The 70294-nt window shown below is 48.3% G+C and overlaps 1 protein-coding gene across 1 annotated transcript; it reads left to right on the forward strand.

Annotated features, from left to right (window-relative positions):
* The first annotated feature begins 5112 nt into the window (after positions 1-5112).
* ARID3B (AT-rich interaction domain 3B) lies at positions 5113-60650 on the forward strand. The gene is made up of 9 exons (XM_044232157.1): positions 5113-5156; positions 7673-8304; positions 39958-40029; positions 40235-40307; positions 52811-52994; positions 54049-54332; positions 54439-54693; positions 56061-56159; positions 58203-60650. Exons 2-9 carry the CDS (start codon positions 7750-7752, stop codon positions 58364-58366), a joined length of 1686 nt encoding a protein of 561 aa, XP_044088092.1. The 5' UTR covers positions 5113-5156; positions 7673-7749; the 3' UTR covers positions 58367-60650.
* The last annotated feature ends 9644 nt before the right edge of the window (positions 60651-70294 follow it).

Raw genomic sequence — 70294 nt, forward strand, 5'->3', positions numbered from 1 at the left:
GTGTCCTTTATCTTTTGCTGAAAAATTAACCCACCTCAAAATTTATTGCTTTAACTTTAGAACAATAAATATTATTTTTCACTGGTCTGTGGGTTCACTGGGGGTTTCTTTGGGTCTGGGCCAGCACAGCTGGACTTAGTCTACAGTGGCCTGGCTCACATGTCTAGGGCTTGGCAGGCTAATTGGTCTAAGGAGCCACACTCATATGTCTGGCAATGGGTTAGATGTCAGATGAGGTGTTGACATCCTTTCTCTCCTCACCCATCAGGTCAGCTGTGAGTTTTTCACAACGTGGCAGAAGAGTTCCCAGCAGCAAGAGAGAGCAAGCCACCATTTGTAAGCACTTTTTAAAGAATCTCTTTGTATCAGATTTGCTAATGTTCCATAGAACAAAGCAAGTCACATGGCCAAGCCTAGATTCAAAGGGAGGAGAGACTACATCTCTTGAGGGGATAAGCTGGAAAATACCAAGGCTATTCTGTTCAATTCTATCATGGAAGCCAAAATAGAGAGATTGAATGATATTCCTTATAAACTGAATGGATGATTTATCTCAGGGTTTAAACATATTTCCACTGGGGTGGAGGAGACTTTTCTGTTTTAACGACTGAGGTCATCTAGTAAGGCTGCCATCTTGGGTCCGCTACTGCACCCGAGTGAAAGAGTTAAAACCAAAGAGGAAGGCTACAGCTCTGCAGGCCACATGAAAAAATTTCAGTCTTGATCCCAAGAGCAACGGGAAACCATAGAACATGTTAAGGAAAGATAAGATCACTTGGGCTGTGGTGAGGATAGTGATTCTAGAAACTTTTCTGGAAAGGGGAATAGTGAGATAAGTCTTTCGTCATAGAATATGGGGTCAAGGGAAAGATTTTTTGTTTGTTTGTTTGTTTGTTTGTTTGAAAGCAAAAGATGGTTGAAACTAGAGCTTGATAGACTACTGATGGAATGATACAATACTGCAAGAGGTTAGAGGGAGAGCCCTGGGAACTGGGAAGGGAAACTCCAGCATGCATGAAATGTTTGGCTTACAAAAAATTATCATACCATAATATGGTATGATATCATATGATATATCATATCATAAAATTGACTGTATTTTGCTCTATCGTTCTCTGCGTTTCAGAAAAGTCCCATCTCCCCAAACCCTCCATTTTGCTATTTATTTATACTCACTCCTTTACCCCTAACTACTGGCAACCACTGACTCATTCTCCATCACTACAGTGCTCATCTTCTCAAGAATGTCACTTTGAGATTAGCTTTTTTCATTCAGCAGAATGATTTTATTATTATGTTGGTATAATGCCAAGTTGTTGGGCATATCAGTATTTCATTCTTTTATATTGCTGAGTAGTACCCCACTGGGGTCAGCTTCTGATAACATTCCCCAGCTGAGTATATGGTTTCACTATTCTACCAGTTATTCAGGCCAAAACCTTGGCTTCATCTTTGACTCAATTCTCTTCTTCAACCTACACATCCATCAGTAAATCCTCAAGGCTGTACTTTTATAATTGACCTAGAATCTGACTTCTTAATACTTGCGCCGCTGTCATCAAGTTCAGGCCACCATCTTCCTTTGCCAGGGCAAGTGCTTCTACTCTTTCCCCTTGCCCTGCAGTCTGTTCTGCACACAACAGCTAGATTGAGCCTTTTAGAGATTTATTTTTTTTTTTAAAGATTTTATTTATTTATTTGACAGAGAGAGATCACAAGCAGGCAGAGAGGCAGGCAGAGAGAGAGAGAGGAGGAAGCAGGCTCCCCGCTGAGCAGAGAGCCCGACGCGGGACTCGATCCCAGGACCCTGAGATCATGACCTGAGCCGAAGGCAGCGGCCTAAGCCACTGAGCCACCCAGGCCTGATCAGGCCACTCTTCTGCTCAAAACTCTCCAGTGGTTTCAGTGTTGACAATCCAGAGTTGTCACCATGGCCTAAAAGACCCACAGGATTGAGCCCCTAACTACCTCTCTGATATCTTTTCTGTCACCATCCCCCTCACTCACTCTGTTTCAGCTCTAGGGGTCTCTTTGCTATTCCGTTAGTAAGCCAAGCATGCTCGTGCCTCAGAGAATTTGAACCTGCTGTCTTCTCTGTCTGGAACACTCCCTTCGTAGATATCCACATGGCTCAGCCCATCAAATCAATTCCATTTTCTACTTATCAGTCCCTCTCTAATATCTAAAATAGCAGCTACCTGACACCATCGTCTAACCCCTACTCTGCTTTGTTTTTTGTCATAGCACACATATATTTTTCTGTCTCTCAATACTAGAAAAATCTTTTAGGATGAGGACTTTGTTCACTGCTTAACAAGCACCTAAACAGGTGCCTTGCTTGGCATATAGAGCGAGTTCAATGAATATTTTTTATTTAGTAAGTTATAGAAGGAAAAGACAGAATGGGAACACATGTTAATTTCTAGATCTTAGGACATTCTACATTTATTTCATTTTAATTTCAATATAGTTATCATACAGCATTATATTAGTCTTGGGTATACAATACAGTGATTTCATAATTCTATACATCACCCAGTGCTCAAGTGCACTCCTTAATCCCCATCATCTGTATCTCCCATCTCCCCACCCACCTCCCCTATGGTAACCATTAGTTTGTTCTCTATGGTTTTTGTTTTGGTTTGGTTTTTGGTTGTTTTTTGTGTTTTGTGTTTTTTTTAGATTTTATTTGACAGAGAGAGACAGTGAGAGAGGAAATAAAGCAGGGAGAAGCAGGCTTCCCACTGAGCAGGAAGCCCGATGTGGGGCTCGATCCCAGGACCCTGAGAACATGACCAGAGCTGAAGGCAGACACTGAGGGACTGAGCCACCCAGGCGCCCAAGTTTGTTCTCGATAGTTAAGAGTCTGTTTCTTGGTTTGTCTCTCCCCCAACCTCATGTTATTTTTTTTTTTTTTTTAAAGATTTTATTTACTGAGAGAGATATCAAGAGAAGGAACACAAGCAGGGGGAGCTGGAGAAGTAGAAGCAGGCTTCCCACTGAGCAGGGAGCCCAATGCAGGGCTTGATCCCAGGAATCTAGGATCATGAACTGAGCAGAAGGCGGATGGTTAATGACTGAGCCACCCAGACACCTATTGTTTGTTTAAGTTCCACATGTGAGTGAAATCATATGGTATTTGTCTTCCTTTGCCTGACTTATTTCACATAGCATTATACTCTAATTCTATCCAAATTGTTACAAATGGCAAGATTTCATTCTTTTTTATGGTTAAATAATATTCCATTGTGTATATATCACATCTTCTTTATACATTCTCTATTGATGGACACTAAGGCTATTTTTATAATAATCTGGCTATTGTAAATAATGCTGCAACAAATATAGGGGTGCATGTATTCTTTTTATTTAATGTTTCTGTATTGGGGTGGTATGGGGCATTCTGATTTTTCTGTTACTTATTCAGTAAGATAATCAGGGGAAGGTGTATGGGAACTGTAGGGCTACAGATTTGCAGAGACAGTGAAAAGCAAGATAACTAGAAAAATATTGTAATGAAATTTCCAGGCATTGTTCAGAGCCCATTTAAGGTTGAAATTAGTAATTTTAGTGATGCCAGTCTGTTCAGCAAGACAATTTTCTACAACAAGATACAGGCATGGAGAAGCATGTTGGTCCATCTAGGGTGGAAAACTAAGGGGGGAAAAGAGTGGTGGGCAGGCTTAGGAATAAGAGTAGGATTGTAATGGAATACCATTGTATCTAAAATGCATTAAGAGGGGAAGTGAAGGACGCCTGGATGGCTCAGTTGGTGACGCGACTGCCTTCAGCTCAGGTCATGATCCTGGAGTCTCCCGATCGAGTCCCACCTCAGGCTCCCTGACCTTCTCCTCGGTCATGCTGTCTCACTCTCTCAAGTAAATAAATATAAAAGAAAATCTTTTTAAAAGGAGGGGGTAGTGAAGAATGTGGACTAATGGGGGCTTTCAACGGATTAGAAGTACTTCTAATTCGAAGTACAGGACAAGAAGCAGTTGTTCAAAGACTGGTAGGACTCAGCTGAAAAATGATTCCTCTTGTGATTGATTGCCTGTAATGATTATAAGGAAAATTAAAATGACCGCTGAATTATTTGCTTTATTAGAAGTACTTCGAATCCGTTGAAAGCCCCCATTAACTAAAGTTTTAAAAAAGTTAAGTTCTTGAACAGTCAAGCTGAAAGGACATCAGGCTGTAACTGGGCAGAAGGATGTTCTAATTAGTAATCTGTGACGCGATAACGTTTCTGGTGACAAGGTCCAGGTTTTTATTTAAATTTGGGAGGCTGATGTAAGGGTCGCTAGAGATGAGGCCCAGACGGTAACCCGGCAGTTTGACTAAAATTATCAAGGTGGAAGCTAGAGGGGAAAAAAGTAAGACAAGGAGCTGGACGAAGCAAGACGATCTGGAAGAGGCGGTTAAACAGGTGGCAAAGTCTTAAAAGCGTTGGAGAAGCAAGGGTTTTTACAAGAGGTGACCGCATTCGGTACATAACTCCCCGACCTCCTGAACCTGGGGAGTGAGAATACTAATTCTCCAAGGGATGAAGTACCCTCGAGGGACAGCCAGGTCTCCGTCGGAGAAATTCAGAGAAAACTGATCTGGAAGCGGGAATCTCGAAGAAAGAGCGATATGAGAGCAGTGAACTGGGAAGGGGACCGAAGCAGAAGAAAACACGGACACGCCTCGTCCCTAATTTACCTTCCTCCCAACCGGACGCTGAGCACACCAAAGCCCGCAACTAGAAAACAGGCTAAGAGTGGACGCCTACCGGCTCTTTCCAACTCCGCGCGGAAGTCCTCGCACCGGAACGCCGCGATGTCCGCGCTTTCCCATTGGCGGAAACTTCCGCCAGCGTCAGTCCGCTTCCGCCTACGACTCGATCGGGCGGGGCCGTCCCTAGAAGTCACTTCCGTTTGACCCCGCCCCTCGATCCCTTTTTGGCCGCTTCCGGTATTAGGCCCCGCCCCCTGTCCAATGTGGCCACGCCCCCACTCCGCCCCGGCTCGCGGCTCCGGCCCCGCGGCGCCGCTTCCGGTGCGGGCCCCGCCCCGGCTGTGGCCCCCGGCTGCGGAGGAGTCCGAGACGCAGCTGCTGCGCCGGGGCCTGAGTAGTCGCCGCCACCCCCACCGGCGGACGCGGAGCGCCCCGCACAGGTAAGCCCCGTGGGGCCCGGCTCCCCCGTCGCGCGGGAGAGGGGGCTGTAGCAGGTGGAGGGGCCGAAGGGGTGTGAGGGGAGGCAGGTGTGTGGGGGGAGACGCGAAGGCGCGGGCTGGCAGAGCAAGGGGCCCGCGGAGGAAAAGTGAGAGCTCTGGGAGGAGAGCCGAAGCGCCCTGCAACCCTTAGGGTGACTTGAGATAAAGAGATGGGAAGAGTGAGGGCCCCCGGGAACTGAGAGGGCGAGGGTAGGTGGGGTTGGGGCGATCGAAGAAGAGCCAGCGGATTGGCTGGGAGGGCTTGATAGAGGTAAAAGTGATAGGGCTGGACTGGGGGGGGGGTTAAAAAGGCGGCGGGGGGGTGGCTGGCGTAACCGGGAAGGAGGTATGGGGCTTCAAGGGGACCGGGGCCAGAGGGATCCGGGAGCGAAGGTAGCGGGAATGGAAGGGGAGGCCGGGCTCAAAGCTTCAAGCAGCCCGTTGCGCCGGGCAGGGTGGTCCGAGAACTTTAGGGGAAATGGGGGAGGGGGCCGCGTGAAGGGATGAAGTGGTTTAGATTTCTGAGACACAAGTTTTCGAACCGTAGGCAAGTGGCATTGTTGTTTGGATCTTTCGGCTTAGGGACGGCGTAGATGGGCTCTTTTGGGGGAGGGTGTGTGTATTGAGTTGTGGAACTGAGTCATCTCAGTCTTACTAAAGAGGCAGTGAGACGCCTCCCCCTCTGCTGGGGACAGCACACTGAGAAGATGGTGCTACAGGACCAGAAGCAGTTGTTCACAAAGACTGGCAGGACTCAGTTGAAAAATGATTCCTCTTGTGATTGATTGCCTGTAATGATTATAAGGAAAATTAAAATGACCGCTGAATTATTTGCTTTATTCTTTTGTTTAATTTTTTTACGCTAATTGTTTCTATCCTAAATGAATACTTTTGCCAGCTGGATTTAATGTGGGTGTAAATCTTTTCATGTTACACTATAAAAAGGGCTAAAGCAGAATGAAAGCGGTGCGACAGGCATAACTCACACTTTCTCAAGTGCCAAGAGAGGAAGTAAAGGCAGTAAGAGGCAAATTGGAATTTGAATCTTTCACAGATTCCAAAAGGCAAAAGCAGTGCTTCTCAGATGAACAGACAATGAGAATTTTTATCTTTACTTTTTTGCCTAGCATTAAAAATTGCACCTTTTCTCCCTACCCATTAAAAGATTAGTAAATGCCAGCGGTTTTTATTGCTGGGGATGTGATTCCTTCCCCATGAATTTTTGAAGATGCTGAAGACATGTAGTATTTTTAATCTTTATACTCAGTTCTGAAACAGTGAATGCAAATATCAAGTCTCGACCTGTGCAGTGGGGCTTCTTTCATGTGATGACAACATTGCACGCCATGTTGCAAGTCCTGTTCACCTAAAATTTGCCCATGCATAGTAATCCATTCAGTTATGGAGACTTACTGAGGAAACATAACTCAAGTAAGGTTTGTTGGGGCTGGAGCCCTGGAGAGGAGGAAGGGAAAGGAGGAGCTAGAGTGGAGAAGAGGGTGTGAAAGGGGGCTGTGTTTGGAGACTGATTGGTATAAGAATGCTGATAAACCTGCCCCCAGAATACTTTTGGCTTGAAAGCCTTTTCTGTTTGCGTTTGTCCATCGTAGTAGAAGTGAATCAGAAGGAAAAGGGCTGTGAAGAGATTTACTTGGCTGTTTATGAAAAAGAGACATTAGCTTGTTGTTTAGACAATATTGATATCTGTTTCAGTTTAATTAACTTTAAAATCTCCAGAGGAACCCCCCCCCCGTTTGTTTTTTGAGTGACCACTGCAATTTGAAACTCTTGCCTCCTTGCATGTTTCTTTCATGTTGTTGAAATTGGATTCTTTTTGAGGCCGTAATGTACAGTTAGCAGGGCTCAGCCTACTTGAAAAGCAGGCTGGCAATTCGATCTGGGAAAATCTGAAAAGTTTAAACCTAAGAGCAGTTTGCTGTGTTCTGCTTTTGTAAGAGAGAACTCATTCTGTCTGCCTGATAGCTCTGTGTCTAGCTAGGACGGTACTTTCTTTCTCTGAGGGGCCTGGGAACATAAGCCTCATTCTCTCTTTTGTAGGCAGGCTCTTCTTTCCTTCATTATTATGATTTTTCATATTCACAACCTTTGTGCAGTGCAAACCTGGTTGCCTTTTCAGTAATAAAGAGGCCAGCGTTTGATAATGTCAAGATCAGGACACAGAGGTTCACAGGCTAGATGCCATCAGGATGTACTTCTTTTTAAACCCACAGCTGTCCACCATTGTTGAGACTTACCCCACATTTCCTCTCTTAAATCCTGTTCTTCACACTGTTCCCTACCACTCCCCTCCCCGCCCCCCCCAACCCTTCCTCCTCCTAGAACCCGGGCTTTAGAAGCATATGTTTAGTGTTCAGAACCCTAACCCTTTACCAGAAAAAAGAAAGTCTTTTAATACCTGTTTTACTATTGTTTTTCCCCCCTTGTTTCTTCTTTGTGGTTTCTGTTAATCACTTAAGGTTTAGACCCAGTGTGCCGGCCGGGCTGTCCCCAGCTTCAGAGCCATGCCAGTCGGCGGCTGAAGCTTGAGGCAGTGATGGAGCCCCTGGCACGACAGAAGCAGCCGCGGCAGCCACCGCCACAGCAGGCCCCACACCTGGCGCCTCTGCAGATGGATGCCAGAGAGAAGCAGGGGCAGCAGATGAGAGAAGCCCCATTCTTGTATGCCCAGAAGCTGGTCGCACAGCAGACCCTCCTTTCTGCGCCCCCCGGGAGGCCATCTGGCAGCCCTACCCTGGGCCCCCTGGCCAGAGGGCCACCGTCCGCTGCCGTGGCCCGAGTTTTTGAACAGAGCAATGTGAACTCCGAGCCTGAGGAGGAGGAGGGAGGTCTGGAAGATGAGGATGGGGATGATGAAGTTGCAGAGGTGGCTGAGAAAGAGGCCCAGGCCGCGTCCAAGTATTTCCATGTGCAGAAAGTGGCTCGCCAGGACCCCAGAGCAGTGCCTGGATCTGGTCTGCTTCCAGCACCAGCACTCCCAATGCGTGGCCAGCAAGCTAAAGAAGACCATACCAAAGATGCTTCCAAGGCCCCACCTTCGGTCTCCACAGCTGGGCAGCCGAGCTGGAATCTGGATGAGCAGCTCAAGCAGGTCAGTCTTCATGGTGCAGGGGGTCATTTGTTCTTCCTAAAGGCTGGGCGAGAAGAGTCCTGCCAGGGCCAGCATCTCTGCCATTCCGTGCCTTCTCATCCCACCTCTGTGACCCAACAGCCTAGCCATGAATAGACTTTGAATTTCTTTTCTCATACTTGTTTTCTTGATTACAGCACTGAAATGTGCAGGTTACTAGTCCTAATATAGATTGTTTCAAATGGGATGTGAAAGAATGTCAGTACAGTCTTTTTTTTTTTTAAAGGAAGGATGAGGTTGCAACAGTGTTATGCGGGGATATCTAAAAATGCAATGTGTGACTCTAATTACAGTTCTTTTAGTGAAAGAACAATCTTGCCTAAGACCGTTCCTTAGCTCCAGGCTAAACCAGGATCATGCCCTTTAAGGACAGTTTTGTTGTTTTGCAGTTACATATAGCTGACAAGAAGTGCTTGCGTTGTGTATATTTTCCAACAAAAAACATTGCAGACATTTCATTTCACCCTTACACCATCCCCTTTGAAAGAGGAAGGGGTAGGGGCGCCTGGGTGGCTCAGTGGGTTAAAGCCTCTGCCTTTGGCTCAGGTCATGATCCCAGGGTCCTGGGATCAAGCCCCGCATCAGGCTCTCTGCTCGGCAGGGAGCTGGCTTCCCCCTCTCCCTCTGCTTGCCTCTCTGGCTACTTGTGATCTCTCTGTGTCAAATGAATAAATAAAATCTTTAAAAGAAAAAAAAAGAAGAAAGGAAGAAAGAGGAAGGGGTAGACCTCAAAATTCCCAGCTTAACCAAGGCCAGCTTAATTGGTTTTCAAACATAGGTGAGCATCACAGTCCTCCCGAGAGCTTTAAAAAATACAGATTATAAGGTCTTAAAGAATTATATTGGAGTGGAGCCTGAGGAATCTGTGTTCTTAACCAGGCCTTTGGTTTCTAATTGCTCTTTCCCTTTCTGACCTGCTGTGCAGTTTTTCCTCACCCAGAGAGCCGGGAGTGCTGCTGATGGGTTGTCCCAGGTTAAGTGACTCATTGATGCTGAGACAGGGAGCTTGTGACAAAGCTGGTAGTACCTGGATACTTCCTATAAATACAGGCTCTTCAGTGGCCCAGTGGTACTCTTTGGAAATCCGTTGTGAAGAGCTGTGGGTTTTCACAGGGCGACTGAGAAGTCATCTAAGAAAGGTCCTTTGGAGCCTGAAAAATCAGCGTCTTTGTAGAAAGGAGCCCTGTGTAGTTGATCAGAGTTTTAGCGCAGCGGTATTTGCAGTGGATTCCAGAGCCTGCAAAGTGGGGTTCAGTTCCCATCTCTTCCAGTTATTACCCTTGTGATCTTTCCGGAGGGCTGTCAGTCTCTCTGAGCGTGGGTCTTTCATCCCTGAAGTGAAAATGATGAAGTATGCCTCTCCCAGGGATGGTGAGAGGTCTGACTGAGCTAGTGTGTGGTCGGTCTTCGTGCTCCCTGTGCTCCTCTCTGCACAGAGCACCATCCTCTGCTGCAGCCCCACAGATGGGACGGGCTGGGCTCAGAAGCAGGCAGAAGATGCCGAGGTGCCCTGGGGTTTTCCCTCTGCTCGCTCCGCGGTAGTGGCTGGGCTGGGACTTGGATCGGAGAGTCCCAGCTTCCACGACAGCAGCAGCCTGGCCGCCAGCCCAGACCCGCCTCCTGGCTGATTGCTTTAGTTTAGCAAAACATCTGTGAGTTGCCTGCAGCCCCCGCGCTGCCTTGTGGCTGGCAGAGTTCCATGCCGGCCGCTGAGTCAGCTCATAGTGGGATCCCGCCCTAACAGCACTGGGAAAGTTCAGGCCCGAGGCGGCTGGGCTGCCCCCGCCTTGGCAGCTGGCCAGCCTCTGCGTGTGTGCGGTCGTTCCTAGAAAGTGCAGCCGCGTGCGAGGAACAAGTGGAGCTCCAGAGCCTGTCTGTCTTCAGGAAGTGCAGCAGGTGTTGAGGTCAAGCCATTAGAACTTTGAAAAAAGAGACTCTTCAGAAGCGGCGTGTGCACGCACACTCGAGTGCACAGTGGCAGGCACCCAGCGCCGGGTTCTGGGCGAGTCAGCCCCATGACTACACAGCTCAGTGCTCAGGCGCTGGCTGCTGGTTTCTGAAACCCTTTGAGTTCATTTTAAGTTTCCGAGGCGTACTCACTAATTATAGACTGCCTGGCAGAGCACCTGCCAGAATGTTTTATAAACACCAGCAGAGCCGAGACCAAATCTCACACCCTAAATTCCCCTTTGCCTTGGATTTGGAGATCGAGAACTGGGTTAGGGGGTCATTGGGTAATGGTGACTTTGAAATCTCTGATGCGCACCTCCTTTTCCTTTTGAATTTAGTTTTAGAAAATCGCTTTGGCCTGTGCCCACCTCCTTTGTCTAATCCCATCTTTAAAGCAGTAAATAAAGGGCTCCTGGGTGGCTCAGTCGGTTAAGCATCTGCCTTGGACTCAGGTCATGATCCCAGGGTCCGGGGATCCAGCCCCATATCAGGCTTCCTGCTCATCGGGGAGTCTGCCTCTCCCCTTCTTCTCCCTTCCCCCTGCTGGTGCTCTCCTGTGTTCTCTGCTCTCTCACACTCTCAGTGAATGAGTAAAATCTTCAAAAAAAAAAAAAAAGGAGCAAAACAATATGCTTAGAGATTTAAAAAAAAACTTTTTTTAAAGTTGTGTTTATGAAGTGGGGCGGAAAAAATATCCTTGGAGAGAGCCTGTAGAAACCATTACAGACCATGAAACTAGCTTTTGTATTGTTGACAGTCTTTTGTTTCTTACGCAGTTAACTTGTAGAGAGCAGAAATGGAGTATTCCTTGCTCCAGCAACAGTTACAATGATCTTCTGCAGGTAATACAAAATGATCTCACTGTCAGTGTGTTGCGGTGTCCATTTTGTTTTTTTATATAACAGACTTTTACAGAGGCTTCTTTGGGCCAGGCCTGAGCCCCATGGACTAAGGAACTCACAGTCTAAGTAGCGGCCGTGTGGAAATCTCAAGGGGCATTGGGTCTCATTGGGTCTTGGGTTGCAGTAATTTCACTCTATCCTCAGTCAGATGAAGCCCAGCTGCCCAGCCCTAGCTATGCTGCAGATACTTTCTTTTTTCCTTTTTTAAAAAGGTATGTATTTGTTTATTTGAGAGAGAGAGAAGGAGCATGAGCTGCGGGGAGAGGGAGAAGCAAACTCCCCTCTGAGCAGGGAGCCCAATGCAGGGCTTGATCCTAAGACCCCAGGGTCACAGCCTGAGCCAAAGGCAGATGCTTAACCCACTGAGCCACCTAGGCAGCCTATGCTGCAGATATTTTAAAATAAGTTTTTGTTTCAGACATTCATATACCAAAGTAAAACATTAATTTTGTCTACAGCATAGCTAACATAGCTTGGTCAACTAATAGGAATTCTCAATATTTTGTAAGACTTGGGCAGGGTAGGGGTGCAGGTCAGCAGGCATCTGCCAACCAAAAAGCAAAATTTAAAAAGTTTAAGGACTCTACAGATTACCTTTTGTTTTGTAATCCCTTTCTTAGAACATGTGAAGTCAAAGTAATTTTATGGATTCTCTTTAAAGAAACTCTTAGAAAATAATTGCTTCTTAAGGCCCGGATCGTTAAGACAGAGTATAGTGTTCTCTGACACCAGAGTGATGGGAAGATGGATAATGCCATCGAGCCAGGCATTCTAAAGCCCATCAGATTTCAATGGGCAGAGTAAATAATTGTAAAACAAGGCAGCAGACAAAGAACTGAGTGTCCTTTCTCTCGAGGGAGATCAGTAGAGCCCTGTCAGCATACAACCAAGTGGGGGGTTGTTGCTGGCCTGTTAGGGGTGGTTTTCTGTCCTCCTGGGAAGAGGATAGTTCAGGCAATACAGGCTTTGTCTGTCTTGAGCCTTTTAGTGGAGCCAGCTTTCTAGAAGGGTGTAGACTCCCTCCCAGAGAATAGAAAGATGAGCAATAGCTTGATAGGCATGGGGGAGCCAAAGTGTGTATGTTTGATTTTTTGCATACTTGGGCGTCTCCTCGGTCACTGAGTGTGGGAAGGAGGAAGGATGGCTGACTGCTTGGCCTCTGGAATCTATTAGCAAGAGTTTCTCTAAGTAGTAAGGTGCCGTTTCTTGGGCTAGTTCAACTTTTCTTGGTTCATATTGCATGTCTTTGGAACATTTGTTGCTTTTTGTAAAGATTGTGTGAACTATTGCCTGAATAAAAATAAAGTCATAAACTTTCCTCGGTTTCTTTGTAGGTCTGTCTTGCATGTCCTTAGCTTCTATGGTGGAATCGAATCAGTGGTTCTAAGTTGAGGTTGATCTCCCCACCCTCCCAGCTACCCACCCTGCTCCCAGCTGTTGTTTGGCAGTGTCGGGAGACATGTTTGCTTGTGGAGACTATGGTGGGGGAGATACGCTACTGTAGTGAGTAGAGGATCATCTGGTAAACATCCTGTCCCACACAGGACAGGCCCCCACAACAAAGAATTACCTGGTCCAAAATGTCAGTAGTGCCGTGTTGAGAAAAGCCAGCTGTACATTGTGTAATTAGAAAAAGAACATATGCCATCCTTTCATCAGATACTGCCCTAGACTCTGTTCCTTTGTATTTCAGTCTTGGTCACTGAAGAGTTTGGCAACCTTGAGTTTTCGTCACATCTACTTTCAATATCTGTGAACTCAATATCTTGAGTTCATGTCTTTCCCCATAGTCACCTGGGTGACCAGTCTGTCACTTAGGAGAGGATTGGGACCTAGAACTTGTGCTCTCTCATTTGGCTCAACCAATGGTGCTTCCAGCATAGCATTCCATGATGTCTAAGATGTCTGTGGTGATTTGTGACATAGCTTGGTTGCCCTTTTAGACATTAACCCCAAAAAGTTAAGGCATAAATCCTCAGCAAGTGTGTTAATTAGTAACAGATTTAATTATTAAATCAACATTGGTTTTGGAGCCAGAAGATGTGGATTTAGATCCTAGCTTCACTGCCTGCTCGCTATAGTACTCAGGACAGGTGTCCTGACCTGGCACTCTGAACCTGTACTTGCATGTATCCCAGAGGATGGAAATCATAGTCTCCCACTGTGCTCAGGGAGCAACTGTAAAGTTGTTACCAAGGTGGAGGAAGAGTACAAGTATGAAACATCTTTGTAAATTTATACCATCAAACAAGCCTGGGTCAGATTGGTGTTAGTGCTGAAATAGTTTTTGAAGTGGTAATTCTTCAGTATTTACTACTTTTGTAGGTAAGATGCTCCATAAATCCTAGACACTGCTCTGAAACAGTTCCTTTTCAAGTTTCGCAGAGCTGTGACCAAACTCTCTTATTCCAGAATTCTCTGAAACATTTCAGGATTATGTGAGCTGAAACCACTGCCCTTTATTTTTTTTAAGTCAACACTTTAAAAGCTGCTTCTTTCCACGTTAAAATAGGGCTATGTGCTTGTTTCTTCTTTAGGTAGAACTAAGCTTTATTTACAATGAATTCTTTTTTTTTTTTTTTTTTTAAGATTTTGTTATTTGGGGCGCCTGGGTGGCTCAGTGGATTAAGCCGCTGCCTTCGGCTCAGGTCATGATCTCAGGGTCCTGGGATCGAGTCCTGCATCGGGCTCTCTGCTCAGCAGGGAGCCTGCTTCCTCCTCTCTCTCTCTCTCTCTGCCTCTCTGCCTACTTGTGATCTCTCTCTGTCAAATAAATAAATAAAATCTTAAAAAAAAAAAAAAAAGATTTTGTTACTTGTTTGAGAGAGAGAGAGGACATGAGCAGGCAGAGGAGCAGAGCTCCTCCCCACTGGAGCCCGATGTGGGGCTGGATGCCAGGACCCCAAGGTCACAACCTGAGCCAAAGGCAGATGCTTAACCAACTGAGCCACCAAGTGCCCCGAATTTACATTGGATTCCTATAAATACATGGTCTTGACTTAACTGAGGTCCTTACCCTTCTTACCAAACACGATCCCACCACACACATCTGAGATCCCATCCCCCTCCTAATTTTCAGGGACTCGCCACATCAGAGAAAGGCCTATTTCCCTGATTCTTCAGACCCACTGGCTTCTGAAGCTTTTTCAACCTTCATACGTGTTCTGCTGTCTCCCACATTTTTAATGTTTTTTTTTTAAAGGTTTTATTTATTTGAGAGAGAGAATGAGAGACAGAGAGCATGAAAGGTGGGGGAGGATCAGAGGGAGAAGCAGACTCCCTGCTGATCAGAGAGCCCAGTGTGGGACTCGATCCCAGGACCCCAGGATCATGACCTGAGCCACCCAGATGCCCTGTCTTCCACATTTAAAAACAACAACAACAACAACAAAAAGACTCCTTTAATCCATAAATCTGTTTGGGTCATTTGTTACAAGGGAATTAGGAGTTATTTTTTAAGAAACTTTCCCTGGTGGACACATCTCCTTCCGGGTTAGTTCCCGTTGTTCCCCCAGCAGAGCCTCTCAGAGGCATTGTCTGCACTCTCTACCTCCACTTTGTCACCTCCAGCTCGCTCCTCAGCGCACTTCAGTCTACACTCTGACTCTCGCATGTTCCTGACGTTCCTCTTGGTGAGGCCTCCCAGGGACCACCATGTGGCCGAGCCCCGCCTACCCTCACCTCACTTGATTTCTCAGGGGTATTGAATACAGTAGACCCCTCTCCTTGAAACATTCTCTTTGCTTTCTGTACCCCCTCTGTTGCCTTATTTTCCTTTCTCTGTGTCTCTTCTGTCTGACCACTAGAACCCCAAGTTCCCCAGGGTTTAGTCACCAACCGTCTTCTCTTTATCTCCCTCCCCGGGCAATTCCGTTCAGTCTCACGGCTTTAAATACTATCCACAAGCCTTTGACTCCGGTATGCATTGTTCGAGCCCGCTCAGATAGTTTACTGGCGTCTCAAGTTTAACACATACAAACCTGAACTCCCTTACAATTACTTCCTCCTTTATTTCTCCATCTCTGTAAAGGACATTTCTGTCCATTTAGTGATTCATACCAGAAGCCTTGAGAGTTCACTGTCTCTCATACCTCCTACTCTGTCACTCCATCTGGTGGTGTCCAGTCATCACCAGGTCTTACCATTTCCCCCATTTATTTTTTTTTAATTTTTTAAAAAGATTTTATTTATTTATTTAACAGACAGAGATCACAAGTAGGCAGAGAGGCAGGCAGAGAGAGAGAGAGGAGGAAGAGAGAGCCTGAGCAGAGAGCCTGATGTGGGGGCTCCATCCCAGGACCCTGGGAACATGACCTGAGCCGAAGGCAGAGGCTTTAACCCACTGAGCCACCCAGGCGCCCCCATTTAAATGTCTAGAATTCTGCCCCATCTCTCCTCCACTATCCTCTACCTAAACCAGGCTACCTACCTCCTGCTGGAGCTATCAACAAGTGTCTGTGTCTTCCCTCCCCCATTCTAATCCATTCTCTACACAGTAACTAAAATGATCTTCTAAAACACAAATCAGATATGTCACTTCTTTAATGCCATCCAAGTATGATGTCAGTTGCTCTGATTGTAAAAGTCAAAATCTGCAAAATCTGATCCCTTCCTGTTTGTCAGCCTTATTTTTGCAAACGTCCTCACCTATCACTGTACTCCTGTACTACGCCAGCCACCCTGGCCCTTTCACATGTTGGTCCTGCCTAGAACACCACTCTAGGCTAACTCTGTCCCGCCTTCGGTTCTCCCCGGAAACATCACAAACATCACTCCCTCAGTGGCACTGTCTTGACCTTTAGTGCAGATGAGGTTATATCCTGTCAATGAACATTATCCTTTTATATTTGTGTGATTGGTTGGTTTGGTATCTGATTCCTGTACTAGATCGTAAACTCTAAGAGAACAGGGACCCATCTTCCTTGCTTATCATGTATTCTGGTGCCCAGCAGAGTGATGGCAGGTGGTATTTGTGTCTTCCACTGTCTTTTACTTTCCCCTGTTTTTGTTTCTGTCATTTAACGCAAATGGCATCATTTCATTTTTAAAGCAGTCTTAGATTCACAGCAAAACTGATCGATTTCCCACACCACCCCTGCCCCAACCAATGCACGGCCTCCCCCACTATCAAAAGCCCCCACTAGAGGGGTCCATCTGTTGCAATCGATGAACCTGCACTGAGACATCATTATCACCCAAAGTCTATAGTTTATCTTAGGGTTCACTCTTGGTGTTGTATGTTTTGTGGGTTTTGACAAACATGTAGTGGCATATATCCACCATTGTAGGATGGTACAGAGTAGTCTCACTGCCCTAAAAGTCCTCTGTGCTCCACCTCTTCATCCCTCCTTCCCCTTCAACCTCTGGCAACCCCTGACTTTTTTTTTTTTTTTTTTTTATTGTCTCCATAGTTTTACCTTCTTCAGAATACCATATAGTTAGAATCATGTAGTATATAGCCTTTTCAGATTGGCTTCTTTCACTTAATAAGATTCCTCCATGTCATTTCATGGCTTGGTAGCTCATTTCTTTTTAGCTTTGAATAATATTCCATTATTATACCACAGTTTTTTTTATCTGTTCACCTCCTGAAGGACATTTTCATTGCTTTGGGAATATGAATAAACCTGCTATAAAAATCTGGGTACAGGTTTTTCAGCTCGTTTGGGTGAATACCAAGGAACACAACTGCTGGATTATGTTAAGAGTATGATTAGTGTTATAGGAAGCTGCTAAACTGTCTTCCAAAGTGGCTGTACCATCTTGCATTCCCACCAACAATGAGTTAGTGTTCCACATCCTTGCCAGCATTTGGTGGTAGTGGTAGTAGTGTTTGGTATTCTGGCCTTTTTTTTTTTAATTGAAATTATCATTGAGATAATTATAGATTCACATGCTGTTATAAAAAGAATAATTCAGAGAGGTCCCCATACACTTTGCCCAGCTTTCCCCAATGGTAACTTTTATTTATTCTTATTTTGTTTTTTTTTAGATTTTATTTATTTGACAAAGAGAGTGCATGAGCAGGGGAAGGGGCAGAAGGAGAGAGAGAAACAGACTCCCCTGCTGAGCGGGGAGGGAGCCTGACTCAGGGCTTCATCTCAGAACCTTGAGACCATGACCTGGGCCAAAGTGTCAGACACTTAACTGACTGAGCCACCCAAGTGCCTCCAGTGGTAACATTTTATAAAACTATAATATCACAACCTGGTGATCAGTGTCATTATCTACTGATCCTGTTTAGATTTTCCAAACTTTACTTGTATTTAGTTGTATGTTTAATATATCTTCTGAAATTCTTGTTACTTAATAAATGCATTAGAAGCTGTAGTTTTCTCTCAAGGTCACACTTTTGCTGGACACCACAAATATTGGTATGTAGCTTTTCATTGGTTAGTACTAAACATTTCATTATTTTAGTTGTTATTGCTTCTTTAATCCATGGATTATTCAGAATGTTTCTTAGTTGCCAGATATGTGGGTTTTTAAAATATATTCATTTATAGCTTTATAATTAACCTCTAACCATTGTGGTTAGTGAGCTGGTATGATAATAATTTCCTGGAATTCGTTATTTGTCCTTTGTGTTGGCTTATATATGATGAGTTTCTATAAATTCTCCATGTGTGCTTGGAAAGAATTAAATTTTCCTTTTGATAGATGTGGGGTTTGTGTATCTGTCTGTTGGATCAAGCGTATTATTAGCTGTATTAATCAAATCTTCCTTATCCTTACAAAGTTTTGTTTGTGTAATCAGTTTCAAAGAGAGCCGAATTAAAGTATTCCAAGGTAGGATTGGCTTTCTTTTGATGAGTGTTAGTACTTTTTTTTTCTTACACATTCTGCTCTTTATATCTTAAAACCACAAATAAAAGACTTACAATCTCTGCCTTTTTATTAGATTAATTTAATCCATGTAGTTAATTAGGATTGGTGATAAATGTGGGTCTATTTCTGCCCTCTGGCTCTGGATTTTCAGTTTGACTAAGGGTTCTCTTTGCTTCTTGTTTTGTCCTCTCCTTTCTTTTGTTCATTTGATTGAGGTTTTTTTGTTTTGTTTTGTTTTTTAATTCAACCTTTGTCTCCTCTACTGGTTTAGAAGTTACATTTCTATTTCTGTTCTTTTCTTGGTTACATTTAGATTTTACTTTGCATTCTTGACTTTCAAACAATAGTAGGACTGTAGAGATTCTAGTTTTAACTTCTGCTCCACTCCCATCTTCCAGTCTATTGTGGCCAGTATTTTAGTTCCAGTTTGTTCTAACCCCTCCCCCAAATTAGTTTTCTCCCCTAATACTAATGGCAAGTCTTTAGACTTCTCAACAGGTTTATCTGGTTTTTTTTTTTTTGTTTTTTTTTTTCTCTCCATGACTTCCTACAGCCCACTCTCTCCCTTTAGGCTTGGTCTTTATACTTTTTTACAAACTCTTTTAGCAGAGATTTATATACAGTAAACTTTAGTCTTGGTATGTCTGAAGAAAGTTTTTTAATTTATATCTTTATTTTTCTTTATTCTTGTATAATTGATCATAGCTTTTAATTCTAGATTGACACTGATTTTCTTTTTCTTTTCTCTCTCTTTTTTTAAAAAGATTTTATTTATTTATTTGACAGAGAGAGAGATCACAAGTAGGCAGAGAGGCAGGCAGAGAGAGAGGGAGAAGCAGGCTCCCTGCCGAGCAGAGAGCCCAATATGGGGCTCCATCCCAGGACCCTGGGATCATGACCTGAGCTGAAGGCAGAGGCTTAACCCACTGAGCCACCCAGGCGCCCCTTCTTTTCTCTCTCTCTTTTTTTTTAAGATTGTATTTATTTATTTGAGAGAGAATGAGCGAGAGAGAGCATGAGAGAGGAGAAGGTCAGAGGGAGAAGCAGACTCCCCAAGGAGCTGAAAGCCCGATGCGGGTCGTCTTGATCCCCGAAGTCAGGGATCATGACCTAAGCTGAAGGCAGTCGCTCAACCAACTGAGCCACCCAGGCGCCCTTCTTTTCTCTTTTTAAGTAGGCTCCATATCCAGTGTGGAGCCCAACACAGGGCTTGAACTCAAAACAGAGTCAGATGCCCAACTTACTGAGCCACAACAGGCACACCCCCTCCCCGCTTTTTTTTTTAACGTGGACTCTGATTTTTCTTAACATTTTGATGATGTGATTTCATCTCTCCTAGCTGCTGTTTTGCTGTTGAGAAGTCTGTTGTCTAATTGTCACTTTTATGAATCCTTTTTCTCTCTTGTGACTTTTAAGATTTTCCTTTTTGACTCTTGTTATTTTGCACTTGCACTTCTGTATTCTAGGTTTGGACTTACTTTTATTTGTTCCACTTGGGCCTTGTTCTGCTCGTTCAACCTGACCTGAGTCTTTTTTTTCTTTGGCTCCTCTTTTTCTTTTTTCTTTCCCCCTGACCCTCTCATTCATTCTTCTCTGTATCTTTTATAGCCTTATCTCTCTCTGTCATCCCCCTGCATTCTGGAATATTTTCACATTCCATTTCCCAATCTTGAATTCTCTCTTCCGCTCTGTCTCCTCTGCTCAATAACTTAAAAAATTGTTTATCTTAATATTGTGTTTAATTTCTGTACTTTTTTTTTTAAACTTTTAAAAAATCTGCCTGTTTTTACCACTTGGTTTCTATTCCTTCCTTTAAGGTCTTTGAATATCTTTAACTTTTTAAAAACTATACTACGGAACTGTTAGAACTTTTTATTATGGACATCTGTAGTGTACAAAAGAGAGGATGGTAACGAGCTGCCTGTCTGTGTCCTTTACTCAGTTTTCAACAATTACCAACATTCTGCCATTCTTTAAACATGCTTATTTTAGAGATGCTTTTAGATGATTCTCTTATCATTCTTGGAGCACAGGTTCTTGTCATGTTACTCTCCCATGTGGTGGTTTATTACCTCTTGTGGTGTTTTTGTTTTTCCAGCATAAGCTCATTTTGAGTTGGGATTTGGTTCCATGGGAGTCTCATGTGCTAGATTATGGAAGCATTCCTAAGGGGAGTTTTGTCTGCTCCTCCGCGGGGGCCCTGCAAGTTTAGCTGGTTGTCATCGTTTTGGAGTGATGTGAATTTGGAGTCTCCATCTGTGCCTGGTGAGAACCTGGGCTTCTGTCTCTCACGGACCCCGTTTTTCCATGAGGGCCATGACAAACAGCAAAATTCCTTACTTTTTCAGGCCAGTGGGCAGTTTTTAAAGCCCCAGTTAATGGGAGATGGAAGTGTAGTTCTTCTGGCCCTGACTTTATGCATTTATCTCAGTGCTGGGTCCTGGCATGTAGGGCACCTGCAGCCTGGACGCTCCCTCTTGGGATTAAATCCACCATCCTCAGGCCTCAGATGTTAAGAACCGTATCCAGGTCCTTCTCCCTTGAGTCCTACAGCTTTGGCACCTGCTCACCGATGGTTAATTCCTTCTTGTTTCTGGCCCTGAGGATTCTGCTTTCTGTCTTGGTTTCAAGCTTAGCTATATGTGTAAGGAGTGTGGAGTGCTGGATTTTTTTTTTTTTTTTATAAATTTAAATTTTTTTTTTTTTTTAAGATTTTATTTTTATTTATTTGAGAGAGAGAGACAGTGAGAGAGAGCATGAGCGAGGAGAAGGTCAGAGGGAGAAGCAGACTCCCCATGGAGCTGGGAGCCTGATGTGGGACTCGATCCCTGGACTCCAGGATCACGCCCTGAGCCGGAGGCAGTCGTTTAACCAACTGCGCCACCCAGGCGTCCCTGGATTTTTTTTTTTTTTAAGATTTTATTTATTTATCTGACAAAGATCACAAATAGGCAGAGAGGCAGGCAGAGAGAGAGGGGGAAGCAGGCTCCCCGCCGAGCAGAGAGCCCGATGTGGGGCTTGATCCCAGGATCCCAGGATCACAACCTGAGCCAAAGGCAGAGGCTTAACGCACTGAGCCACCCAGGCGCCCCTGCTGGATTTTTTCTAGCATTTCTGAGTGAGGTTTTCTTTGGAGAGGGAAGGGAGCAGTGGACTTCATATCAGCCTGTCCTCGGTCATGGTTTTGTTTGCTGGGTTTTTTTGTTTTTTATTTTTTTTTAATATTTTATTTATTTATTTGACAGACTGAGATCACAAGTAGGCAGAGAGGCAGGCAAAGAGAGAGAGATTGGGAAGCAGGCTCCCCGCTGAGCAGAGAGCCCGATGCGGGGCTTGATCCCAGGATCCCAGGATCGTGATCTGAGCCAAAGGCAGAGGCTTTAACCCACTGAGCCACCCAGGCGCCCCAACTCCTGTTTTTGATTTTATTTTTTTTTTTAAGATTTTATTTATTTATTTGACAGATGGAGATCACAAGTAGGCAGAGAGGCAGACAGAGAGAGAGAGTGAGAGTGAGAGGAGGAAGCAGGCTCCCTGCTAAGCAGAGAGCCTGTCTCAGGGCTCTATCCCAGGACCCCTGGGATCTTGACCTGAGCCAAAGGCAGAGGCCTTAACCCACTGAGCCACCCAGGCGCCCCCTGTTTTTTATTTTAATAGCTTGGGCTTTTGACCTCTTGTGTGCCAGGTACTTGCCTTATTTCCCTGAGTTGTGTGAGGCACGCCCTGATATTATCACCCTTTATGTGTTTATTTTACAGATGAGGAAAGAACTGTGTTCCTTATGATCTCAGAGTTGGGAAGCTGGGCTATTAACCCAGGGGGTCTGACTTCAGCCGCCAGGCTTTGCCACCTCTTGTGCTCCCTATCGCTCCATTCCAGATAGAGCAGGGCAAGAATAATCTTTTTTTAATACTTACATTACTCTAAAAGTAACTTTGATTTCTTTTTTCTCATTGTCAGAGTAATTCAGACTTATTTTAGGAAACACGAAAAATATAAACATTTGTAAAAGAGAAAATATAATCACCATAACCACGTAACTTAGATGTAACTGTAAATATTTTCTTGTGCAGTTGACCCTTGAGCAACATGGGTTTGAACTGGATGGGTCCGTTGATACGTGTATTTTTTCCCCGAAAATATAGTACAGTACTGCAGATGTGTTTTCTCTTCCTGTGATTTTCTTAAATAACAGTTTCTATTCTTTAGTTCAGTTTTCTGTAAAAATACAGCATATTATATATATATACACACACACACATAATATGTGTTAATTGTATGTTATCAGTAAGACTTCTTGTCAACAGTAGGCTATTGGTAGTTAAGTTTTTTGGGAATCAAAAGTTACACTGAGATTCTGCACTGTATGCGGGGGTCAGCACTCCTCATTCCTAATCCTGGTGTTGTTCAGGGGTCAACTGTATTTCCTTTGCGTTAAAAAAAAAAAATGCCTGTAGGGGCACCTGGGTGGCTCAGTTGGTTGAGCATCAGAGTCTTGGTTTCAGCTTGAGTCATGATCTCAGGTCCTAGGATCAAGCCCCAGGTCAGGGCTCTGAACTCAGCAGGAAGTCTGCTTGAGATTCTCTCTGCCCCCTCCCGCTGGCCCTCCTCACAGTGCGTGTTTGTACTCTCTCTCAAATAGATATATAAATCTCTTTTTAAAATGCCTGTGATTAAAAAAAAAAAAAATGCCTGTGAAAGGCATTTCATATATGATTTTATGCCCAACTTTTGTCACGTAGTAGACCATGAGTAATTTTTATCATTAAAATATATTGTAAAGAATTATTTTAAATGTTCAATTTTTTAAAAACATATTACAGAAGTTAAATTAACTTCAATAATTTTAGAAATATAGAAATGTATAAAGTAAAAGCCTGACTTCCAGCTGGTCATTGTTGTTAACACTTGGTACTCTGTGTCTTTTCAGAACTTTCTTCTTTACAAATGCATTTTGCTTGTTTTTAACAAAATAGGAACTCTACATGTTATTCTGTAAGGTACTGTTTTACTCAGTGTTATGGCTGTCTTTCCCTGTGTGTTCATAATGAGCTGCATATTAATATTTTTATAAGCATTTATCTCAGAATTATACAAGTAATATGAATAGATGCTCAGGAAAATTAAAGCCACATAGGAAGACACAGAATAAAAATTCATAGTTTAAAAAAATACAGTGTCCTGGGGCACCTGGGTGGCTCAGTCGGTTAAGCTTCTGCCTTCAGCTCAGGTCATGATCTCAGGGTCCTCATCGGGCTCCCTGCTCAGCAGAGAGCCTGCTTCTCCCTCTCCCTCTGTCTGCTGCTTCCCTACTTGTACTCTCTCTCTCTGTGTCAAAAAAATAAATAAAATCTTTAAATACATGTATATATACACACACATATATATGTATATATTGTTCTGTTGTGTACTATGCTCTCTTCCATCCCACCCCACCTGTCTGGCAGGAGGCTAACCTTTCTGGCTAGACAGCCAGTTGGCACGAATCAGCCTGTAGGGCTTTTCCTATATGTTTACTTACTTAACTGTATAGTTGCAGAACGTGTTAGGGAAGAGAGAGAGTGTGTGTTTGTGTGTAGTGTGTGTTTAGTATAAATTAAACTATCTTTGTAACACTCTACACTGTGTCTGCATTTCTGTGGTAGGTGAGATTATCCTAGAGATTGCGTTTGTTGTATGAGAGTGTATATGTATATTATATTATCTTTCCCTGTTTGCCTTTTATTTGTTCTTGTCTTATCCTGCTTGTGGCCTTTTTTTTTCCCTTTCTTTTTTTCATTATAAAAACTACATGAGATTACCCTCCTAACAAAACTTTAAGTGTACAGCACACCTTAACTATAAACAATGTTGTCCAGAAGATCTCTAGAACTTTTTCAACTTGCATGATGGAAGCTTAAACCCTTTGAACAGCCACTCTTCATCTCCCTTCCCTGCCAGGCCACAGTGACCACCATCCCCCTTTCTGCTTTGGTGAGTTTGACTATTTTAGTTACGCTATGTAAGTGGAATCATGCAGTATCTGTCCTTCTGTGACTGGCTTAGTTCACTTTCATTACATTTATTTAACTTTTTATTGAAAGATTTACATTATTTAATATAATGCTCTCCAGGTTCATCCATGTTACCACATCCTGTCCTGTAGGATTTTCTTCTTTTTAGTGACTCAGTAGTAGTCTGCAACTGAGTAGAGCTGACACACAGTGTTACATTAGTTTCGGGTGTACAACACAGTGATTGCACAAGTCTCTACTCTATGGCGTGCGCACAGCAAGTGTAGCTCGGGTCCGTCACCATGCAACACTGTTACAGTATCATCCACTAGCTTCACCCTACTACACCATTTATCCCCATGATTTACTCATTCCATAACTAGAAATCTTTCTCCCCCTCACCCCTTCACGCATTTTGCCCAACCTCCTATCTCCCTCCCCTCTGGCAAAATCAGTTCATTCGTCTCAGTTCACTCATTTATGGGTCTGTTTCTGCTTTTTCTTTGTTTCTTTTGTGTATGCATTTGTTTTTTAGATTCCACATATAAGTGAAATCATATGGGTCTTGTCTTTCTCTCTCTGACTTACTTCACTTAGCATTACAGCCTCTAGGTCCATCCATATCGTTGCAAATAGCAAGATCTTACTCTTTGTTATGGCTGAATGATAGTCCTCTTCGTGTGTGTGTGTGTGTGTGTGTGTGTGTGTGTGTACACACTACATCTTCTTTATACAGTCAGTCTGTCAGTGGGCTTTTTAGGTTGCTTCCATATCTTGGCTCTTGTAAATAATAAATAATACTGCAGTAAATATAGGAGGGCATGTATCTTTTCGAATTAGTGTTTTCATTGACTTTGGGTAAATACCCAGTAGCGGAATTACTAGATCATACAGTATTTCTATCTTTAATTTTTTTTTAAGAGTTTATTTATTTATTTGACAGACAGAGATCACAAGCAGGCAGAGAGGCGGGGGTGGCTCAGTCCCAGGATCCTGAGATTATGACCTGAGCCTAAGGCAGAGGCTTAACCCACTGAGCCACTCAGGCGCCCCTCTCTATTCTTTAATTTTTTAAGGAACCTCCTTACTGATGTGGCTATACCAGTTTGCATTCCTTCCCACAAACAGTGCACCAGGGTTACTTTTTCTCAACTTTTTCAGCAACACTTCTTATTTCTTGTCTTTTTTTTTTAAGATTTTTATTTTTAGGTAATCTCTACATTCAACATGGAGCTTGAACTCACAGCCCAAGTTCCACTCACACACTCACAAGTTCCACTGACTGAGCCAGCCAGGCGCTCCTTGTCTTTTTGATTCTAACCATTTTAACAGGTGTATGATGATATTGTGGTTTTAATTTGCACATCCCTGGTGGTCAGTGCTGTGGAGCATCTTTTCCTGTGTCTGTTGGCCATCTGTACATCTTTGGAAAAATGTCTATTCAGGTCTTCTGCCCATTTTCAACTCAGACTGTTTGAGGCTTGGGGGGTGTTGAATTGTATAAGCTCCATATATATATTTTGGATATTCTTTATTGAATATATCATTTGCAAATATCTTATCCCATTCAGTAGGTGGTCTTTTGTTGATGGTTTCCTTTGCTGTGCAGAAGTTTTTTAAATTTTGGTATAACTCCAATAGTTTATTTTTGCTTTTGTTTCCCTTGCTTATTTAGACATGTCTAGAAAATGTTGCTAGGGCCGATGTGAAATAAATTATTGCCTGTGTTTTCTTCCAGGATTTTTATTGTTGGAGATCTCACATTTAGGTCTTTAATCCATGTTAAGTTTATTTTTGTGTTTGGTGCGAGAAAGTGGTCCAGTTCCATTCTTTTGCATGCTTTTTGCTTTTTGCATGCTGTCCAGTTTTCCCAACACTACTTATTGAAGAGACTGTCTTTTCCCCACTGTGTATTCTTTCCTCCTTTGTTATAGATTAATTGACCATATAAACATGAGTTTATTTCTGGTTTACCACATCTTCGTTATTCGTTCATCCATCAATGAACACTTAGGTTGATTCCATATCTTGATTATTGTGAACCATGCTGCAGTGAGCATGAGAGTGAAAATACCTCTTCAAGATCCTGATTCTTGGGGCGCCTGGGTGGCTCAGTTGGTTAAGCATCTACCTTCAGCTCAGGTCACAATCCCAGGGTCCTGGGATCGAGCCCTGCTTTGGGCTCCCTGATCAGTAGGGAACCTGCTTCTCCCCCTCCCACTGCCTCTCCCCCTGCTTGTACTCTCTGTCTCTGTCAGATAAATTTAAAAAAAAAAAAAAAAAAAAAAAAAGATCCTGATTCTTTTGGATAAATATTCAGAATTAGGATTACTGTATAATATGGTAGTTCTGTTTTTTATTTTTTCAGAAACCTCCATACTGTTCTCCATATTGGCTGTACCATTTTACATTCCTACTAACAGTGCACAAAGATTCCAGTTTCTCCACATCCTCTCCAATACTTGTTATTTTATGTTTGTTCTTATAGTGGCCATCCTGACAGATGTGGGGTAATATCTTACTGGTTTTGATTTGCATTTCTCTAATGATGAGTGTTGTTGAGCATCTTTTCATGTGTCTGTTGGCCATTTGTATGTCTTCTTTGAAGAAGTGTTTATTCAAGTCTTTGCCCCCTTTGTAATTGGTTTATTTGGGGGTTTTTTGGCCATAAGTTGTAGGAGTTTCTTTTTTTTTTAGATTTATTTATTTAAGGAGGGATGGGGAGAGGTGTAGAGGGTAAGGAAGAGGGAGAGAAGCAGACTCCCTGCTCAGCATGGAGCCCAACATGGGGCTGTGTCTCATGACCCCAAGATCATGACCTGAACCGAAATCATGAGTTGGGTGCTTAACCAAATGAGCCACCCAGGCGCCTGTAGGAGTTTCTTACATCTTTTAGATATTAACCCTTAATCAAATAGATGATTTGCACATATTTTCTTCCATTCTGTCTGTTGCCTCTTGCTATGTTGACTGTTCCCTTGGCTGTGCAAAAGCTTTTTATTTTGTTGTAGTCCCATTTGTCTTTTTACTGTTGTTGCATGTGTCCTATCCAAGAAATCATTGCCAAGACTAACGTCACAAAGCTTCCATCTTATATTTTCTAACAGGAACTTTATAGTTTCTTTAAGTCTTTTATGTATGGTATAAGCTAAGAGTCCATTTTCGTTCCATGCATGTAAATATTTGGTTCTCCCAGCACCATTTGTTGCAGAGACTACCCTTTCCTTGTTGTGTATTCTTGGTACTCTTTCAAAGATCAGTTAACCATATGTGTGCTCGTTATTTCTGGATTCTGTTCTGTTCCCTTGCTCTATAATTTATCTGTCTTTATGCGAATACCATAGTGTTTTGGTCACTGTGGTTTTGTGATTTTTTTTTTTTAAAGATTCTTACTTATTTATTTGACAGACAGAGATCACAAGCAAGCAGAGAGGCAGGCAGAGAGGGAAGGCAGGGGAAGCAGGCTCCCATCCCAGGACCCTGAGACCATGACCTGAGCCGAAGGCAGAGGCTTTAACCCACTGAGTCACCCAGGCACCCCAGTTTTGTGATATGTTTTGAAACGAGGAAGGGTGAGGCCTCAGCTTTGTTCTTTCTTCCAAGATTGGTTCAGCTATTCAACGTCCTTTGTGGTTCTATATGAATTCTGGAATTGTTCTTTCTATTTCTGTTTTTAAAGTGCCACTGGGATTTTGGTGGGGGTTGATTGAACCTATAGATCTCTTTGGGTAGTATGGACATTCTAACAGTGCTAAGTCTTTCCATCCATAACCATGGAATGTCTTTCCATTTTTTGGGTATCTTCTTTAATTTCTTTCATCAGTATTATAGTTTTCAGTATACAGGTCTTTCACCTCCTTGGTTAGGTTTATTCCTGAGTATTTTAATTGTTTGATGCTATTGAATATGGGATTGTGTTTCTTAATTTCCTTCTTGGAAATTCCTTGTTAGTGTATGGTGATACAACTGAGTATTTTTTTAAGAGTTTATTTATTTATTTGTTTATTTATTTATTTGAGAGAGAGCGAGAATGAGAGGGGAGAGGTCAGAGGAAGAAGCAGACTCCCCGCTGAGCAGGGAGGCCAATGCAGGGCATGATCCCAGGACTCTGGGATCATGACATGAGCTGAATGCAGACATCTAATGACTGAGTCACCCAGGTGCCCCACCTCTTAGTTCTAATGTTTTTGTGTGTGTGTGTGTAAGCTTTAGAGTTTTTACATATGAGATTATGTCATCTGCGAATAGAGATAATTTTATTTCTTCCTCTCTAGTGTGGATGCTTTTTATTTCTTTTTCTTGCCTAGTTGTTCCAGCTAGGACTTCTGGTACTGTGTTGAATAGAAATGGCAAGAGTAGGCATCCTTGCCTTACTCCTGACCCTAGAGGAAAAGCCTTTAGTTTTTCACCATTGAGTATGGTGTTAGGTATGGGCTTTTCATTCATGGCCTTTATGTTGAGGTAATTTGTAATTTACTCTGTTCCTAGTTTATTGAGCATCTTTGTCATGAAAGGACTTAAATTTTGTCAGATTTTTTTCTGCATCTATTGAGATAATCATATGATTTTTATCTTTCCATCTGTTAATGTGGTTTATCCCATTGATTGATTTTTGTGTGTTGAATCTTCCTTACATCCCATGTCATGAATCCCATTTGGTCACAGTATATGCTTCTTTTAATGTGCTGTTGATTGTGGTTTGCCAGTGTTTTATGAAGGATTTTGCATCTGTATTCATCAGGTAGTTTTCTTGTAGTGTCATTTTCAGGCTTTGTTATTTGAGTAATGCTGAGCTCATAAAATGAATTTGGAAGTATTCCTTCCTCTTTAAGTTTTTAGAAGAGTTTGGGAAGGATTGGATGTTAATTTTTTAAATATTTGGTAGAATTTACTTGCGAAGCCACCTGGTTCCAGGCTTTTCTTTGTTGGAAGGTTTTGGATTCTGATTCAGTCTTCATACTGGTTATAGGTCTGTTCAGATTTTCTGTTTCTTCCTAATTCACTCTTGGTTGGGGGTCAGTTTCTAAGAATTTATTCATTCCCTCTAAATTCTCAAGTTTGTTTGCATGTAATTGTTCACAGTAGCTTCTTATACAACCATTGCAGTATCTTTCTTTCATCTCTGAATTTAAACAAATATGAGTCTTCTCTTTTTTTTCTTAGTTTAGCCAGAGGTTTGACAATTTTGTTACCTTTTCAAAAAACCAACTGTTAGGGGCACCTGGGTGGTTCAGAGGGTTAAAGCCTCTGCCTTCAGCCCAGTTCATGATCCCAGGGTCCTGGGATCGAGCCCCGCATTGGGCTCTCTGCTCAGCAGGGAGCCTGCTTCCTCCTCTCTCTCTCTCTCTCTCTCTTTCTCTCTGCCTGCCTCTCCGCCTATGTGTGATCTCTCTGTGTCAAATAAACAAATAAAATCTTTAAAAAAAATAAAAACCCCTGTTAGTTTTGTTGATGTTGTTTTTCTAGTGCCTGTCATATTTATTTCTGTTCTAATTTTGATTATTTCCTTCCTTTGTCTAACTTTGGGCTTAGTTCTTCCTTGTCTAGTTCTTTGATATGTAGAGTTAGGTTGTTTGACATCTTCTTTTTTAATGTAGGTATTTACTGCTGTAAACTTCCCTCTTAGTCCTGCTTTTGCTATATTCCATGAGTTTGGTTTGTTTTCTTTTGTTGACTTTACCCATTTGTCTATTCTGTTACCTTATTTTATTGAGCTGTAAAAGCTCTTGCACATGGGCTTTTTGTCTTTTTTTTTTTTTTAAGATTTTATTTATTTATTTGACAGACAGAGATCACAAGTAGGCAGAGAGGCAGGCAGAGAGAGAGGAGGAAGCAGGCTCCCCGCTGAGCAGAGAGCCCGATGCAGGGCTCGATCCCAGGACCCTGGGATCATGACCTGAGCTGAAGGCAGAGGCGTTAAGCCACTGAGTGACCCAGGCGCTCCAAGGCTTTTTGTCTTTTATGTGGCAAGAATTTTTCACAGTTGCTGGTCTTTCATATTTTAATTTTTTCATCATGTAGGAGTTTAAATTTTGATGTAGCTAAATCAATTGATCTTTCCCTTCTTGGTTTCTCTCATATTTAAAAAGGTCCCCTCTCCCCAGTGCTATAAATATATATTATTATAATTTTATGATTACATTTTTATATGTAGATCTTCACTACATCTGGATTAATGGGAAGGATGTGAAGTAGGGACCCAGTGGTTCACAAAAGCAGGGCTTTCTGTGATTGGCTGGGAGGTGTTCTGTCGCCACAGATAGCACCTTCACGTGTTGCCTGTTGGCCTTAATGTCAGGTAGCTGGGCTGTTTCTAATTTTTTGCTATTATAAATCTCTCCTGTATTTCTAGTCATTTCCTTAGGGTAGATTCATAGGACTGAATTACAAGGTCAGGAGGAGACGGGACAGTGACGCAGTTACAAGCAGAGTTGTGTTTACCTCTCAACACCTCTGTTCAGTTGCTTTGCAGCCTTCTGCCAGGTGTTTCCTCATGCCTTCCTTGTGCTTTAGTTTTTTGGTTTGAAAAATGGGTGTCTTTATAGTAGCCTCTCAGAACTGTGCTGAGGTTTAAATGTTTAATACACGTGAGGGGCGCCTGGGTGGCTCAGTGGGTTAAGCCTCTGCCTTTGGCTCAGGTCATGATCCTGGGGTCCTGGGATCGAGCCCTGCATCGGGCTCTCTGCTCAGCGGGGAGCCTGCTTCCCTTCCTCTCTCTCTGCCTGCCTCTCTGCCTACTTGTGATCTCTCTCTGTCAAATAAATAAATAAAAATCTTTAAAAAAAAAAGTTTAATACACGTGAAATAATAAAACAGGGCGTGGCATATAATAAGTTCTCAATTATGATCTGTTGTTCCTGCTGCTGTTTTTATAAGGATGGGCATTTTGAGGCAAGTGACTCTCTGGAAAGATATAACAATTTTACATTTCCATTATGGAAGTATGGGAGATCCTACTCCCCCAACCCTTGTTACCATTTAATCTTACCATTTTTCAAAGCTTGGTTAATTTGTAAAATTGAATATGCATGAGGGGCTCTCTCACTCTCCCTCCCTCTCTCTCTCTTTCTTTTTTCTTTTTAATATATACTTTTCTATTACCCTTTTGAACCTTAAAATTAAACTGCTGTCTTTAGGAAATGGTTTCTGCTGCCTTCTGGGTCCCTTTAATAGAACCGTGGTTTTTTTTGTTTTTTTTTTTTTTAAAGATTTTATTTATTTATTTGTCAGGGAGAGAGAGGGAGAGAGAACAAGCACAGGCAGACAGAGTGGCAGGCAGAGTCAGAGGGAGAAGCAGGCTCCCTGCGGAGCAAGGAGCCCGATGTGAGACTGGATCCCAGGACGCTGGGATCATGACCTGAGCCGAAGGCAGCTGCTTAACCAACTGAGCCATCCAGGCGTCCCGAACTGTATTTTTAGAACTTGAAGCCCACCTTCTTTTAAGTATTTGCTTTCCCCCAATTCATCACTTGGTGATGCTCCTGAGTTTATGCTCGGAGCTTGTTCTTTGGGTACTGACATTCATTTGGGTTGTGAGTTGAGCCCCACTTTGGGTGTAGAGATGAGTTAAAAATTAAACCCTTTGTTTAAAAAAATGTATTTGTGGTGGCACAGTTGGTTAAGTGTCCTACTCTTGGTTTCAGCTCAGGTCGTGATCTTGGGGTCCTGGGATCAAGCCCTGTCGGGCTCAGCAGGGATCCTCCTTGAGATTCTCTCCCTTTCTCTCTCTCTCTCTCTGCTCCCCTCTCCCATGCACCCTTGCTCCTTCTCTCCCTCTCTCTGTCTCTCAAAAATAAATAATTCTTTTATAAAAATATAGCTTGAAAAAAAAAGTTTTGTGAATTTTCTTGAAACAGATTTCTGAAGCACTGACTTTGGGCAAGTTTCCTAACCTCCTCAGACCTCAATTTCCCCTTCTGGCAGATGAAGGTCAGATGAGGTGGTCTCCTCAGCTGTCCGCCGCTGGCCCTCAGAGCTCCTTGGGGTTAAATGGAGGGCCGTGGGAGTTCAGGGGCAGGTAGCTCACAGGGTGGAGTGAGCAGGGCTGCCTACTGGAATTCTGCTGGGAGCAGGAGCTGGGATTTTGCTCTGTGGCGGACTTAGACTTGGCTGGGCGAGTCGGTTCACTCTTCGGCAGACAACACTTGACCAACACTGCACTTTAGTTTTTCTTCCTCCTTTTGTAGGAACTCCCCATTTCTGGGCAGTGTTCTTGGTTATGGCCGGGAGGGACTGTGTGTCTAGACAGGGAAGGTAGGACTGCTGTCCTCCCCCGACCCCCACACTTCCTCCTTTCTACTGCCTAATCAGAAAAGTGTCCCTTCGCTCTTTTTCCAAGCCACCAACTTTGAATTGATCTTTGCTGCTAGTAAGGGGGTGGGGGGGGGTGCTTTCTGGTTCCTGCTAAAGTTACCTGACAGCGGAAGGTGTGCATCTGATAATTATAACTCTGTCCTTCCAAGGCCGGAGCCATTTAGCTAAGAGCAGTAATCCTGATCTTATCAGGAGGGTTTTGTAGTCCCAACAGTGTTGCTTATAACAATATCTGTTTTACTTCCTGGGGCTCGGGTCGCCTTTTAGGATTCTTCTATAATCCTGCCCATTAGCCCCTTGTGCATGTCTCATTACCTCCTGGAATTGGTTAAAAGTGGTGGGAGGGCAAAGATGTTTTTCTTTCCTTCCTACCAAGATCTGGGAATTGGACTTTGAACATTACAGCGTCATCACCCTGGCCAGCATCAGAGCAGTCACAGTATTGTAGAGGTGATGCCTACAGTAGGGCCTGGGTCTAGCCAAAGAGAAGGTAGTTTATGGGTTGCTTATTTAAAAAAAGTAACAGTAGTAACAACAGCAATATTCAGCCCAAATACTTGGGTTACATTTTATATTTCAAAGCAATTAAATAGGTGCTCACTTCTGCAGCACATATATTCAAAGCAATTAAATAGTATCTATGAGTTTGAGATCAGCCTCTTTGAAGTCTAGTTCCTTTGCTAATGACTACTTTGAGATTCAGGCCCCAGGAATTTGCCCAGATCCTTGACCTTGGGGTTCAGAATCTATTAGATTATAGAGTAGAGAGAACAGAAACAAATTACTGTTCTGTGTTTTCAGAGAATACTCAAGAATCTCTATAAGGGTTGTCAGTATGTGTGATGGTGTTTAGAGGTTTAAGAATACGGGGAGCCCAAGTGAGGAGTTGGAAGCTTAGCCTCTGTACTTTTAGTCTGAAGGAAAGGGTTAACACTTGCCTTGGGGAGGAGTGAGGAATGGGAACTAAAATTGCTTTGGACATCTGAGCTGTGCTTTAATAAGATATTCCAGGTGGTCAAGGAGTAATCCTAAAATAGCCTAGATACTTAATTGCTTTTAAAGTCAGGCGCTCCTGTCTCTGGGGAGGTACGGCTCTAAGGAATGTAGTGTTTGCTCCTAAGATCTTGGAGGCGTGGTCTGGTTGTGCCTTTTTTTTTTTCCTTCCTTTCCCCAAATCCCAGTAAAAAGAAAGGCCCAACATAGCCTTCTTGGGTCAGGAAACACTGGTTGGATTTCTCCCTTTCTCCTCCCTTAGAAGCTTGGCTCTTGCCACTGCCAGGTACCATAACCTGGCTTCTTCCAGGGTTGTGGGATATTCTCTCTAGCTCCCTTTCTCAGTCCAGAGACAGTAGTCTGTTTTCATTAGTGCTCAAAGGCCTCCTGCTTGGTTCCTTGCCCAGCGTCTCTCCCTTTCCATCAGAAGGTACCTTTCTCATTATGAGATTCACGTTCATCCTCTTTCTCTTTTCGGCCTCTTAGTACGATCCTGGCATTTCTCCCTGGTCCTGCTGCCCCCTACCCCACCCTGGATTCTGCATGGCTTGGGCACAGCCAGCCAGTGCCGGTGCTGGCTTTCCCTCTCTGGTCTTCTGTGCAGTGTACAAAAGTAGTATGTCGACATTGCAAGCCATTATTGAGAGCCATTCAGAGTAACTGTTGTTAAATGAAGAGTCATACTGCTCCCTTACTGGAAAGACTACATATTGTGAAAGTGTTAGTTCACGAAATTATTCTATCATTTCATTGCAATCCAGATTTTTTTCACTGGAGGCAAGGGAGAGGCAGGAGAACAAGTGATGGGGCTTCACAGACGAGTCAAAGTTAATCTAGAAAAAATCAGCCATTTTTTTTTAATCATCTTTCTTTCCATTAAGATCCACAGTGTCAGAGGTTCGTAACTGGCTTGTTCTTTTTTCCCTCAGAACTCTTCACAGTATCTAGTAAATCCTAGGCGATCAAATAAATGTATGTGAATGAATATAAAGAAAAGTTGAAAAGTGAAAATCCCATTTTCAATGGGATTTAATCCATTTAATCTTAATGCAAATGGTATCCACATACGTTTGTATATTTAGATTCTATTCTCTATTCTATTCTCTCTAAAGTAGGTCATTAAAATCATCTAAAACACTGGATTAATTATTTATTTTTCTGTTCAGAAAACATCCACTGCCTCCCTCTGTTCACAGTTCAGAGTTTAAATTTTCTCATGGTATTCAAGGCATCTCACAGCCTGTTTCCACCTCAGCCACTCAGACTCGCATCCTCCCTGCCAAAACACGCCCTGTTTATCCCCCAATTCCATGCTCATTTACACTGTAAATCTCCCCTCAGCCCATTCTTCCAGGCTGGCTTTATCTCCTCCTCTGAGCCGCCCTCCTTTCTTCCACCTCCTGGGCACTTGGTTTCGGCACTTTGGCTTGCTCTATTAAATGCTGTGTGTGTCTAGCTTGTTTTTCCAACCATGTGGTAAAACTCCCAGTGGGGAGAGTCACTTTTTGGGGGGTGGGGGTATTCTCAGCAGCTTGCACAAGGCTCTACCTGGTGTGGATTCTCAGGAAATCAGTGTTGAATGAATTTGTCACAGGGTCTTTGCTTCTCAGAACAGAAAGGGCCCCTAGAGGCCCTCTCCTCCAGCCCCGTCTCATGTTGGACTCCACAGCGTGATATCCCAGACAGATGGCCTTCCAGGGACAGGAACCTGCCCCCCACCCCCGCCACCTCCTGAGAAGGCCCCCTTCATCCCTGAACTGTTCGGATCGTTAGAGAAGTCCTTCTTCTGTCCACTTGAAATTGTCCTCCTGGCAAATTCTGCCCCATGACTCTAGGTCTGTCTTCTGGGGCTTTATAGAGAAAAGGAAAAGGAAAAACAAAACAAAACAAAAAAAACACCCTTCTACAAAGGTAGCTTTTTAGATTTTTAAAGGAGTGAATACATTTCCCCTCTGTCTTCTTGATCTTCCAGGGTTGAGGTAGTGAGGAAGCACTATGGTAATTTTGAGAAGCTGTCAGGTTAGACTGATTTATTGTTTTCAAAGGCCTTTTATGAGCGAGTTGTAGTGCTAGGTGCCATATTCCACCAGTCCTCCCAGAGGCAAAACCTACTTATCTCTCTTTCTCTTTCCCCTGATGCCCTGGCTCTGGGGGAAGCCGGGTGGCGGGGGGTGGCGGGGTGGGGGATCCTGCCCCAGATGTTCTGTTTTGGAAGTAGTGGTGAAAGGTTAACGATTTTTATTCCAGTACCCCCCAGCACCCTAGATAAGTCTCCACTGAAGGCTGGTTTCCTGCTTGGCTGGCCTTCCCAGATGTCACCAATGAGATGAATCAGGGAATAAAAGAATCTTCCTTTGAGAGGAACCCCGAGGGCCATGACTTGGCATTGCAGACATTCTGTAGCCAGGAGGATTTTCTTCTTCTCCTCCCTCTCTCCTTTCCTGATGTCCCTTCGAGAACACCTTGTGCTATTCTTTCTGCCCACCAGGCAGAACAGTGTAACAGAGAGAGCCAGACCTGGGTTCGCTATATGCTGTGCTGCCACCTGGAAGCTCTGTGACCCCTGGCCAGTTAAGCAGTTTGCTCTTTGAGCCTCTGTTCTCCCACCTCTAAATCATAGTTCAGTGAGAAAAGGCCTGCCAAGCCCCTGGCCCAGCCCTTGCTGCACAGGAGATACACAGACATCAGCTTGCTGCTCCCCTCTCTCCTTCCCCCAGCCGCCTTTTGCTGCCATTTTTGAGGGATTTAAAGGCACGACACTGTGGCTTCCCTGGGGGAAAGAAGCTGAATGTGGACATAGTCGCCAAAGCTAGTCTTGGGTAGGTATTTGGGAGCAAACTGTCAGTTTCCTGTGAGCTCCTGGTGAGATCAAAGCGGTTAAGAGAGTTCTCAAGTAGGAGAGGCTGGGAAGGTTGTAAATGGCAGTCAGTGAGCACTGGCTGCTGCTGGCCTCCCTGTCACAGAGCCTGTCCCTGGGCCGTTAACTGAAATGCTTTTCTTGGGGACCCCTCGACAGTTTGAGCTGGCTCCCTTTGGACGTGTGTTCCCCACACTCACGTCTACCACTCCCCAGTTACCTCCCTACCATGGTCTGCATCGGCCACACTTGGCATCCAAGAAATAAATCATCCCTTGGCTTCCAGCAGTCACACCCACAGCCTGGGGATAGGCTAAGAAACCAGCGCACAAACTCCAGGTGCCTAAGGGGGCTGTGTTCTGCAGTAGTTGGTTGGAGCTAAGAACCAAGAAGATAGCCGTGGAAGCCTGTAGTCCTCCCTGTGAAAGAGGGGAGAACTGAGGCGTTGTAGGGTTGGAGGTCACTGCCTTTCAGTATACCTGTCTGTAGTTTCTATGTGCTGGGGGCTGGGGATACCCCGATGGGCAGGGACGGGGACAGAGGCAGGGGCACAAGTTGCCAGCACACCAGGTGACAGCCCAGAGGAGAAAGGCGTGGATTCTGCCCGGTGGCAGAGGTGGGAGGCTTCCTGTGGGGGGAAGGAGGCAACATTCCAGCAGGACTGTAAAGGGTGGGCTGGTCCAGGAATTACTCTCACTTCAGCTAGAAAATCCTGTGAAGCAGGGTTTAACTGCCCCAAGACAAAGAGAATAATGCACAGAGAGTGGACATTTCCCCACCAACCCCAGCTGAGTATTTTAGATGAAGTAATGGCCCATCCTTTCCTTGGACAAAAGAGAACACCTCCACTCCTGGGAAACTCTTGCCCTGTGTTTTCTTTAAGTCATCACTAAAATTCCTATCTGTGGAATGGGTCGAACCGTAGGATTGCCCAAAGAGTTGGATGCCCTCTTTCCATCCTGTTCTGGCAAATCTCCCTGTCCTCTGCGGTCACTGAGCCAAGGGTGCTTTATACTAGTCACTAAGCAGATTTTTAAGTGTTTCCTATTTAGCAGGCCATAGCTAGTGCCAAGTCCAACCCTCCCGACGCTCAGGTTCTGATTCCATTTGAGCAGAGCTGGAGAAGGCCAAGGGGTCCTGCTGGTCCCCAGACCCCCTCCCCACCCCCCAGGGCATTCTTCTCTGTTCCAGAGCTGAGCCCTCACACCTGGGTGTTTATTTTCACACGTAGTCACATGGTGGTTGCACTGGTGTGCTTGTTTTGACGCTCGTCTCCTGCTGTGGGAAGCGCTGTCTGGGTTCTGGGTTGTGGATTCCGTCCTCCCCACCCTTCCGTCCTCCCCACCTGGCTGAGTGTTAAAGCATTTCTGAGAAAGCTCTGAGTGCCTGGAAGTTACTTGTAATTAGCAAAAAAATGTGTTTTCATCTCTCTTGGTCACCTATAGAGAAAGAAACCTCCTGTGAACAGAATCCGCTTCAGATCCCCAGCTAGAGAGAGCTGGGAATTGAGCTGCCACAGTAAACAGCTGACATAACAGAAGCGGCAGTGATCCCCCATTAAATGTCTTTCAGCCGATAGGGGCTCCCGGGATAATTGACTTTCCAGCAGGAATTACTGGCTCAAACAAAATCAGTGGGCATTAGGGCAACCTCCTGCATCCTTTGAAAGGGGGACTGTAACTCTGTCTGGTTTTGCTGACCTGACAGGCATAATTCATCTTGATTATTCATTGTGCTAGTTGCCACCAGATGACACCAGATTTCTGTTCACTGTAATTACAGTGTGGGGGTGAATCTTAGCCTTTTTCTTTATTCTTTTTTGTTTGTTTGTTTGTTTAATAGTGTTTCTCCTGCTTGGTTATTGGCCTCCCCGAGCTGAAGAGCTGTAGGGAGATCTCTGGTGGCGTCTGCCTGGGGAGATGATGAGTGCACTTAGATAGCATTTACTGAGCACTTCCTCACACACATCTTTTACGAGATAAGTAGGGAAACAATTTGGTCTAGCCTGTTTCATTTCAGCTGACAGAGTGTCAGTTCTTCTTGGTTTTACTTACCTCCCTGTGTACTAAATTGCTATCAGAAAGTAGGTCTGCATCTCAGAGCCCTCTTTGAGTAGGGGAAGCAAAGTATGGTCCCAAAATATGACTGAATAATAACCTCCTGCTTTCAGGCAAGCTTTGATTAGAGGGGGAGCTAGGAAGAAGGGAATTAGATGAGGCTTTTGTTTTATTGATGAGGTTTTACAACACGATCCCTGTGCAGTCCAAAGAATGTCCTCCCAAGAAACCTCTGCTCCCCATCCCCAGAGGCCCCTCCCCAACTATTTGTGCATGCGCCTGTGGTCCTAGGGGGGTAGAAATGAAAGAGTGACGGGCTCCATTCATCTAGTCCCGTCTATGGGGTCCTCCACTGACCAGCATGGCAGAAATGAACAGCAGACTTATACAGACAATTCATGTTCCCCACTAGCAGAGAGCCTTTTTTACTCTTATGTACAGTAGATGTATGTATTTTTATTTTTTTAAAGATTTTATTTATTTATTTGACAGATAGAGATCACAAGTAGGCAGAGAGAGAGGAGGAAGCAGGCTCCCTGCTGAGCAGAGAGCCCTATGCGGGGCTCGATCCCAGGACCCTGGGACCATGACCTGAGCCAAAGGCAGAGGCTTTAACCCACTGAGCCACCGGGGCGCTCCTGATGTGTGTATTTTTAGAAGAGGTGCTTAATTGATACAAATAGCCAGTTACTGCCTTTTAGCAATGTTATAGTTCATCAAGCATTTACTGGGGCCTATTAAGTGCCAGGTGGTGTGCTCTATGCTGGGGTTACAAGCATGGATGAGACACTTTTGTTCTTGAGCTTACAATGTGGTGAGGATGATGGGTAATTCCAAAATATGTTAAGTTCTAAACTCAGAATATACAGAGATTGCTTCCAGAGTGCTTAGCACACCTGGAGTGAGGGGAAGGCTTCCCCCAGAAGATGTTACCTAATCCGAGGAGTAAGAGTTACGCAACTGAATAAAGGCAGGAAGCAGGTTCCAAGAACATAAACAAAGGCATATTTGCCATTTGCTCCTATTTGGCTGAGTGGTGTTGGTTTAACCTAATCAATTAAATTAGCATTAGGTTTTCATTATTTCTCTTATGGAAATGCATTTCACCCCAGTGGCACAGTCTCTGTACCTTGGAAAGAATGTCAGTCTCTGAGGACCATCCTCTCTCTAGACTTACAGCTTCTAGTGGGGAGGCTTGGCCAAGAGACCAGAACTTCAGGACCTGTGTCCTGCTCCCGGGACACTTTGCCCTCCATTTAGAGTGTCATAACGGAAGCTGGGCTAGGTGTCATTATAACATACCGTTTAGTATCTAAGCACACCATAAAAGTCATACAAATGCATGTACTGTATAGAACCTAAAGAAGTACAGCTCAGAGTGATGGTTTCTGGAAGATCAGCTAGGGATGAGCAGGTTCTCCAAAAGTTGGGCCTCGGTGTCCTTGTCTTCTAGGATTATCGAGGATAAGTAATACCCACCCTCCTCCAACAAATGGATGTGATTCTTCCACCTGACTCCCTCTTATTTTGTAATGTAATTAAAAGCAAAAGAAGAAGCTGTCCCATAGGAGTGGCAGAGGCAGTCAGCCGAGCAGTCTTCTATGGTCTAAGCCCAGGATAGCACAGTTGCTGAAGGTCTTCGTCTTTGCCCTGAATGATTGCCCCTCCCTCTGCCACTCTGTCCTATTCCCTTCTGAACTCTGTGCTTTGTTCCCCTTCAGAATGGTGGTTTGGCCTGGAGTGATGATGCTGATGGAGGCCGGGGAAGAGAGATCTCTCGAGATTTTGCCAAGGTCTGTAATGTTTCCTTTGTGATAACAAAAGGGGCAGTTCTGCAGCGGGTTGTTGTATCTGATCCCCAAGGAGTAAGGACAGGAGTGGCCTGTGAGTCACATCTGTTGTCATACAGAGAGAAGGTTGTGTATCTCTGGTGTGAGACTTCCTGCATTAGTTGGAATTTTTCACTGTGTTTTTTTTCTGGGGGGACCGGGATTGCAGCTGTATGAACTGGACGGTGATCCGGAAAGGAAAGAGTTCCTGGATGACCTCTTCGTCTTTATGCAGAAGAGGGGTGAGTGTGCAGTCTACTCAGTTTTTCAACTCCGTGAGTATTAATTGAGTGCCTACTGTGTGCAAGTTACTGTTAGCCATCCTCCGTGCAGAGTGCCAGCGTCTTACTTAGCCCAGGAGAACAAGAAGCATTTCCTGATTATCGATTCTGACCTTAGCAGAGGAATTGGCAGACCATGATATCAAAATGGGCAGAGAGGGCCCTGGCAGAATGAATCCATCCAAATTTTGTCCTGCCTTATTTGTGATGCTCTCTTCTGATTAACTGGTCTCTAGGAGATAATTTCAAATTCAAAGGTACTTTTTCCTTAGCCTTCTAGCAACCTTAGACATCACTTTAAACTAGTATGTGGGGTTTCATGTTGGTGTACCTAGTCTCACAGAGACTGAGAAAGGCCAAGAAAAGGCTAGAGGTCCCTCAGGATTTGGTGAGAGGGTCTGAGATGATCCATGAAAAGGGAAGGCTAACTCTCTTTTTCTTACCCATTGGCTCTTTGGTTTTTGCACCCACTGGCTCGGTTGGGGCATTCCTGCAGTTTGTAGGTTATGTGGGCATCTGCTTTATAATGCACCTTCCCACTTCTCTGTCCATCTCTCTTTCTCACTTCCACCCCCCCACCCCGTTCCCCAGCCATCTCCACGTTGGACCCTGGCTGAGTCTTGAGCCCCAGTGACTCAACTTCCTGGCTTTATATCCTGTCATAGCGGTGGGTTCACCGGCCAGGTCAGCCCTCAGGAAGCATGGCCAGAAACCCAGCCTCTCTAGGAGAAGGTCCGCAGCAACCTGCATAGCTCCACCCTCATCACCCTTAGGACACAAGAGAGAGCTGTTCCCACCAGCCTCTTGCCTGGGACCCTGCTTTCCTTGGCTTCTGTGTCAGCTCCTTTATTGGGATCTGGGACTGAAATCCTCCTCTTCCTCTTAGGCTGAGCTCTAAAGGCAGCCCCCAGCAGGTATTACTCTGTGTGAACTCCTTTCTCTCCCGCTCCTTCCTCTTCCTTTACATTCTAAATCCTCACTGCTGTCCTAGCAGTGTGCCCATGACAGCTGGTTTGTAACAAGGATGACTGAAAGTTTTGTGTCTCCGTGTCCTCCCATCGCCAGGCCTCTCAGAGCAGTCTAAGCAGCCTAATTAGTTTACTCCCCCAACTGCTATCTGGAGCTGCGTGTGTCAGTAAAAAACAAGAATATAATCCTGAAAGATAATGTGACCGGCAGCAGTGAAACTCCCTGGTTGCCCTGAAAGCGAAAAATCCACTTAATACTTTGGTCTCCCTTCCAATTACCTTTTAATTATTTACAAGCTCCTCAAGCCCAGCTGGTGCAAACCCAGGAGCTGATCTCGTCTCGGAGGGGCTGCCATAGCAATATAGATTTTAATCAGCATTGTGGCTCCACTGCTTCATTCTCTACTTTATTGTTCATCTCCCTTCCCAGAAGGATTTTTTTTTGAAAGGAAAATGGAAGTTAGATCAGCCTAGCCAAGAGTGAATCTCAGAAATGATTTATTTACTACTCTGTGTCCTCACTAGACTAGGCGCTCCTTGAGGACAGCCAGTCGGTTAGTTCTTTGCGCCCGCAGTGCTAGCACAGCACCAGACTGGGAGGTGCTCAAGAGGTGTTGGCCGTCTGAACAGTCCTGTAGGCTTTCCTTACTCAGCAGGCCTGGAGCTGGCCCTCTTTAGATAGCCACCCTATAACTGGAAGTCAGCACCAAAAAGCAGCGTGTGCGGACAAGCCGACCACTCCGCGGCGGCCGGGCACTGCCAGACTGCTGTTGAGTGTATTTCTGAGTGACCCCAAAGGGACTCCCTTTGATCACCGTGACAGGTCTTGTTCTGTCCTCAGCACATAAGCTAGGTATTTCACTGTTTGCTGGCATCACCCATAGGAACAGAGGAGTCCGTTTTGCTATTTGTTAGTTATCCGAATACGAGTTTTCTCAGCCTCAGCATATTTACTTTGGGGACTGGACAGTCCTTTGTTGTAGGGACACCTCCCAGTCGTGATAACCCAGAATATCTCTAGATAGAGTAAACGTCCCCTGGAGGACAAAGTCACGCCCATCCCCCACCCCCCATTAAGAACCACTACTATGGAAGGATGGGAAAGAGGATGAAGGTCTAAAATTTATTTTGGAGAGGAATTCTTTCTGGAAATCATCTTCCCTCCACCCCAGTAGCAGGACCCGAGGGCAGCGGGGGCCTGTGCCGAGCAGTATCACCAGCGCCCCTCCCATGGCTGAGTCCCAGAGGAGTGGGTGCGGGGACCCTGTCCTGGGCTGCAGCACAGGGGAGGCCTCTGAGAGGAAGTGCACTTCCAATAAGAGGTACCAGGAGTGGGGGACCCACCCAGGCGGTGGCAGAAGCATGGTTGCCCGTGGCCCAGGCCCAGCTGGCAGAACCATTGTCTGTGGCCTGAGTCAGCTGGCACCCCACTGTGGAGAGCCATGTTTGGCCAAGAAGTTAGCACTAGTCTGTGCCCATAGAATACGGCAAGTGTTGCCAATGCTGGGCCTTCTGGAAGCATGCTGTGGCAAACTGTGTGTGTGCGCATGCACACATGCAGTAGAGAGGGGAGAGAGAGGCACCGAGGCAGGGCTGGAGGGGGGGTTCCGTTCCTTTAAACCGGAGGGGATCTCTTCCCTGGAAACCCGCATCTAATGGTCTAGCCTAGAGGAGGCGCTTGAGAAGGCTGTGAGCAGATCAAAGTTGTACTCCTGGGAAGTTTGCTGTCTTTGGTCTTCACACAGTGGTGAGCTCGAGGGCCCCTGGACATGGGTGATTGATTCTTCACCCCTGAATCAGAGTGTCTGCGGCACTCAGGAGCCAGATGTCATTAGTTGGGTCCGAGGAAAAGCCTCAGAGATGCCGGTAGCAGGCCAGCGACGACTCCTCCACCGCCAATGGGAAGGAGAAACGTAGATTTCACAGGAGCCACTGAAAACAGCCTGAGTTTCAGAGGCCTGGTGACTCCTGCCTGGGCCAGGAGTGGGGTTGGGCAGCTTTGACACTGCAGGCTGCACTGTAGAGGAAGGCAACGGGGCTCGGAGGCAGTGGTCGGCAGGCTGCCCCAGCGGCCGCAGCTGCAGGTGATAAAATGGCTGTCCAGTGGGAGAGGGCCAGGCCGTAACTGCTGCTTTGTGCAGGGTCTCCTTTGCTTGTTAACGTGTTTGAGTGAATTGACTGCAACAGATGGGCCTTTCGGCTCCAGGCACCTTGGTTTCTGGGCCAGACCAGGGTGACTCCCACCCTGATGACCGCCGCCCCACTGGCAGAGCAAGCTGCCCTAGAAGGAGCCTGAGAAGAGGCCCAGGCACGCCCCTTGGGGAGGCAGATAGCCAGGGAAAGTGCTGTGGACTGGGTACAAAGCTGGGTTCACATCCCCCCACCCAAATCTCCATGATCTGGAGCAAATCCTGCTTCTGGGGACCACAGTTTCCTTATATGTAAAATGAGAGCATTCAATTAGAATTAATCTGGAAATTTCTTCCAAGTTCTGTATTACATTCATGACTGTCTTTTGAGCTTCCAACAGATAATGAGCCACACTCAGTGATCAAAAAGAGAAGAGAAGCCCCTCTAGCAGTTCTATCCAAATAGTTACGTATAAACCATACCAAGGACCCCCAAGACCAAGTGCTTCTCCCCTTTCCTTGTCAAGCTACACTGAACTCAACTAGTTGGTTTTGCTTCGCCCCCTCCCCACCGCCTGTTGCTCTGGAAAGATTGGTGAGATTTCAGAGTTCTGATGCCCCTTCTGGCTTCCCTTTAGCTGTGTGTGCACATGCACACATGTGTGTATGGAAAATACACACACGTTTCTTTGCCAAAAATAAAGCCAAACTAATTGTAAATAAAATTCTCTGGCTAATTAAATTGACTGTGGATGGTTTCTGAGATATCATTCCGTGGTAGATTCTCCAGGGGGCAATCTAGGTAGTCCAGAGGCGGACTAATTTGGAAGTCTGATAAGCAGAGGCTTATAAACAATTCCATTCTTCATCAGTGAGGAAGAAAAGCTTGTTTTCTTGTTCCCTAGGCGATGAAACAGAAAGAAATTGATTTCGCTGTTATTTTTAATATCCCGTGTACTTTAGAGATCCCTTTCAACCCATTTTCCAATCTCCTCCCCACAGCTCCAGCTCTAAAGGGGTAGAGAGAGCAAAGTTCACCAGGTTAAGGGACTAGACTAAGGCCACAGAGCCAATTTAGCATTTGTCCCCTAAGCCCTGGGCCAGTGCTCTTTCCCTCTTCTGCCCTTGAGAAACTGGTCCCCTAGTGCCAGCAGCTCCGTCACTTCCTGTTTGGACAGTGGGTAGCCTTGTCTCTCCTTCAGGCTTCTGAGCCCTGCGGAGAATGCTGGTCTGCCTCCACAGTGGGGTGTCCAGTAGAGTCTGCCAGCATCTGGCCGATTAACACAGATGTAGAACTCTTCATGGAAGAGGAGTCTTCATCTCAGGGTGAGGCCTAGCTCTCAGGGAAGGGCAGATGTGACTGTTCACAGTGGCGCAGAGGCTGCCATCTGTCAGGCAGGATGGGGTGGGGGCAGGGGCATAAGCGGCGGAAGCTCTGACACGTCGTGCGTGCACCCAGAGCACCTTCTCCCTGCCCCAGCTGGACACACCAGTGAATGAACTGCCTAGTGACACAGAGGACAAGACTTGTCAAGACCTCACCCAGAGAGCTGCCCTCCTTCCCCCACTAGTTCTTTTCAAGGCTGCAAACTGACCTTGGTTTTCCCAAATGGATTGTTGGATCTGTTCTTGATGTGTATATACAAAGAATTTACTGTGGGAAAAGGGTTTGGTCTGCCCCAAAGTGCAATTTGAGTGTTTTTCCTTCTGTTGTGTGCTTATCTATCCATCTCAGGCAAGGAAACGTCCATGACATATATTGCTTTGCCTTTTGGTGGAGGCAGTTTCTCATATATTCTTTGTATCTTGAAGTAAATGGTCTGTGCCATGAACACTCTTCCTGATAGACTAAAATATGTTGGCTTTGTCAGATGAAATAGGCTTTGGGGCTTCATTTTCGAACTTTATCCCCAAATGAAAGTCTAAAATGCAAATCTTTGTCTCACAGTTAGCCTTTGTCTGAGGCCAGGTCTTTTTCTCTCCCCAGGTGTTCAACTACTATTAGTTTTTTTATTATACTTTTTTCTTTTTTCCACTTGTAATAGTCATTTAATACTCTATATCTGTTCAGTTATCCATGATAACAGGAAGGGATCCTAGTTTTTGGAAGACATGATTAATTTGAAGAGCCCAATTTTGTCATTAAATTTAGCCCCTTTGGCTTCAAATCTTTTTTTTTTTTTTTAAGATTTTATATATTTGAGAGAGAAAGAGAGCATGAGCTGGGGAGAGGGGCAGAGGGAGAGGAAGGGGAGACCAGCATGGGGCTCAATCCCAGGACCCCGAGATCATGACCTGAGCCACCCAGGTGCCCTCCTCCTCCACCCCCCCACACCCCACACTCTTTTATTGATACTTTGATACTTTCAGCGCTTGGTAAAACGGAGTTGATAGTTTTGCCTTCTTTGTTCCAGGTGAACTAATATTTAGTACCTCAGGGTTGGTGCACAAAAAGTGTAAAGCAAGGCTTTGGTTACACTTACACTTGTGGTGAAGCTAGTGCTGTGGTTTGACAATGGAGGACAGCCATCTACTCCCTAGGCCTGCTGGGTTGTTGTAGCTTTCCTAGCACACTCTCCTAGGCCCTTGAGTTGTTGTGCTTTTCCCCATCAACCTTTTGCCACCGCTCCTGGAGACACTAGCCAGGTCTGTTGATCAGCAGCAGTCAAAGCAGAAAAAAACCCCAGTGGTTCACCTCCTCCTAACTCCTTGGCCAACTTCTCTGTACAGGGTTGGTTTTTGTTTGTTTGTTTGTTTTAAGACTTAAGATCTTAAGATTTAAGATTTTATTTAATTGACAGAGATCACAAGTAGGTGGGGGGGGCGGGGGGGCAGGCTCCCACTGAGTAGATAGCCCAATGCAGGGCTCAATCCCAAGACCCTGGAATCATGACCTGAGTCAAAGGCAGAGGCTTTAACCCACTGAGCCACCCAGGCGCCCCTGAACAGAGTTTTGTTTTTTTTGTTTTAAACTTCTGCTTTTTTTACATCATTTATTTCTCTGCTGAAACTATGTTTCTTTTTTTTTTTTTTTAAGATTTTATTTATTTATTTTGACAGAGAGAGATCACAAGCAGGCAGAGAGGCAGGCAGAGAGAGAGGAAGGGAAGCAGGCTCCCTGCTGAGCAGAGAGTCCGATGCGGGACCTGATCCCAGGACCCTGAGACCATGACCTGAGCTGAAGGCAGCGGCCCAACCCACAGAGCCACCCAGGCGCCCCCTGAACAGAGTTTATAAGCACGGAGACAACACAGCCCTAATCTTCATTTGATTACTAGCCATAGGAGAACACAGTGTTTAACATTGACCTTCACCTAAAGCAGTTAGTCTGAGCTAGAGTATCATGAAGAATGAGGAGTTGAAATGGAACCTCTCAGGTTGTGGTACAGCCAGTGCTCCCACGCATGGCTGCTAGGAGTATAAATGGGCACGAGCACTTTGGAAATGTACTTGGAAGGATTTACTACAGCTAAACACAGGCCGACCCTGATACCCAGCGACTCCACTGCTGGGCGTATACGCAACAGAAATGAATGCTGCGTTCACTGAAAGACGTCTCAGGAGTCTTCAGAGCAGTACTGTTTGTTAGAGCCCAAACTGGAAAGAACCCCAGTGTCCCTCAGCAGTGGATGGACAGACGGTGGCACAGTCCTGTAGGGAATTGTGCACGCAATAAAGAGGAATGAACTGCTGCTCTCATAGACCTAATGTTGAATAAAAGAAGCCAGACACAAGAGAGGAGATCCGCCATGGTTACAAGTACACAAAGTTGAAAAAAATCACCTGCGGTGATACAGGTCAGGAAAAGGGCTGTCGTCTAGGAGGGAAGAGATGGGAGATGCATTTTGATTTGGAGGGGGCATGAGAATTTCCTGCAGCACTGGAGACCTGGAGTATTTTGATCTGAGGAGTGGATATGGTTATAGGGGTGTGCGCAGAAGCCAGCGAGCTGTGACCTTCAGCTTCGTGTGCTGTAGCAGGTATCTGTCAGACCTGCTCTGTGGGAAATCAGAGGCAGAAGGCTTCAAGACACCTGTCAGCGCAAACTGGGGTACTGGGCCTCTTGCCTCTGCTCTGCTCGTGGAGCAGTCGACTACACTCCACTGCACTGCACACTGCCTGACGCGGCTGCCCAGTTTCCTAGTGTGAGGTATTTTCTACATAAACAGGAGGAAAATTACCACTCATTTCTCTGCCTGTTCCTAGGCAGCAAGACCAGAGCAGGGCAAGAATTAATATGCAGAGGAATGGACAGGAAGCCTGTCTGTCTGTGCACATTCCCTGCTTCACATGGGTCTTAACTCTTCCAGGCTCTCCACTCAGCTGCCCAGCTCTCTTGACAGGCAGTGGAAATGATTAATGATCTTTTTTAAAGCCAAGAAAAAGCAGTGAGGGTCGTTGGCAGGGCCATGTGTTGGGTCCTGGGCCCTCACCCCTGATCAGTGGGCAGGAAGGCAGCTGTGTGACTCTGTCTGGGGTCCGTGCCCCCAGTTGCGTCTGGTCTCATTGGAATGGGCCTATTCTCTGCGGTGGGGAGGAAGTCACCCTCCCACACTCCTGCCATCTCCCATCTTTGCCTCCATTGCCCAAGGAGGCCATCTCCTCCGTCTGCCTTCACCCCTGCCCTAGCTCTGTCTCCGCAGTCTGAGTGGCAGGAAGGAGAGCAAAGTGCCAGGGAGCAGGATTTTTTTTTGTTTGGCTTCATCTGGCTGGAAACTTCTGATGACAGCTTTGGCCTTGCAAGTGCCAATACCCTGCTGCATTCCCACCACCCAAGGGTTAAAGTCCCAGGAGCCCCACACCCTCGCTATGAGGGTCCCTGGCCCTCATAAAAGCCTTTTCTACACTGTCCCTCGGGCTGCCTCAGGCTCCCTGGCTGAAATCTGATAAGGGCGCTCTTTGTTGGAACTGTCAGTCTCTTTTATTGAGGAGGGAACTAGAGACCAGTGGCATTTCTTGGGGTACAGATAAGGCCCTGGATTCCTGTCAGAAGGAGCATGATTAATTACCCTCGATTTTAGCTCCCGCTTTGATAGCAGTGACTGACAGTACGCAGGCGGCCCCCATCAGGTGCTCACACACCGCCCTGCTCCCCAGGCGCAATGGGGGGCAGAGACTCAGCCTCCCGCTGCACCAACACCAGTGACCCACAGAGCATGCTCTGCAGTGGCTGCTTGCCTCCTTCCTGGTTCTTCACAGGTGGCTTTTGCATTTATTGGGGACAGAAAACTGTCACCTCTCAGATGAAGAGCCTCCTTAGAGGAAGATGTAGTCGAGCCCAGAGAGCAGGCCAGAGACACCCTTCTTCCCTCAGGGTTGGGGAAAGAGGCCCACTGTGGCCACACAGCGGCCTTCCTAGGATAAGTTCCTAAACTGTCCATTTCAAGATCACTTGGCAACATTATTCCATAATTCAGGCAAGCTCCTAAAACCAAGTCCCCCTCCCTTCAGTAATAATCACGACTATCAGTTTTTGTTTTAAGTTTTTATTCATAGACTCATGGGACTGAAAGTCATCTAGTCCAAATTCCTCATTTCACAGATGGGGAAACTGAGAGCTGAATGTGTCGATCCCTCATCCCTAATCCCCTGTATGATATATTGGTTCCCTTTCTTGTTCAGAAGGTAAACTCAGCTTTTAAAAGTCCTCCTCTGCCTGCCCCCACCCCTTTCATAGCTGAGTCTCCTTGGGACAAAGGAGATGGGTGCCAGGTCCGTTAGGCACAGAGCAGACTGTAGACAGACTGGCCTGAGGATCCAGCCTCTTTCTTGGTTGTCAGAATTGAAGCCAGGGCAAGTTTTGTATCTGGATTTTCTGGGTAATGTGAAAAAACCATACCATCATCCCGAGTTAGCACTCAGAACAGTCTCGACTTTGTTTCTGACAGCCCCCTGGGGGCCTCCTGCCCTGGGAGCTATTTTTAGAAGTTCTGCAGAGGGCCAGGTTCTGGGAAGAACACGCCCAGTCTCCTTATCCACTGATCTCTGAACCAGGGTGCCTGGGTGGACCACAGAGCAGGACTGTGGGGGCCACCACCTGGTGCCATGTACCCCAGACCTGTGCTTTCTCCCCAGAGGGGCTGGGAAGAAGTCACTGTTGGTTAGATTTATAGCTTTGACTTCAAATGCCACTTTCCGAAACCTTCCTTGTCTTCTCAGCCCCCCTACCTGCCTGTTTCCCCTTCCCGAAGCAGTTCTCAGCCTCATGCAGTCACATTCTACAACTATAAAAAGGGGCATATCTTTTTTTTTTTTTTTCATGAAATTTCTACAGCTAAAACATTATTATCTTTCAGAGAAGCCACCTCAGATAACTAGACAGTCCAGTGATTACTCAGAGTAAATGTATAATTCCTCTCTAGGGACTTGCCTCCAGAGGCAGTGTGAGCCACACCTGAGAACCTCTCACAACTCATCTTCAAATAAAATCCGTATAAACAGCCCGGTCACTTCCTGTTCTCCTGACTTCCTTCCATGAATGACCATTTCTAAACATAAAATACACCCTTTATGTTTGAAGGTTTACCACCATTGGAGATTCTAATGAAAATAGCGCCAACCCAGAAGGCCATTTGCAAATGGATCTCCAAAACCGCAGTGTAGCTGGTTCTCCAAGGTGATTGTTCTGGAGAAAGCAGTCGGCTGGGCAAGCCCCTGCCTGGTGCTTACACACGCAGCCGCGCCCATCCGGGTCTGGCACAGACCCGGCCGCATTCCGCTCTTTAACCCCTGCTTCCTCTTCTCTTCCACCCCACTGAGTGCTGTCGTAGATTCTTTACCTTCTCAAGGACCCCCGGCTCTCCATCCATTCTGCTGTTGCTGGTCCACTTTGCGTGGGACGTGGCCACAAAGAGTTTACGCACGCTGGACTTTTGTACCCCCAGGCTCTTTACTAAGGGTCGTGACCCTAATGAACCTGCTGGAACCTGAGAGGAGAAGGGGACTTCTGCTCAGGGCTGTCAGCCTCAGACACGTGATGCTGGGGACGGGTCTGGTGGGCACACTGCCAGCACAACAGACGTGCGACTGAGGGTCCCCATTGGGTAACCCATAGCTGGTTGTTTTGATTTTGAAAAACACCTTTTATTTCCATGTGCACGGCAGTTTAATCTATTAAACACTCTAATACTTAAGGAGTGGTGAAGGAGAAGCAATCTCTGTCTGCCTTCACAGAGGTTGCAGTCCTCCTGGAATGCCTGGCGAACGTACGTGAGACAGAGACTAATCACCTGATGAGCTTGTAGGGCTTGTAGTAGGAATTCTGAGAAGAAGAAATCCCTCCAAACTGGGGTAGTTAGAAGATTCTTCCTGAAGGCCCGTGTGGAGAGAATTTGAGCAGAGGCAGGTCACGTGAGGCCTGATGAGGGAGAGCACGAAGCAGAGAGTGGGGTAGAAATGAGCCTGGTTTGGGAAGGGTCGTGAGGAGACCGAGCTAGAGAGTGAGAGCGCGCGTTGTCAGGATGCTTGAAACACTTCAAAGGCAGTCATTCAAGGGGTGTGTGGGACCCCATGTGATGAGACCGGGTAGGCGTCAGGGTCTGTGGGTGTGGAGCAGGAGAGTGAGTGTCGTGGTGGCTGCGGTGCGCACGTAGAGTACGTGGGTAAGAGGCCGCCATGGGCGGAAAGGAGGGGCTGGCTTTGGGGATAACGGTGGGCTCAGGGTGAACATTCTGACTTGGAAGTGAACAGGTCACCCTGAAGATGTCCTAGAAGTTTCTGGAAATGGGAGGGGACCTTGAGAGTGGTCTTCCAGAGTCTCCAGGTGGTGCCATGAGGATGTGACCTGGCCTGGGCCGTGAGTGTGCTCGGGCAGACGGGCCTCCCACAGGAGGCAGACCTTAGCCCTGTCCTGCCAGGAGACCAGCTCTGCCACACCAGGCTCTCGTGTTTATGTCAGGAATTCGTTTTATCGTCCAGAGCAGCAGAGGGAAGAGAAGTTAACCAACACAAGCTGTATGTCCTGGCCATGTACCCACAGTATCTCCTAGTTTACCTGTGAACCTTTGGGCCTAACACTGTGACCCCTTTGTGTTTGAGCCTCCGAGGACCAGCTGACCAAGACAGAGTTCTGGAGGACCTCCTGCTCCCTCCTCACACTTAGAAAAGAGGTCAGGTGCTGCCACACAGGCCCTCCACCCCGCTGTGTTCCTGCTGCTTGCTCTTCTTGGGACCCTTTGCTCTGTTCCCTCACGTGAATTACCCTGTGAAAGAGCTGTAATAAGCCCGCATTTCAGGGCTGGGAAGAAAATACCATTCCATGATGGGAAAGAAGCAGGAGGAGCTGAGACAAACAGCATTTCTCGAAAATCAAGCTGGCTTACCGGCCACGAGTTAGTCAGCGAGGCCTCAGCAAAACCAGGGCGGTGGGAGGGGGCCGAGGCCAAGAGGAGCAGCCTGTGTGCAGTACAAGGAGTTTGTCATCAAAAGGCAACAAGTCTCAAACCTGCCCCGGCCGGTGACCCTTCCCTGTGGAATTCTCCCCTCTGACCTCTGGATCATTAATCCTGAGGCTGCCAAATGACAGTCATCCATCACGCCTCCTGCCGAGCATCCCAGCAGCCTGTGAAAGGGCCCCGGGCCCGCCCTCCCTGCCGTCCCCTGGTGCTCATTAGTGGGCCTTCCTGCCTGGTGCCAGGCTTCCTAATCAAGTCCCCGGCTCCTCTCACTTCCCTTCGGGGCCAGTGGCGGAAGCCACTCTGACCCTCCCTCTTTCAGAGGCCAGGGAGGGATGGAGCGGTTAGTGGGGAGAGAGTCGTTCAGTGGCTTTTCATCCCCTGGAGACATGGTGTCCAGCAGCTCCTTTGACTCAGTGGAGACAAGGGAGAGAAAACATTTCTCTGTCCTGCTGCAGGAGAGGAGGAAGCAGGCGGTATGCAAATGAGAACACTGTTACACTGTATACACTGTTAAAAGGGCACCAGAGCTGTGCATGTAGCGGGGCGGGCAGGGGCGGTGGAGGGTGGGGGGGGGGGCGGCGCAGAGCAGCATCTTCTGAAGGCCCCAGAGGAGTGTGAGTTACCACATCATTAGGAAAGAATCTGGACTCATCCTGCTAGTCAAAAAAAACAAAAAACAAAGCAAAACCCCACAACAACTCAACTTTGAAGCCATCTAGTGCAGCCCTCTTATTTACAGATGGGAAGACAGAGCCAGAGAGGCTCACAAAGCCTATGAGTTGGACCTGTGTTTCTGCTCATCCCAAGGAGAACTGGCAGCTAGTCTGATAGCTTCCAGCTTTGGGAATTTGAGTCCGATTAAAGCAGATTCATGACCATATTTCCAACTCCGCAAAAGCTGGGCACATGCATATGTCTTCTTTCTCTGCTTGATGACACAACACTTTTTTTCTCTATTTGGACAATCCCAGGGACCCCCATCAACCGAATCCCCATCATGGCCAAGCAGATCCTGGACCTGTATATGCTGTATAAGCTGGTGACAGAGAAGGGGGGCCTGGTGGAGATCATCAACAAGAAGATCTGGCGGGAGATCACCAAAGGCCTGAACCTGCCCACATCAATCACCAGCGCCGCCTTTACCCTGAGGACCCAGTGAGTGGCTGGGGCCCTAGGGAGAGGAAGCTGATCTGGAAGAAAGGGGATGTTTTAACCTAGCGGAGAGGAAGGAAGGAAATTCCACTGTACAGAGGGCAAGATGGGAGGAATTCTCAACGTAGCCAGGAGCTTTCTGAGATGAATCCCTTTCTAGACCTGGGTGATCATGAGAGCCACCATTGCCCAAGTGTCTCCCTAGGCTACTTTGCTATTCTGTTTCTTTCAGACCTCACCATCAACCCTGTGAGATAGGTGTTATCTCATTTTTCAGGAAACAGAAACAGAGTCTCAGAGTTTAAAAGGTTTGATCAAGGTCATACCGGCTAGTAGTGGTAGAACTGAGATTCCCCCCTGGGCTTCTGGCCTGTAGCCACTCTTTCCAGGACATTGTTTCTGACCAGACACCTCCGCCCTAAGCCTAGCCCCTCCTACCCGACACTCCGCCTGCCCAGCAACAGAGGACCTGGGATTTGGACCTATTTTCATCATCATCTGAGTTAATTATAGGGGTCATAGGAGCAAGGGAACCAAGAGTAGCATCAGAGAGTGAGGGCTGAGGGGAATCCAATCACTGCTCTCTGGAGACTAAGGAATGAGCATCAGTGAGGCAGTACGCTAGAAAGAAGGGCTCCTTCTCTCAAGGTTCTTGGATAGAGAAGTGCTTCTTACGAAATGCAAAGAAGGACAGGAAACATTGCTCCTACCTGACCTGGCTGACTCAGAATGGTGAGGGCATCTAGGAGCCAGGATGACATTACAAAAACGTGTCTAAACAGCACCTAAAATGGTGCCAAAACAAACAGAAAACGGGAGTGAAGATGTCCTTTCTTTCTTTTAAAGAACAGTTTCCTCCAGTTGGAGCAGAGTTTTGGTACAGTGTTGAGTAGCAGCTGGAAGGGCCTGGGACAGGGCATCCGGCCACCCTGGACCTTCTCTTCTGCCAAGTGACCCTGTGTCCCAGAGGCCTGTCCCACAGAGAGCCATAAACTTAAACTGGGTGGCCTCTGGTACCGTTCTGGATTATTCTCCTCCCTTCCTTCCTTCCCTCCAGGTACATGAAGTATCTCTATGCCTATGAGTGTGAGAAGAAAGCTTTGAGCTCCCCAGCCGAGCTCCAGGCAGCCATTGACGGCAACCGGAGGGAGGGCCGGCGGCCTAGCTACAGCTCCTCCCTCCTTGGCTACTCGCCTGCTGCCGCCGCCGCCGCTGCCACTGCTGGGGCCCCTGCCCTTCTCTCCCCACCCAAGATCCGCTTCCCCATCCTCGGGCTGGGCTCCAGTAGTGGTGCCAACGCCAGCAGCCCTCGGATATCCCCAGCAGCCACTCTCAGGAAAGGTCTGCAGGGCCCAGCGGGGAGGAGGGTGGGCAGGGCGGGAGTGGCAGAGCCCACTGTCAGGTGGGGAAGAGGGTTGTGAATCCGTGAATCTGGTGCCTTTGCCAGGTGATGGAGTCCCGGTGACGACAGTGCCCGTGCCAAATCGCCTGGCTGTGCCCGTGAGCTTGGCAGGCCAGCAGGCCGGTACCCGGACGGCCACGCTGGAGCAGCTGCGGGAGCGGCTGGAGTCAGGGGAACCCCCCGAGAAGAAGGCACCCCGGCTGTCAGAGGAGGAGCAGCGCCTGGTGCAGCAGGCCTTCCAGCGCAGCCTGTTTACCATGGCACGGCAGTTGCCCATGAAGATCAGGATCAACGGCAGGGGTGAGCGCTGGGCCCTGGGCAGGGCCTCCCCCGTTTTGGGTGCTGACCTGGGCTCCCCTGAGGGGCCCGTTTACCTCCCAGAACCATCTTAGGGCCAGAAAGCCACATGGGGCTTCTGTGGCCACTGGGACCTCAGCTCACCAAGCTGACCAGAAATTGCCTCAGGCAGCACCCTGTTCTCCGGCCAAAAAAAGGAGTTCTAGGAGGAGGAGGGGCCAGAGGCCCTCAGGGACAGCTGCTGTGCTTCTCTTCCTCACTAGCCTTTTGATCTGTCCAAATGAAAGGGCTTAGCCTTCCCCTGCAGTGCCTCCCCGGATGTAGATCTGGGCTGTGGGCGGAAGGCAGCATCTCCACAAGGAGGCCAAGTGCCTCAGGCCAGGTTGCCTGTGACCCTCCGAACCATGGGGAAAGAGGAAATACAAGTTTGGCAGCATCGTTGACATCCTTCCCTTCCCCTCCTCATTTTTCAAGTGCCCTGCCTTCTCCTCTCCAGAATCATACACTCCATGCCCCTTGTTCCTCCTTTCTCCCCCCAACCTCATGCACATTTTCTTTGCTATTCTTGCCCTTGACTCTATCGCAGAACAAACTTGAGCAAGCACGTGATGGGAAGAAGTCAGGTGTGGAGGGAGCTGTGCGTATTTGCTGGCACTCCCTGACCCCTGTCCCCAGCTGAGGAGCAGAAGGACGCTGGCAGCAACAGCTCCGCTCTGTTCCCTCCCCTCTCAGGGCTGGTGCCTCTGGTCCTGCAGCAGCCAGACATGAAAAACAGCTCATCTGGAAGAATTCTTGGCTGCATGGTGAAAGGGCAGAGTCTGGGGTGAGCCAGGCAGAGGCCCTGGGTGCCAGCACCTGCAGCTTTGTACAGATGGTCAGGTTGAAATGGGTTATAGGTGCCAGCCCCACACTGGGTAGGCAGACCCTCTCCTTGAGGACCCAGCCCACTTAAGGAGAGAAGGAGAAGGAAAGGCAGGTTCTCCAAGGTAGTGACTAGGTCTTCCTCATCTCCGGTTCCCCAGCCCGATGGGTGGTGGGTGCTTAGTTAGGGTGACCAAATCCCGTTGAAGGTGTTAGTGTATAGCTGGGAGCTAGGTCAGTGCCTTACTGCCTGCGATCCCTTCCCTTGGACACCAGAGGAGTGGGGGAGTAAGTGGCTCAGCCGAGAACAGAGAAAGCAAGTGATAGGCCATTGGCAAGCCTGGGTTCTCTTGCCAGATCTGACCCTCAGGAGAAGGTTGTAAGGATGCTTTCTGGATGTGGGAGGCCTCGGCCAGCGTGGCCAGTCCAGGAGAGCGGGAGGGCCTCGGAGAGGACACCGCAGTGCTAGGAGGCCTGACCCGGCCTGCTGTCTCCCTTGTCCCCAGCAGAAGACAGATCGGAGGCCTCGGCTGCAGCACTGAACCTGGCCACAGGCAGCATCGGGAGCATCAACATGTCTGTGGACATCGATGGCACCACCTATGCAGGTAAGGCTCTCGGAGCTGTCAGGGGGGCCACGGCATGGTGGCCCTGGCTGGCCCTGCTTGTCACGCTCCTGTCTGAACCCTTTCCTAGGGCTAGCTTTCTTTATGTAGTCTCAAGGGTTAAATGGTTTTTCCAGCCTTGGAGAAGCTGAGGGTTGCTAATGGGATGACAGGTTCTCCCCCAACCAGCTTTGACAGAACCATAGAAACCCTCCGTCTGACCCTTTTGACCAATGGCTGGCTTGTTAATAGCAACTGTCCTTGAGTGTGAAGCTCTGTAATCTACTCCATCCCCTTTCCCTAAATATCATGTCCTGAGCCACCTCCGCCACTGCTGTCAGGGTCCTGTGACGCACCGCCCTCCTCCAACTGGCTCAAGCCCGCTCTCCCTGAACACGGCCTGTTGTTCCCTTTGTTCACAACAGACCAAGGGCTGACAGGCAGGTGGAGGAATCTGAGTGTGGCTGAAGCAGCTCCTGTGTGTAGGATCCCACCCAGTCCTTCCCAGTTGTCCCTCTCAGTCTAGTTGGGCAGTGGTTTGTTTGTTGGCTGGTGGGTTTAGCACCTCCACCAGGTCTTTGCAGTTGCTAGAAACCAGCCCTTTCCCCAGCCCCATGTCTTTGGTTTAGGTGTGCGTTTGGGCACGAGCCTGCCGACTCTTGCTACGAGCAGCTTGATGGGTGGGCCAGGGGAGCCCAGTCCTGCTGGCCTCGTGTTAGATGGCGGGCCCGGGACGTGCCCCATGGAGGGTCTTAAAGCTGCACCTTCCATCACCCTGGGGCATTTCCTCAGGAAGTGCTCTGTCCTTTGAATGCTCCTCTTCTGAGAGCTGGGTACAGGGCCCCCGTGGGGCCGCACTGCAGGCCTCGTGCTCTGGCTGGCTCTCTGCTGGGCCACTGGCGCTGGGCCTTGGCGCTGCAGCCCAGGAATAGCCAGAGTTCCTGGAGGGCAGCCTGCAGAGACACAGTAAGGCCAGTCAGATGGGGAAGGCCTCTGCCTGACATGGGGGGCCCCCCTCGAGGAGACCAGGTGAGCCAGCAGGCAAGACCTAGGTGTCCTTTGCTATCTGGTGGTGTTCGATGGTCTAGGAGTCTGGGAGGCTGTGAGTGGGTCCACGGAGAAAGCAGGGAAGGGGATCTGTGTCTGGAACTAATAATGCTGTCATCCTCTCTCAGGAGAAAGGAGGGAATAAATGCCTCCTTCTCTCAGAACGGGGAGCAGTCAGAAGAGAGCTGAAGGTTCCCCTGTTGAGCCCTGGTCCCCTGTTCCCACCTGTGCCCTTTGTCAGTGGGTGTGCAAGTTGCACTGGCCAGGAACCAGGAAGTTGTCCCCGAAAGCCCCCAGAGCCGCTTGGACCCTACTACTCTGCTCTCTGCCCCCTCTTGCTGCCTCGCACCCCACTGCCCTGGTTTGGGCCTCTCCCCGCTGTTGGAGTAGCTTCCTGGCAGGCCCCAATTCCTCCCAGCCCTACAGAGAGCATTTTAAAACACAGATCTCATCATGTCCCTCTTCTAAAAACCCTCAGGGGCGTCCCCATCACCAAGGTGCAGGGTGAGACCCTTACCCCAAGAGGCATACAGGCCTCCTGTCTCTGTGGCCTCCCCAGCGGGCACTCGCCTTCTGCACCCCTCCTCCTGCTCATGAGTCCCTGCTGCCAGGCAGCCTCCCCGCCACAGCCCTGCCTGGCTCTGCTCTGCCTGGCACGCCAGCCCTTCCTCTGATGCTTTCTGCCATCCCAGGCACACTCTCCTCCTCCGGAGCCTTTCCTGACTAGCCGGGCCCTGCCTTCTGAGCCCTGCTCTTGGTTCCTTCCATCCCCCATCCCACTGCACCCACGCGGCACTGGGGACGTCTCCTCAAAAGCATGGCTTACTTACCTCTCTGCCCCCTGGCCGGTCCTGGAGCACCTGAAGGGGGAAGGTGGAAGGCATGCGGGACTTGGTCGGAGGCGCAGGGTGCGGAGGGGCGCACACCTGCGGGGCCAGAGCGCACAGGCCCCATGTCTCCTCAGCTGCTCACACCCACTACCCCCCACCGCCCCTGCAGGTGTGCTGTTCGCCCAGAAGCCTGTGGTCCACCTGATCGCGGGGCCCACCCCCCAGAGCGTGGGTGGCAGCGCCAGCGGCAGCAGCAGCTCTCACTGCTCACCAAGTCCTACCTCGTCCCGGGGCACCCCCAGCGCCGAGCCCTCCACCAGCTGGTCCCTCTGAGGGGCAGGACCCAGCTCCCCATGCCCCACTCTCCTGTCGAGAGTAAAGGAGGTTGATGCACAGAATTTACCTCATCTCACGGAGCCCATGTCAAACACCATTTGGCCAGACTAGAGTTTGGACGTGTCCGTCTGTCCAGGCTTCGTTCAGGTCCTGCTGTACTCTGGGGACAGGGAGAGGCTGCAGGGGCAGGACAGGGCAGCGTTGTCCAATCAGGGATCGTCCTGGAGAACCGGGCGGGGTCTGCCGGCATCCAGCTTCCTTCCTCCTTGGTTCCCAGGCCACCTCCCGTCCGGGGCATGGTGTATCGACAATCTGTAAGCCGGCACAGGGCTGGAGGCCCTGCACAGCCCTTCCCCTTTAATTTATTGCCCTTCTCCTTCCCTCTGTCATGACCCCAGGGTCACTGGCCTCTTCCCTTGCTCAGTCCTCCGATCTTTAACTCCCATGTGGGGCTGTGAGAGCTGAAGACCATGCCTTTGTGGCCCTTCACTCCCGAGCATGGGATGGGGCCCTCCTAACCTGCCTTCCCTACCATGTTTGGTTCCAGGGGTGTGGGTCCCTCAAATTCAAGTCTTGAGACAGTTCTCAGGGCCCTATACTCCCCTTTTAGTGGTCCCAGGAAGGGGCACACAAAGGCAGTCCTCAAGGTCCAGGGCTTACTGGTTACCTGCTGAGGGAGAAGCAGAGCCACAGGGGGCTGCCCAGGCAGGCCCTGGCACCCGTTTCACACTGACCCTTTTCTGGCCCTCCCAGACCTCACGCCTTCACTCACCCTTGTTGGCCAGCTCTCCCAAGAACAGCCCACTTGTCCCTCGGGCCCTCCCTTCTCATGGGTTCACCTCAGCCCCAGCATCCCCAGACCTGCTGACGTCAGGTTCATTGAAATACCTCAGATTTGTAATTGTTGATGTTCTTCAGGAAGTATTTGCATCTCTGAAATCCTTTTTATATGTGTTTTGCTGACTTTTTTGTTTTTAATTTTTATTGTTGTTATTGTAGCACCAAAGAAATGAAAGCAGATTACCCCCAAAGCCGAGCAAACATTTGGTACCCCAGCCCCTCCAGCCCTTTGCTAAGACCCCAGTGAGGAGGCGGGAGGCAGGCAGGAGAGATGACTCAGGGATCACAGTGGTGGGGAAGGCGGTGGAATAAGAGGCCTGTGCTCTCGAAGGTTGGGTCCTGAGACCACACAGTTCAGGAGATGGCCCTGACCCATTTCATGCTAGAGCAGGGCTTGTCCCACACCCCTCCCTGGCTCCCCAGGATGGGGACAGAATGGTTGCCCTTCACTCAGCATTCCCATCTCAGGGTAGGGGCAGGCCAGAGAGGCTGAGCCGCCCCAGGGGATAAGGGGATGCTCTTAGAAGAGGGGAGAACTCCGTCCTCCTCTGGGACCCTGGGCTGGAGCAGGCTGCTTCGGTGTTGGAAAGATGACTTATTGCCACGCAAGGCTCACCTCTCATTGAGTAGGCCCTGCAGAGCTCCTGGAACACCACCCACTGTAACGTCATCAGGCTCTGGTGGTGACAGGCCACGCCGCCTGCAGGAGCCCTCGCATGACTAGCATTCTGCCCTATAAAAGGAAAGGGAAATCAAAAGCTTGAGCACAAAACAGCTACCTCAGCCTGGTGAGCTGCAGCTCTGCTGGACTGCCATCTTCTCGCCCCTTCCCCAGCCTTCCACGCGCTCGCTTTCCCACACACACTCTCACACAGCCCTGCCGCTGGGGCCTGACCCTCTTCTGGCCTCAGGAGCCTTCCCACCTTGCCCACTCTGGTGGGCAGAGAAGGGCCTCTGGGATCTGGTGCCATGAAGGAGCCCAGTTGGCTGGCGCTGGGCCCACCTGAAAGTGTCGCAGCATTTGGCCAGTTTGTCTTTCTCAGGGGTTTGGTCACGAAGGATGGACTCTTCCCAGCCAGAGGATGCAGGGACAGCATACTGAGGTTTTCTGGTCATTAGATCCTCTCCCCTTCCCCAGGCAGCTTGAAAGCCCAAGAGTGGGGATGCCAGCAGGTGTCCCAGGAGCAGGGACCCTGGCAAGAGAAGCTTTCCCGGAAGGCCTCAGGGCAGGCTGTGGGCCAGGACTGCTCCGGCCCCTCCCCTCCCCTCCCTGTCTCTCTGTACTCTGGCCAGGAAAATGTGCTAGCACATGAGTAGCCTAGGCAGTGATAAATACCTCAGATGTCCTCTTGCAGCAAGTGTCTGTATATGTGGTGGTTTTTTTCTATCCTACATGTTCTCGAATGTTTATATTTCAATAAACCTCTACCTCTTCACACAAGCAGGTCTCTCGGGTGCTTTCTGTGACTGTCTAAGACAAGAGGGCAGCAAGACCCCAGAATGCTCAGCCCTTTTTTCTGCCATGAGGCACATCCTGTGGCTACAGCTCAGTGTCGGTGCAACCAAAAGAAGTGGGCAGGGCGGGAAAGCATGGGGGATCTCTAACTGCCCTCTTCCGCAACAATGCATACCCCACCTGTCCGTGCAGCCCTCTGAGGCAGAGGGGGAACTCTTTGCTATTTGGAAGTACTAGCAAATGCAGGAGACACTGGGACAGCCTCGAGCCTCTCTCGCTGATTTCTAAAGACCTTTTGAAAGAAATGATGAGTCCTTTAGTGTTTTGTTTTGTTTTTTAAGATTTTTTTTATTGATTTGAGTGAGAGAGAGAGCAGAAGTTGGAGGAAGATGGAGAAGCAGATGGCCTGCAGAGCAGGGAGCCCAACTCGGGGCTCAAATCTGAGCACCCCAGGATCACACTTAACCAACTGAGCCACCCAGGCAGGTGCCTTTTTAGTGCTTTTTTAAAAAAGTAATCTCTACACCCAGCGTGGGGCTCAGACCCACAACCCTGAGATCAAGAGTTGTCTGCTCAACCGACTGAGCCAGCCAGGCACCCCAGTCCTCTAATAACTGGTAACCAGTAGTTGGTATCACACCTGACAGCTTCCTGTGACACCGCAGGGGACTGCCACGTGGAGCCGCAGTGGGCCTAGCCTACAAGGGCACAGAGATGAGGAGAAGCAGAGTCCAGAGACCTCCGAGGTGGAAACAGTGCACATGACTGCAGTGCTGGAGGTGCTGAGGGAGAAAGTGGTAGATGAGTAAGGCTCCTGACAGACCTGGAGAACCTAGAAGAGCAAGGCAGCAGGCCACTGCAATTCTGTCCCATTTCAAGTTAACAAGAAAAAAGAGTATCTCAAACTCAAATTAGACCCTCCAAAAGACTACTGAAAGATACTGGTATTTAAAATGGCAAACTGGGGGTGCCTGGGTGGCTCAGTGGGTTAAGGCCTCTGCCTTCGGCTCGGGTCGTGATCCGATGTGGCTCTGGGATCGAGCCCCGCATCTGGCTCTCTGCTCCGCAGGAGGCCTGCTTCCTCCTCTCTCTCTCTCTGCCTACCTGCAATCTTTCTCTGTCAAATAAATAAATAAAATCTTTAAAAAAAATAAAAATAAATAAAATGGCAAACTGGGGCTGGAAGGGTGGGGGATGCCTAGGTGGTTAAGCATCTGCCTTCAGCTCAGGTTGTCATCTCAGGGTCCTGGGATCGAGCCCAACCTCGGGCTCCCTGCTCAGCGAGGAGTCTGCTGCTCCCTCTCCTGCCTGCCACTCAGCCTGTTTATGCGTTCTCTCTCTCATCAAATAATATCTTTTTTAAAAATTCAAAAGATTTTTAAATAAAATGACAGACTGGGAGAAGGTGCAACACAAAGTGTGTGTGTGTGTGTGTGTGTGTGTTAATGCTTACTGTTAAAAGTTAATGGCTTAGTCTTTAAGCATCTGCCTTTGGCTCAGGTCATGATCCTAGGGTCCTGGGATGGAGCCCGGCATCCAGCTCTCTACTAAGCAAGCCTACTTCTCCCTCTGCCTGCTGTTCCCCCTGCTGTGCTCTCTCTGTCAAATAAAAAAAAAATCATTTAAAAGGGGGGTGGGGTGGGCAAAAAGAAGGGCTGGGGAGAGGGGGCAAAGTCATGAACAGGTGTTCTTTAGAAGAGGAAATAAAAATGCCTGGACTTCATTGTGATCAAGGAAATCCATAGAAAACCATTCCATGCCATCAGATTGGCAAAAACTTTAGTTTTACAGTACCGGGTCTTGGCAAGGATGGGGAGTAATGGAAACTCTCACAGACTGCCGGGGAGTGTAAATTAGTCTAACCACTTTGGAAAACACTTTAGCATTACCTAGTGAAGTGACACATGCCCAGCAATTCTGCTCCTAGTTTTATACCCCAAAGGAACTACAAGGGTGCCCCAGGAGACCTGACCAAATTTCTGAAGACGTGTGTGCTGTTTAAATTCTTTGAATGAGGGGTGCCTGGGTGGCTCAGTTGACTAAACATCTGCCTTCGGCTTGGATCATGATCCCAGGGTCCTGGCATTGAGCCCCACATCAGACTCCTTGCTCAGCGGGGAGTCTGCTTCTCCTTCACCCTTTCCCCTGGCTTGTGCTGTCTCTGTCTCTCTCTCTCTGTTCTCTGTCTTAAATAAATAAAATCTATAAAAAATTAAAAAGCTGTTTGCATGAATTAACTACTTGGATCCTCTACACATTTATGAGATGGGACTATTGTTCCCATTTTACAGAGCAGGAGACTGAGGTGTGGAGAAGTTGAGTAACTAGCGTGAGGTCCTTTAGCTAGTGAGAACTTGTAGAGGGGTTATAATTCAGTGGCGACAGCGCCCAGAGCCTGCCCTCCCAGGAACGGCTAAGCATTCTATACACATTGTCTCATTTCCACTCCACCCACACCCTTATGAGGCAGTGAGTTTGTTCATTTTACAGATGAAGAAACTGAAGAGCAGAAATGTGGCCAAAGTCACACATCTGGTGAATAGCTGGGCGAGGAATGGACTCTGATCAGCTGCCCTAACTCCTCGTTGCATGTTCCTCTCATCAGTGAGGGGCAGGGGCAAGCCAGCCCGGGGACAGAAAGAAGCAGAGGTTGGGGCGGGGGAGGGGGTTAGGTGTCCCAAGTCTCCGTTCTGCCCACGTGCCCTTTGCTTTGCACAGCCGGGAGTCGCCTGTCCAACGTTCTCCAAGAGCAGTGGCCCGGGTTCCGCGCCGCAAACTACCCCCATCCCATTGGCCAGAGTTGGTCACGTGTCCTCCACATAGCCAGTGGGGGCGAGGGGGCGGAGCAGGGAGGGAAGTCCGGACGCCGGCTGCACCTTCTGCCGGTCCCTGCCCAGAAGGAAAGGGGAGTCGGTGGCTTGCGGCTTCTGGAGGGAGGTTCGGAATCACCACCGGAGGGAAGGGAAGAAGGAACCGACCAGAGAAGCAGGACCGGGACGAGTGGGGGCCCTGCTACGCTTGGAAACAGTGAGGTACAAAGCCGACCGCTGCTGGGACACAGGGACCGACAGGAAGGCCGGGGCGGGGTCGCGCTATGCGCCCGGAAGCAAACAGGAGCCGGTCTGGGCGGTGAGCCGGTGCCGGGTGGGTTCCTGGCCGGAGGGAGGGCTGTCCAGGAGCGTCGCGCTCTGGAGCGCGCTGGGTCCTTGGCAGGGGACCCAAACCACTCGGGCCCGGGTAAACAGAAAGGAGAGGGATTTATTTTCGGGGTGTGGAGGAGCCCAAGGACAGCAGGACCTGGGCTGCCCATGGAAGGTACTCTCCTGAAGACCAGCCCACCCTGCTGCCCAGGCCACAGAGCAACATGACATGACCGTCCCAAAAGTCAGGTCTTCTCCATACAAAATCTCTCCATCCCAATTCCACTTCCTGGAAATTGTCGGCTCCATTTGCTGTCACTGAAATGCAGCTTTATCCACTGTGAAAAAGAGCAGTTGACACTTCCCAACTTCTGTGTCCAGTCTTCAGCCCCGTTGAGAACTATGATTTTGTCTCAAGTCTAGTGATCAGGAAGGGGCCATTGCTCAGTTGGGCTTGGGACCCCGTGCTGGACACATCCACTGAGAACTCGGCAGCCCCCACAGCAGTGGTGTGAATGGCAGGGAGGGCAGAGAACATTTTGCAGAAGATGACACTGGAGAAGCAATCTCAGAGGTATTCTGTCCTTCCACCCTGCCAGAGTCCCCCTCTGCAAAACTCTGCTTCAGTTAAGTTAGTAGATGGAAAGAGTGTAGAGCAATAGAGTTGAGTAGGGTTTGGATTTTGGAAGCACATGGCCCAGCTGACAGAGCTCTGTAGGGCAAGGAAACACACAGCAAAGTGGGGAAGGAAGTTCAGAAAAAGAAAATGAGGGGCGCCTGGGTGGCTCAGTGGGTTAAGCCTCTGCCTTGGGCTCGGGTCATGATCTCGGGGTCCTGGGATCAAGCCCCATATTGGGCTGTCTGCTCCACAGGGAGCCTGCTTCCCTCACTCTCTCTGCCTGCCTCTCTGCCTGTTTGTGATCTCTGTCAAATAAATAAATAAAATCTTGAAAGAAAGAGAGAAAGAGAAAATGACCAGGTGACTTCGAGGGAGGTTAGCTCTAGGCCGGCCTTGCTTGTGGCCACTGAAGATGGCCATGCTTTCAAGCTTGGAACCGAGAAACCACCTTTCTGGGACAGGTTAGGGGAGCCCGGGGTCTTAGATGCTGTTCTGCTATGTGACTTTGGGCAATTTACTGCCCTTGTCTGGGCAGTTTCCCTATTGTAAAATGGGGACTATAGAGTGATCTGAGACACAAGTGAATCAGAACTCACTTTGAAAAGTCTAAAGCCCAGTGCCCAAGGCCTTCACCAGAAAGCAGAAGGTTTGTAGTCATCATTCTGCTGACACCAGAGCAGTAAATGGACCAACAAAACCCCACAAGGACACCAGCACCCCACTAGCCACTCTCTGCCCAGCTCCTAGCCACAGGATACCCTGGGAAAGGGCAAGGGGCCTCATGCACTGGCAGTCAGGGGCCTTGTGTCAACATGGGAATTTCAGGCCCTGTGGCAGGCTGGGGACAGGGAGACCTCTGACGGCAGCCACCTGTGACAGGTCCGACCGCTCAGGTCTGACAGAAACCCCAGCATGAGGGGATAAAGGCATAGCCTTACAGGCCTGCCCTCTCCCCAGGGAGTCCTTGCCCACCCCTGGTTCCTGAAGCCTGTCAGTCCACTGTCCCCTCACTGGGGGCAAAGGGCTGACCTCAGTGTCTTGTGTGGCAGAGTGAGCTGTGAGCCTCAGTCTCCACACCACCTTTCTCCCCCAGTCAGGGCACTGCCCCGGTTGCCAGCTTTTCTCAGACCTCTCTTCAATGGCTCTTGGGCTTTGTCTGACATCTGGGGACAGAAGAAGCAGCAGCTGACCCCACAGAGGGCAGAGAGGCAGGCCGGGTACCAGTGAGGAGTAACTCCAGCTCTTCCCAGGGAGGGGAGATGAACTGAGAAGTCCTTCCAGAACCAGCAAAGGCCCAACTGGAAGGACCCTTTGGGCCTCCTCTGCCCCCAGCTTGCAGATGGGGAGATGAAGGTGGAGAGAGTAACTGGGCCTGGGTCCCCTAGGGAGGCAGGGCTCACTCCGCCTGCCCCTCTGGAGAGTCCCCAGCTCTTACCTTCAGGCTCTGAGAGGTGGCTGGAGGTCCCTGCCCTCCCTGTGCTGGAGTGGTGATGCTCAGAGCTCCAGCTCCTGCCCTCTGGGGACCCGGTTCTCAGCCTCAGGGTCAGAACTCTTGGCATCTCCCAGGTCCCACGTGCAAGAAGGACCCCATTCTCTAGGGGTCCCCGGAGAGCAGCTGAGGCAAAAGATAGGAATCCCCACCCCACGAGGCTTCTCCATGCAGAGTGAGAAAGACGAGGCCCTCCCTGGTATTGAAGTGTAAGACAGGACTGTCCTGGGCAGTGGAACTTGCTACATTGTCCATCACCAGCAGCTGCACATGACAGCACATGGTTTCCTGAGTTTATTAACTGTAAATAATGGCTTGTGGACGAAATACTGGATAAACAGACATTGTGACTAAAGCCCTCTGTGCAGGTGGTCTTGGGCACACATCCATGGTTTTATAACCTTAATTCTGACTCCCCCTAACTGGACCCCAGGGGAGGCTCAGGGGGACCAGGCAGCAGGCACTGAGCCAGGGGCACCATCTCATATAATCCTCACGGCAACCTCTCAGGTAGCTAAGGTGGTATCCCCATTTTGCAGATGCAGAGACTGAGGCCTCGAGAAGGCATACCTGCTTATTGCCCACTGAGCTGGTCAGTGGTGGAGCTGAGGCTAGCACAGGGCTTCTTGGCTCTAAAGGCCACTCTCCTTTCATTCATAACCCCAGGCCCAGGAACCCAGATGTCCTAACTCCCTGTGCCCCCCTCCTCAGAGAGAAGGCCAACCAGGAGATGATACATCAAGTCCCAGGCCTGGCACTGTTCTGCTCCGCCCCCCCAGCGCCCCCCCCCAGGGATGAGAGGGCTCTCTTAGCATGTCCCCAGATGCCCTCACCTGTCTATCCCAGATCCTTACGGGAAGGGAGGAAGTGTGAGCACCGCTGTGAGGGAAGGGGATTTCTCTCCGCAGAGGCCCTCAGATCCGGGTGCCCTCACTCCATGGTCCTCACTTTTCTACCAGCTGCTGCTCTAACCCCAGCTTCTTGGCGAGGGCTCTCTGCCACCTTGGGGAGGAGGGCAGAGGGCAGTGAGTGGCGGGGAGGGGTTTGAGTGAGTCTGGGAAGGGCAGGTCAGGGGCACGGGGGATTGGGCATAGGGGACTGTGGGCTCCCTGGGCGTGCAGGCCCAGCAGAGGCACAGAGGTGAAGGGGTGCCGAACACTGGGTTCTGGGCACCTTCTGGGGCCGGCTGCTGAGCCTCTCCAGTTCTGGGTCCCAGATTTTCTGGAGCTCAGCGCACATCCAGGCCAGCTCCAAGCCCATCCTACAGGGAAGTCTGGGGAAGGGGTGTAGAGAGAGGGGGTCATTGGCTCCTGACCTGATCTGGTGCTGCAGGACATCACCCCACCCTACTCTCAGAGGCCCATTCTCATGGGGGCCTGCCTGGGAACTCTGCCTTGACCCAAACAAGGGGTATAATGGCCGTCAGGTGCTGGGAGAGGCTGACAGAACAGCCCTCGGGGGAGGGAGCAGGATAGCCTCATTCTGCTACTCTACTCCGTACAGGTGACTACAGAGTCCCCCAAATCCAAAAATACAAATGGGTGGTACTCCCTCAGTGCTCCCTAGATGCTACACTGCCCAGCCTGAGGGCTCTCTGAGAGCAGGCCATGTCTCCAAACCCTCCCCATTTCCAGATCCTCCCTCGTCTCCGAGTGAGGTCCCTGTGCACCAGGCCCTGCCTGCAGAGGCTTAGCCCTGATGCACTTTGTACAGAGGAAGAGCTGAGCACGCAGCCAGGGCTACCAGGCCACTGCCTCATCCGTGTGCTTAGGAGCCGTGTCCTCCCCACCTGAAAGGCCCAGGGAGGACTCCCCAGGGCCCTCCCCAATAGGCTGGGGAGTAGGCTTGACTGTGCCTACTCAGCATGTGCCAGTCTTGTCCCCAGACCTCCGCAGGGGGCTGAGGGGGTGCGAAACTCACCTGCCCTGTGCAGAATCTGGGGGCTTGTTGGGGGTGCTCTGCCATGGCCTGCACCTGTGGGAAGAGGGTGGGTGGTTAGGACTCAGGGACACTGGCCTCCCTTCCAGGCTGACTGGACTGTCCAGGTTCTCCTTCTTGTTCTGGGCTGGGGCAGGCCCAGGCCACACTGACCTGAGGGTACCCCAGGCAGCCTCCAGCTCCTCCCCACCTTCCACCTCTGGATCCTGGCAGGCATCTGATTTTTCTTCCCCAGAGCCTGCCTCTTGCTGTGGCTGGTCCATTTGAGGGGACCCCCACCCCATCTTCTTGTGCCCAGAAACACACACATAGGCTCTTGGGTCTGGGCAGGGCCTGGCCTGCAGACAGGAGCTGGTGTCCAGCCTGGACCTTGGCCTGCCTGGGGGCTCACTGAGCAGGGCCCACCGCTCCTCACAGCGGCCCATCCTGCAGCCCTTACGGTCTTTCTACAGCCGTGTCAGGGGCCTGGCGTTAAGTGAGGGCAAGAGCAAGACAGAACAGCTGGGTCCCCGAGATCTCCAGTCAGATCCAACCCACCCAACAGGAAGGTAACAGGAAACAAATTGGGAAGCGTTACAGGTTGAACTCTATACTCCCCCCAAAAAGGTATGTTTGTGTTCTAACCCCTAGTATCTCAAAATGTGACCCACTTTAGAGATAAGGTCTTTGCACAGTAATCAAGGTAACACGAAGCCATTATAGAGCGCCCTTATCTAATCTGACTGGTGTTCTTCTAGAAGGAAAATTTGGACACACACACCCCTGGGTTCGCTCTTTGTCAGGGCAGCCCTAGCACACTACCACAGAGTGGGGTGAGACGGAACCCCCTGCGGCAGCTCCCTGGGCCCAGCAGGACCCTGACTGGAAGGGGGCCTCTCACCTCCGGGCAGCCACGCGTGCGGTGGTGGGAAGCGCGGACAGACGGGAGCGACGCTTGCGTGACTGCAAGCCACGTGAGCCTTTTCCACGCTTGCCAGACGGAACCCTCATACGCAGCTGATGAGCACTGCAGCTGCTCTCGGCGTCTGTTTCTTTGTTTACAGATGAGCCCAGAGAAGGAGAGTGACTTGCCCAAGGTCACGTAGTGAGTTCTCTGTGGAGGCCTGGTTTGTGCCCAGTATTCAGGCTCCAGAGTCCACCATCATCCACTAATTTGGGAACAGCGAAGAGCAGAGAATCTTGGGATTGAGCAGAGGAAGACAGACTGAGGTAGAGCCCAGGAAAGGGTCAGGGTAGAAGGAGCTTGAGGTTGGGATGGATGGAGGTGGAGGGTGCTGGTGGCCCTGGGAGCCCCTCGCACCCTCTTGCCAGCCAGCTGTTGCCCCCTCTCCCTCAGGGCCTCCACCCTGCTGTGACTTTGGCCATTTGGTTGCTCCCCACGGTACCCCTGCCAGTGACCCAGGGCAGAATCCTAGGCCACCCTCCCTGGACAGGCGCAGAGCCCAGGACACCCACTTGCTCACAGAAGATGAGTCCTGGGCAGGCCTCCCTGGGCACTGGAGAAAAATGGCCTATGCTGCCCCTGAGAAGCAGAGGACTGGAAGGCCCTAGAGTTGGGGCCCACGTGGACACTGGTTTGGGGGTCCTTTGCATGTTGTTTGCATAGGGCCCCTCCCACACCGCTTCCTTCCAGGCACCTGAATCTGCTCAAGGGCCCAGCTTTCTCCCTGACATCATCCACTGCAGACCCCCATCTTGACCAGCATGCACCCCAGAAAGTGTAGACTCTCTCTCCAGGCCCTGGGGAGACACTTCCATCCTCAGGGGTCTGGATCAAGAAACAGACAAAAACTTTGAGATTTCTTTCCGTACAAATTCACAATCACTGTCTGTATAAATACACAATCACAGCTGCAGACAATCACAGCAAATACGCTGCCTTGCGGAACTAACAGCCCTCTCAGAGCAAAGCTCCAGACCCCAGCTTGAGGTACACTGATATAGACCAACCTCACATTTTATGAGGCTCAAGGCCAGCTAAGCAGGGCTGCCGAGACCCTCTCTCATGCTCCTTCCAGCTGGACCAACAGATCAGCCCCACTGCAGCAGAGCGTACCCCCAACCTGGGGCTCTACATCTCTGCTTCTCCCAGCCACCTCTTTGCTGCCTCTGTTTCTCTGTGTCTGTGTATGTGCATCTGGAAACAGGTGTGTGTCTCTGGGGCGGGGGGGCAGGTGTGTGTCCACCAGTCTGTCTGCTTGTGCACATAAACGTTTGCCCTGGAGACTAAGGGAGGGCACCAGCCGGAAGGAGGCAGTCACTAAATGAGTTCAAGTCTGGTGGACAGGGCCCGGGGCACCCCAGCCCTTGCTCTGGCCCCTGCTGCATATTTCACCCCCTTACCCGCTCGGCTTCTTAGTTGGGGCAGGGACTGTTCACAGCACTGCCACCTTCATGCCTCTTGTCTTTGGGCCTTTGCATGTGCTCCGCCCTTTTCTTTGCT

The sequence above is a fragment of the Neovison vison genome, chromosome 13 (assembly GCF_020171115.1).
Source record: "Neovison vison isolate M4711 chromosome 13, ASM_NN_V1, whole genome shotgun sequence".
Classification (NCBI taxonomy): domain Eukaryota; kingdom Metazoa; phylum Chordata; class Mammalia; order Carnivora; family Mustelidae; genus Neogale; species Neogale vison.

Bases quoted from the DNA above. Each gene is read 5' to 3' on its own strand.
- ARID3B (XM_044232157.1), top strand. From the start codon at position 7,750: ATGGAGCCCCTGGCACGACAGAAGCAGCCGCGGCAGCCACCGCCACAG. The intron at 40,030-40,234 runs GTCTGTAATGTT...CCGGGATTGCAG, and splicing joins TCTCTCGAGATTTTGCCAAG to CTGTATGAACTGGACGGTGA. The intron at 52,995-54,048 runs GTGAGTGGCTGG...CCTTCCCTCCAG, and splicing joins GCCTTTACCCTGAGGACCCA to GTACATGAAGTATCTCTATG.